This window comes from Catharus ustulatus, chromosome 1 (genome assembly GCF_009819885.2).
Source record: "Catharus ustulatus isolate bCatUst1 chromosome 1, bCatUst1.pri.v2, whole genome shotgun sequence".
Classification (NCBI taxonomy): Eukaryota; Metazoa; Chordata; class Aves; order Passeriformes; family Turdidae; genus Catharus; species Catharus ustulatus.
The window spans coordinates 2,621,134-2,692,417 of record NC_046221.1 but is presented as its reverse complement, the minus strand read 5'-3'; the positions used below and the strand labels follow the sequence as shown (position 1 = coordinate 2,692,417).

Here is a 71,284-nt window from a genome sequence, read left to right as displayed (position 1 = left end):
TTATTTCAGGTTAAAAAAGAACCATTGGGCATGGTTCTGAAATATTCTGACTCCAAGTCATGCCAGAAATAAAGCCCATAATAATCTATTCTGTCTCCCTATTTTCCTGTACTCATCTGTCTCCACTCATCACATTTTTTTAATTAAGTCAGAAAGTGTCTGAGGTATCAATTTCTTTTTTCTTCTCTGCTTGTTCATCAATCACCACAGCATTTTGTTCATAATAGATGAACTCTGAGGAACTCCAAACCAAATCCTCCAACAGTTTAGGGCATTAAGATCTCCCCCTCCTCCTCCACATGCAGGCAAAGGCACACCCAGAGTCACTTTTATCATCAGTAGATGATGTTTGACACCATCAATTTGGCAGAGAGAGGATTTTTGCTATTAGAGAACAAAGTTACAAACCAAATTCAATAAAAGCATATGGTCTGGAAGCTGAATTGATGCTCCTTGTGTTGTAGGAAGCAGCGAATTCCCAGCGAAGCTCTTCCAGGAAGCAGAAGGCCATGATGGTTGAGTAGCTGCTGGAACAGATTGCCATGCAGGCAATATCCCCAGCAGAAAGGAAACTGAAATAGAAATTTGAAAAAAAAAATCCCATCAACATAAAAAGGTGAAAGTCCTGCTGAACGTGAGGATGAACTTGAGCTTTCTGTCAGAACCCAATGTACAGACTGAGCTGGGAGAGCAGACTGTGAAATAAAAGGGATTTTTGTTGTTGTCAGAGTCCTGCAATTCCTGTAGATCTATTTTTTCTTACACAATTATTTATTCTTAACTCATCCAAGATGCCTGAGCACTTTAAGAGCACAACACAGACTTTATTAAATTGGTACATCAGTACAAATCGAGGACATTCTTTTCCCAGGCTGGCTTTAAAACACATTAATAAAAACCTAGGTGGTCAGCAAACCAATTTTGAAAGAAAATGCAAGAAAAAAAGTAAAAGCAACAGAGTTTACTCCCAGGAAGCAGATGGATTCCTTGCTTCCCTTGAACATGGCAACATGATATTAACAGCAAGAAATATTTGCTAATTTGCACAACCCAAGATTTTCAAACACTTCCTGCTACAGCACAATAAAAATTCTACTCTAAAAGGGGCTCCTCTAAACTGAATCCATATTTCTGTAAAAGTTTCCACATGCAGATGGTCTAAACCTTCAGGATTTCTCAGGGATCTCTTCCCCTGCAGCCCAGCCACTTGTCAGCAGGAAATCAGTTTAACACCCAAGTTAGGAGACTGAACAATTTGTCTCCTTCCTACTGTTCCTGTATTTTATCCCATCTTCATTTCACACTCATGGTTTCTCTTTCACCACATTTTTATTTACAGTAATTTCACAATTATAAGCTGCATGTTACAATACAGAGTGTGATCAAAGGTATCTGTTCTATCACCATCTGTTGAGGGTGGGGCAGTGATCCTGATCTCCGTGGGAGATATTCTGCTAATGGGCATCCATTGAAACCAGGCAGGGCATTGTTCTTTATCTTTTCACAACCCATCCTTCCTCCAGCCAGTCATTTTCTGCTCATGGCCATTGAGTCCCACTGTGGCACTGATAAAATTACTGCATCCCATTGGGAGTTGCTCCAGCCAGGGGGAAGGGCCCAACATTTCTTACCAAGATAAAAACAGAGGTTTTGGGACACTGAGGGAGCCCCTTTCTCCACTGGACTCCAGAGGAAAACCGGATTTCTCCACATCCCCACTGGAGCTCCGGAGGGAAACTGCACCTTGTACAGGAGCACTGCTCCAACTGAGCCACATCTGTCACTGCAGGAGGATGCAGCCACCATGGGATGGGACTGCTGCCAACACCCTGCCTGACGGGTGTCAGGTTGTACTCTGACTGTGTCAGGGTTTGGGGTTTGTTCTTTGTAGTGCTGTATTTCTATTTTAATTTCCCTAGTAAAGAACTGTTATTCCTAATTCCCATATCTTTGCCTGAGAGCCCCTTGATTTCAAAATGATAATAATTTGGAGGGAGGGGGTTTACATTCTCCATTTCAAAGAGAAGCTCCTGCCTTTCTCAGCAGACACCTGTCCTCCAAACTAAAACAGTAGCTTTCCATTCTTTGTCCATATATAAGCCACACCTGATTATAAGCCGCACTTTCAGGTTTGGACTAAAATTTTAGTCAAAATGGTGCGGCTTATAATGGTGAAATTACTGTACTGTACACTTGGGATTTACAGTTTTGCTTGGCTCTGCCAGCCCAGTTCCACTGGGGAGCTTCCCCACATTCCTGCTGCAATCCACACCATGCCTGCCCTACCACCTTTTCCAAGCTGCCCATAATTTATGGCCCTTTTGCCATGGATCCATTTGCACTGCTCTCATTGCAGAGCCAGGGCTGAGCTGCTGCACACAGCACAGATCAAAAGGCAGCAGGCATCAAAGGGCACAGGTTTGCTTTGAGTGAAGAGGAATTGAGGTGAAAATCTCTGCTTTTCCAACTGTTTCAGTGTAAATTTATGCATTTTTTTAACTCCCCCAAAAAGGGATGCTTAGTTTTATCTTGCGTCACTTAAAGTTTTCTTCCATTTGCTCACCAGAAATGCAATCACAAGCTAAAACTCACTTCTTAGATGAGTTTAAACAAATTTCTTCATTTCTTTCTCTGTGATTTCTTTAATAAATTTCTTCTCCTCAACTAAATCATTCCAAGGTAACTGGATGCATTCTTAAAAGGATTTGTAGAAATCCATGATACTCCAATTGCTAAGAGTAACAAGCACATTGAACAGGAGGCTTTTTGCTACACAAAATGAAAATTCAAATGGGCCAGATATATATAAATAAAATAAGAAAAAAAAGGTATAAATATATAACTAAATAGGTATAAATACTGTGTATAGGTATATAAGTATATAAATAAATATGTATAAATATTGTGGATGTATATATAAATATATAACTAAATTGGTGTACATATTGTGTATGGATATATAAATATATAAATAAATATGTAGCAATATTGGGTATGCATATATAAGTATATAAATACATATAAGTATTGTGTGTATATGTATATATATCACTAAATATGTATAAATATTGTGTATGTGTATATAAATATATAAATAAATATGTACAAATATTGTTTATGTGTATATAAATATATATGTGTAAATATTGTGTGTGTGCATGTACAAATATTGTGTATGCATATGTAAACATGTGTATAAATGCATATGTGTAATGTGTAAATGTATATGGATAAATCTAAGTGCAAAATGAAACCTGTATAAATATGGCATAAAATAAATGTCATGTAAGTATATTTATACAAATTAACATCCAAAATAAAAAATATGAATATATAAATATATATATAAATATATATATATATATCAATATATAAATATATATAAATATATATATAAATATATAAATATATATATAAATATATATAAATATACATATAAAATATATTAAAATATATATAAATATATATAAATATATATAAATATATAACTAAGCCCATGCTCACTACACTGAGCTTCAAAATCATTGCAGTTCACACCCTAGACAAGCACTGTGGGATTTCCCACTGCAATTAGGCACTGCAGCCCATACCCACAGTATTATTTCAGTAGAATACCAATCCCCAAGAGCATGATTTCCAAATTTAAAGGCAAAAAACGCCCAGCAGAGCAGAGCAGGGACTCACTGAATGCTCAGGTTCCGTCCTTTCGCCGTGCCCCGGCTGGGATAGCGCGCCAGGATCGAGGACAGCGCCTTCAGCCTCTTCCTGCACTCCAGGAAGTCCTGGTTGAGGTGGAAATCTGTGGAGGCTGAGAGGGGAAGCCCATCCCTCACCCTCACCACACAGGCAAAGAAGATCATGGACATTCTCCACGGGAGTATTCATGAGGACAACCTGGAAATGAAAGATTTCAGTCAGTTCACTCCAAAATTTCAGGCAAGAACGTGTCAGGATGAGAGTCAAATCACCTTCTCCATGGGAGTATTTATGAGGACAAACTGGAAATTAAAGATTGAAGTAAATTCATTCCAAAATTCCAGGCAGGAATGTGTCAGGATGAGAATCAAATCACCTTCTCCATGGGAGTATTTATGAGGACAAACTGGAAATTAAAGATTGAAGTAAATTCATTCCAAAATTCCAGGCAGGAATGTGTCAGGATGAGAATCAATTCAGCACTGGAACTGAACAGCACCTCTGGTGACACCTCTGCCATTGCAAGGCAACCAAATTGTTCTCAGAGCTCATGGCTGTGCCCAATTCTTGCCTCTCAGGTTAAAAGGGAAGGCAGGAGAATTATTTTTAATTATTTGGTAGGGGAATAATCCACCTGTTTTCCCTCCTGCTTTGCCCAAAGCATAAGAAATGCTGAGTGAAGCTCTCACAGGTGTTTGTGGAAGCTGCTAAGCCCCACTGATGTTCTGCATCCCCACTGGAGCTCCAAAAAGCTGCCTGAGTGTGGCACTTCTCTATTTCCTAGTGTAACACACAAATCCAAAAATACATTTTAGGCTAGAGCCTGTCAGGTTCTTTTTACAGACTCACCTAGGGCTAAATATAGAATAAAAGTTGCCCTCTCTTGACTTCTTCCTCTTTAAGAGGTCACAAACTCCCGTGGAAAGTTATTCTTGGGCTTCCCCTGGCATATTGAGAACATGCAGAGATGTGTCCTTCAGACATACCATGGGGATCCAGGGCACAGTGTCAGAGGATTAACAGCACTTCATATCATCTCTGAAAGAGAATCAGAAAGAACTCATTCAAAATCAGATTTAAAACTTAATTAATTACCTGTATTTACATGCATATTTACCATCAGGTCTCCTGTGAAGTGGGAGCACATTTCCTGGGAAGTGTTTTGCCTGAAGGAAAACAAACAACTCCTTTTCTTAATCAATATATTCATTTCTAGACTCATTCATGATATGCAAAATATTTATGATGCCCCAGTCATAAATTGTATCAGTAAAAAAGCAGCTCTAAACCAGCAGATTTTAAGGGATTATCACAAACAACTCAAGGAATTTAAAAAAGGGGAAAAAAGGAAAACCAAAGGCATTTACTTGGCTTCAGGCAAACATAAATAAAGCACTGGGGAAATAAAGGAAGAAAAAAAAAACCCTTTGTGAACTCAAACTTTTGATAGAAAAACTGCTTTGACCAGCCCTGTATCACACAATTCATTAGGATGCTCAAAGTGTCTTTGAAATGTGGCTCATCAGGACAAGCTTTTCTTGTCTGAGAAGTCCAGAGAGCAAAACCTTTTCTAATTCAGGCACCACAAACTCTCCTGATGTCTGGTAAGGGCTGAGTTCTTGCCACAGGCAGCACCAAGAGGGGCTCATTTCTGCCCTACAGGAACCATTCCCACAGAAATTGGGAATCATCCCTCTGTCCAAGGTGCCAGCCCGTTAAAGCAACTGCAATTATCAGAGGATAATTATCAGAGGAATTAGCAGAAAAGCACAATGGCACAAAACTTGTTTCCTTAGAAGAGCAGATTAAAACTACAGAAGATCAGACATCTCTGGAGAAGTGTTATCTTGAACTTTTCAAATGGAGATTAAAGAATTAGATGTGATTTTTTTTCCCACAATCCCTCTCACAGTTCTGTCATTTAAGTTGTAAAAGCAAACTAAGCTCACCAACTTCAACATACATCAAAAGGAATTTCAAAAATAATCATGATTATTATATATCAGTTTGAAACATCCCATCAATCCTCAATGTGCTTGTAGCCATTGATAAACCAGTGCAGAAAACTTTTATGAGAAAGTTAAACCCAAGAAATATGAACTAGTAAGTGCAGTTGCTCAGAATTGCAGTTTTAGAGTGAAGGGTTGGCAATGCTGATGAAGTTTAGCTCCAAAATAACTCCAAAACAGCCAGAAGATGATCAGGACAATCAAAAAGCACCAAACTGAGAAATCATTTTCTAAAACCTACCCAGCCCATGAAATTATTCAGCTCCCTATGCCACTAACAGCAAGAGTTTGAATTTCAATATCTCTATTTCCTATTAAACACCAAGGATAACATCACCTACAGTTAACCAAGTGCACATATGAAGTTTTCCAAGTTTCCAAGACACACAAACCTTCCTGCTGCAGTGCCTAATGCTGCCACTACCAGCTGCCCATCAAAGGGATCCTTTGGTCTGGGAAAGAAAGATCAGGTGTCCACCAGGAAAACTTCCACACTAAATGAGTCCACACTCCTTCCACAGAAAATGCAGCCACCAATGAGGCTCTGGGCTTTCCTTTGGCACAGCCCTTGCTACCTTCCCATCAGCTGATTCAGAGCTGTGGTGCTTTGGTGACAGCCAGCGATGGCACTGCCCTTGGAATTTTAACCAGGGGTGATCAAGGTGTGTACATAAGCAGAGTGCTGTCACTGTGTCACCCTGGCTGCCCTTTCCTCCTGCAGTCTCTGTTTGCACACCATCAGCAGCCCAAAGATCTGCAGCTGCCCGGACGTGGCAGATCTTTGACCTTGGCTCTGAACTTGGACAATGAACTCGAGGCTTTGCATTCACATCTTGCAGAGTTCACAACTGATAACGTGTCAGCATCTGACCTGTTCTGGCACAAAGCACAACCTTGGCAAGTATTTCAAGCAGTTATTTCAGAAGAACAAGTCATAGTTTATTACTGAAGGAAACAAAGTTGTTTTTTTCATTTCTTGAAGCACCTATACATCCAACAGTGCTTCTGAGTAAAACTGTCTGGTGCAAGACTCACACCAACAGCACCAATCTCAGAAAAAGCAATTCTGCAGTGTATCTAAGTGACCTGGAGCACAATTTCCCCTCCCCTCACTTCCCAGGGAGCAGCCAACTCTCATGGCTGTGCAGGGATTATCAAGGCAGCCTCAATCAGACCTCCTGCACTTTACTGTGTGTTATGCAAGCTCCTCTGAGTAAGGAGATTACACCCAACTCACCAGGCCATGCTTCCCCAAATGCTCAGCAAACTCCTGCTTTATTGCCTGGACTTAGAAAACAATCTGCTCAAAAGGCTGTGAAAGCAAGTGCCAACCAGTGCAGAGTTCATAAGGGGAATTTTATCAAAAACCCAGTTATTTCAGAAATTACCCCACCATCAAAAGCAGCTTTCCTTCCAAGAATGGCACAATCCTCCCAAAAAATGTGACCAGTGTTTCTCTCAACTCTCGCTGTCCAGAGACACATTTCCCTGCTCTCTAGAGGTGTCCAGCTTCAACCCATCTGTTTTGTCCACTCTTGACCTTCCTGCTGAAGGAAGAGCCAAAAGCTTCAGCAGATGTTACCATGGCCCTGAAGCAGAATTTGAAGTTTTTTGGACACATGACAGCTTGATTTATGACCACAGCTATTGCACTGAAGCATCCTTCCTCAGGCAGGTGATCTCCAGAGGGATCTCAGGTGGGATGAACATCAAAGAGATTCAGGTTGACTCATCAAACACCAAACCTGAGCTGCAGCTCCAGTGCTGCTTTGGGTCTCACCCAACAAGGATGTGGCTCATGAGGGAGATTTATCACACCCCTGAGGGAGCACAAAGTGGAGTTTATCTTCTTCTCAGATATATAAAAAAACAAACCCAGAACACTGTTAAATTTCTCATTTTCTAAGATTGCACCAGTATCCACCTGATCTCCCTCCAAGTCCCCAGCAGTGCTGAGCAGCTACAGAGCCCCCAGACCCACTCTTCAGACTGAGCAGTGAATAAAAACACGCTGCTATCTCAAAATTTAACACAGGATTTGTGCACATCCAGAGCTTTTAGGCTCCTATAAATCCTCTAGGTTTACTCTTATCCCCAAGGGGAAGCATGTGGAAAACCCTAACCATCACAAATCTGTCTGCACACACTCCGGTGGATTACCAGAAATAAAGCACACACAAACCTCCAAGCCCAGCATCCAGCTCCCACATCAATCCCACTGTTCCAACAATCCTCCAAACCACACTGCAACCACTCTGTGATGCTCTGAGGCTCTGCCCCACCTTCATCTCCCACAAACACCAGCCATTCACCCATTCCCAAATATTCCCCCACCCCATTCCCCTGAATCCCCAAGCTCAGCAGCTCATCCCTGTCCCTTCACTAAGGACCCATCCCACACCCACCCTGTTCCACTCACTTTATACAGAACTACACCCTACTCACGCCTCTCCTACCCACACTGAGCATCCTAAAATCCCCAAAGAACCCCTTTCCCCCACTCTTCAACAAACCTCGGAAGCAATCACACTCATTCCCCCATTCAGGGCTCAGCTTTGTGCTGACAAGGCCCTCCACACATCCCAAAACCTCATCCCCATCCCGCAGCTCCCAAACCCTCCCGTTATCCCTGCTCACCCCAACCCAGCCCACGCCTCCTCCTCCACCCCTCAAGCATGGAACTCCCAAATCCTATATCCGTGCCACAGGACCCCAACACACACATCTCCTTGCTCACCATCACACCCCAAACCTTCCCCAGCACCCCGAGCTCACCCGCTCCCCTCCCAGTTCACTGCCCCCCGCACACATCCCAGAGCGGGGATGCGGGGGGCTCGGGGGCAGAGGAGGAGGATGAGGAGCAGGGTCGCTGTCCCCCTGTCCCCCCAGGATCCCCCATGCTCACCTCCCTTCCCCCGGCGCCCCGCGACCTCCGCGTCCCGCTCCGCCCGGCCCGGCCCGGCCCCGCCCGCCGCACCAGCGAGGCGGCGGCAGCAGCGGAGCGGAGCGGCCGCGCGGGGAACGCCGGGACGGCGGCGGGAGGAGCGGGAGGAGCGGGCTGGGAATGGGGAGAACAGGCTGGGAATGGAGCTGGGAACGGGGAGACCGGGCTGGGAGCGGGGATACCGGACTGGGAACGGGGCTGGGAATGGGGATAGCGGGCTGGGAATGGGGCTGAGAATGTGGAGACGGGGCTGGGAATGGGGCTGAGAATGTGGAGACGGGGCTGGGAATGGGGATACCGGGATGGGAATGGGGATAGCGGGCTGGGAACGGGGAGAACGGGCTGGGAATGGGGATACCGGGCTGGGAATGGGGCTGAGAATGTGGAGACCGGGCTGGGAACGGGGCTGGGAATGGGGATAGCGGGCTGGGAACGGGGCTGGGAATGGGGAGAACGGGCTGGGAACAGGGCTGGGAATGGGGATACAGGGCTGGGAACGGGCTGGGAATGGGGATATCGGGCTGAGAACGGGGATAGCGGGCTGGGAATGGGGCTGGGAACGGGGATACCGGGCTGGGAATGGGGCTGGGAATGGGGATACAGGGCTGGGAATGGGGATACAGGGCTGGAACGGGCTGGGAATGGGGCTGGGAATGGGGAGAACGGGCTGGGAACGGGGCTGGGAACGGGGTGGGAATGGGGATACCGAGCTGGGAACGGGGCTGAGAATGGGGCTGGGAACGGGGATAGCGGGCTGGGAATGGGGATACCGGGCTGGGAATGGGGAGAACGGGCTGGGAATGGGGCTGGGAGCGGGGAGAACGGGCTGGGAATGGGGCTGGGAGCGGGGAGACCCGGCTGGGAATAGAGCTGGGAACGGGGCTGAGAACGCGGATACCGGGCTGGGAATGGGGCTGGGAATGGGGCTGGGAATGGGGAGAACGGGCTGGGAACGGGGCTGGGAGCGGGGGGAACGGGCTGGGAATGGGGATACCGGGCTGGGAACGGGGAGACCGGGCTGGGAACGGGGAGACCGGGCTGGGAACGGGGAGACCGGGTTGGGAGCGGGGATACCGGGCTGGGAATGGGGATACCGGGCTGAGAATGGGGCTGGGAACGGGGATACCGGGCTGGGAATGATACGCGGAAAAAAGCTCTATAACTCTTGAGAAACGAGAGTTATAAAGTCGGTATATATGTATTCAGCGCTGAGGTGCATGAGGGGTGGCTCCTTCTAAAGCATGCACACCGAAACTTCCAACTGCTGCTCTATTCCCTAAAAGTTTAGGATTACACGATATGCTTAATACATGTTCATGTCCTGGCCCTGCCTAGTCTCGCCTACCTTTGTTTCATATTAAAATGAACCAAAAGTCCATTTGTGCTTGTGCTTCCCCAGCTTGGGGGTTGTTGGGGGTCTCTGATGAAGGCTTTTAAACTTTTTATCACACTTGAACTTTCCAGCTTTGTCTTTAGAGCATGTGTTTTAGCCTTTTGGGCACATTGCAGATTAGTTTTTGTTGGTTTAATGTTTGGGATTTATCACTTATTAATACTAGCCTTGCACTCTTCACTTTTTTGCAAGTTCTGGCTTCGTTTATCGCAAACCAGTTTGCCTCTCTCCTCGATTTTGCAAGTACAGTAAATGTCAGGCATTGCTCATTGTCTTGGTGTGCTAATTTTGGTGAACTATTCCTTACTCTTCAATTCTCCGTCTCAGGATGGGGTTGGGAGCAGGGGGACCGGGCTGGGAATGGGGCTGGGGGTGCCTCAGGATGGCGATGGCATGTGGGGATTGTAGGGAAAATCCCTCTGAGAAAATCCAATGTCCATAAAGGACACAGAGGAGTTCTGCAGCATTATTGGGATAAAGGGAGAGAGGCCACTGGGGCACAGCCCACGGGGTTTTCTCTCTCTCAGGGTTTTGGAAGGCGCAACCTCCTTTTATCCCAAACTCCTTTTATCCCAAACTCCTTTTATCCCAAATCCTTTAATCCCAAATCCTTTTATCCCAAACTTCCTTCCCCCACTGACTGAGGAACCAGGAAGATGCAGCTTTCCCAAACCTCCTGTCACATATTCCCCTTGAAGCTGTCATTTTACCCCAAAGTTCAGAAGTTCAGGGTTGTGTGGCCCCATTTGGCTGTTTCAGGAGCCAATCTGTCCAGGCTCTGTAACAAACCACTGCCCAAAGTTGGTACAGACACTAACCCCACTTCACGCCTTTCACACCCATCCCCTCACCATGGAAATGTTTGTAAAGACATCAGCACACATCTTCCCTGTCAGGAATGAGGATGGGGATGAGAATGGGAATGGGGACAGGGTGTAGGGATGGATATGAGGCTGGAGATGGAGATAGGGATGGGTTCAGGGTGGGGGATGAGCAGGAATTGGGATGTGAGGGTGAAGATGGTGTGGGGATGCAGATGGGTGTGAGGATGGGGTGTTGGAATGGGATGGGGTGCAGAGATGAGGCATGGGATGGGGATGGGGACCTTTGGGTGGAAGCACTTGTCCAGCTGAGCAGTGGGAGCTGTGCTGGAACACTAGGAATATCCAAGGAAACTGTGGTTTTTTTCCAGTGATCCAGCTGGGACACCACAGCCAGCTCACCCAGCTCCTGTGGGTGACATCAACCCAAACTCTTGTGCTGGTGCTTCCAGACAAACTCAGTACCACTGTACCTCAGGTGACACAGAATTTTTTTTCTTTTTAATTAGGAGCTGTTGCAGAAGATGAACTGGGGTACATAGCAGATTCCCATCTTCTTTCCTTCTGGGAGTGCTGGGCATAGGAACAAGTCAGGAGGCTCTAACCTGACATGGTACCTGTGCCCTGTGGTGTTCATGTTCAGCTGGAGAAGAGGCAGCTCAGGGGACACCTCATTAAGGCCTTTCAGAACTTAAAAGGGGCTTATGAAAAAGAGTGAGAATAACTTTTTGCATGGTCAGCTAGTGACAGGACAAGAGGGAATGGTTTGAAATTAAAAGAGGAAAGACTTAGGTTATATAATTGGATGGAATTGTTGCCTGTGAGGGAGGTGTGACCCTGGCACAAAAAGTGCCCAAAACCATTCTCTGACACCGTTCTGTGTTTCACATTGCAGGTGTTGTGGCAGCAACACAACACAGACAGCTCTCACAGGACATTAACCAGAAAAACAGCAGAATAAAAGGAGTAAACAATAAATTATTCCTGAACAAGGGAGCTCTGAACTCAAAAATCTTGACAGGGAGATGTTATCTGAGCGTTACTGAGTTGTTGCTGTCTCTAAGCAATAGCAGCCCTGCTCAGCACCACGTGCAGTGAATAACCACTGATGTTCTGCTGCTCCTCTGACAGCTTCCACTCCCCATGAACAAACACATCCCATTGCTGCAGACCTGCCCTGCTTCACAATCTGACCATCCCTGCTGAGGGCTACTGCTTTGGACACCTTCCACTATCCCAGGTTGCTCCAAGTCCTGGCTTTGAACACTTCCAGTTTGATTGCTGAGACCAAACATCTATAAGGAAAAAAAAATTTCCACCTATGCATCAGCAATGATGTACCCAGTGGCGCAGGAGAGAAACAAAAAGCTGATTTTTCCCTTGCCACAACCCCAGCTGGAAGAAATGTGAACAATGAGGCACAGAGCACCACTGAAGTTCCAAAGAAAACAAGTTTACATGCAGACAGGCTTGAGGCAGCTAAGCTGATACAATCTGTATCCCATATGAGAAGCTTTGCCAGGGAATTTGAAGCCAAACTTTGCTTCCATTTTTTAAGCAGAAAATCCTTATGTCAAAGAAAAAACTGTAGAGAAAAGCATGGACTGAGTATTTGGGGCAAAAGGCATAAAAATAAACCTGCACCACCGAATACTGGAGGGCTGGGGGAATCTTTCTGTGCTAAGCACTAAAAACAAACAAAAACCCCACAAAACAACCAAACTCAGGGCACATTCTGAGATGGCAGCATGGTTTGAATATACAGTAATTTCATAATTATAAGCCGCATCTTTTTGACTAAAATTTTGGTCTGAACCCGAAGTGCGGCTTGTAATCAGGTGTGGCTTATATATGGACAAAGAATGAAAAGTTGCTGTTTTAGTTTGGAGGACAGGTGTGTGCTGAGAAAGGCAGGAGCTTCTCTTTGAAATGGAGAATGTAAACCCCCTCCCTCCAAATTATTATCATTCTGAAATCAAGGGGCTTTCAGGCAAAGATATGGGAATTAGGAATAACAGTTCTTTACTAGGGAAATTAAAATAGAAATACAGCACTACAAAGAACAAACCCCAAACCCTGACACAGTCAGAGTACAGCCTGACACCCGTCAGGCAGGGTGTTGGCAGCAGTCCCATCCCATGGTGGCTGCATCCTCCTGCAGTGACAGATGTGGCTCAGTTGGAGCAGTGCTCCTGTACAAGGTGCAGTTTCCCTCCGGAGCTCCAGTGGGGATGTGGAGAAATCCGGTTTTCCTCTGGAGTCCAGTGGAGAAAGGGGCTCCCTTAGTGTCCCAAAACCTCTGTTTTTATCTTGGTAAGAAATGTTGGGCTCTTCCCCCTGGCTGGAGCAACTCCCAATGGGATGCAGTAATTTTATCAGTCCCACAGTGGGACTCAATGGCCATGAGCAGAAAATGACTGGCTGGAGGAAGGATGGGTTGTGAAAAGATAAAGAACAATGCCCTGCCTGGTTTCAATGGATGGCCCATTAGCAGAATATCTCCCACAGAGATCAGGATCACTGCCCCACCCTCAACAGATGGTGACAGAACAGATACCTTTTATCACATCCTGTATTGTAACCCAAGACACCCGGAGGTGTGGTTTATAATGAGGTACGGTTTATAATCATGAAATTACTGTACTTGGAGGTTTCCTTCCTCAGGCTGCTGTGGTGTGGGGTCAGCACACTTTAGAAATGGCACATGCAGGATCAGGCAGCCCAGCCAAGGGGATCACACAGACTCAGCCATTATTCCCTAAATCCTCAGGGAGCTGGGGAAGTGCCAGCCAACATGAGCAGGGCCTTGCTGTGAAAATACCTTGCAGTCATTTCACTGGGTGGGTTTTTAGGCTGTATTAAATGCAAATTCAGTTCTTCTTGCCATGGCACAGGGGTTATAAAGAGGCAGGGCACTCATCTACTCAGCTCCCCATGGCACTCAGGAGAATGGGATTTTTTAACTGTTTGAATTATCCTGCCAGCCCCAAAACAAAAGACTGCTTTATTAGATTGTTTGCCTTTGGGAATTTCTTAGGATTTAATGATCCTAGCCATGACTGGGAAAGAACAGAGCATGGCAAATACTGTAAGTTTCCCTAAAAATGTAAATTAAACTAGAAGAGAATGCACTGACATGCAAAACCCTTGACAGCTCTCTGGATGAATACAAGTTGGCATTTGGTGGTTGTGTTAAAATAGACATAATGGCTTGGTAGAGCTCAAATGTCTTCACCGCTACTTCCTGAGTGAGCAGGAGGGCTGGACACAAATCCACAGTGCTGGTTCCAAGGTAAATAACTGTGAATTACTCAGCTGATAGCACACAGCTCTGCCTGAAAGGAAAGGTACACAGAGAAAGCTCTGACAGGCTTTATGCCTTTCACAAATGTTTATTTATGGTATGTGGATGCACCTTGTGTGGGTCTGAGTCATGGACTGAAACCACTGCTGTGTATCTGAAGGGTCAGATGGGATATTGGGAAGAAATTCTTCCCGGTGAGGATGGGAAGGTGCCCAGAGAAACTGTGGCTGCCCCTGGATCCCTGGAAATGTCCAAGGCCAGGTTGGACAGGGCTTGGAGAAACCTGGGATAGTGGAATGTGTCCCTGACATCAGTGTAAGACTTTGAGCTCTACATTCACACAGTAATGACAGTCTCCAAATTATATCATAATGCTCATTTCATTTCTTCCTAAAACATCTATGATGGAGTAACTTAGGAAATAAAGTCTTAAATTTCCATTTCCTAAGAATTTAGGAAGCAGATTTGTTAACCTCTAGAACAATTCATTTAATACTGTGGCAGGAGAGAAAATCCTTCTGTTTGCAGTACATTATTGCAGAATATGCCATAATTTGTCATCCAAGTCCTCAATCTTGTGAGCATTTGATGAGCACATGGAAGGTCTATTTGTCTGACTGCTCTCCCTGAACTGAACACATCCATGTCTTTTAGAAATGTAATTTTGGCTTGTTTAAATGTGTTCAGGATGTAGGGTTTGTTTTAAACTTAATAGGGAAGAATCATTGAATAACGATTCAGCTTTTTCAGATTCATGTTAATGGTTTCTTTTTAATATACAAATACTATCACAAGGGCAAAGGGACAGGGATACTGACTCAGATGGAATGTGTAAGTAGTTTTCAAAAGTATCTAGAAGCACATGTCAGAGAAAGAATAAGTGATATTTCCCACATGAACTAGAGCTTCCAACTACTTTCATCCCAGAGAATTCAGTGAACTTTGTGTGTTTTTTCTACTTGGTAATCCTCAGCAGGTCTCTCTAAAGTCCTATCTTAATTTCCTTTTTAAGCCAGGAAAGCTTTCTCCACATCCACAACCTCTGGCAAGGAGTTCTAAGGTTCAGCTGCCCTCAGCATGAAGAAACATCTCTTCTTCCTGTATTAATATTGAAATATTCAAATCCACGCTGACCTTCTGTTCTGTGTTTGTTGTTTGGGTTTTATGGTTTTTTAAATGATGAATTTAGCCTGATTTCAATGTCTTTGCCATGTTTTCATGGTTTGTATACAGATAATTTGCAGTGCTCCTGCTGTCACTGTCCCATGAAGGCTGGGCTTCATTCCACTCCCCTGCTCTCACTCCAAGCACAAAAAAACCAGCCAGGTCCTCCCAGCAGCTCTCAGAACCTTTCCACTTTCTGCCCAGGTTTTACAGCAGGTAAAACTTGACACAACTACCTTGAAGTCTTCTGCCACCCTGCTGCTCATCCCTGTCCCACTCTGGCACCACGGTTTTGGTGAGGGCAGCTGTGAGACACATCAGAGGAGATGCAGCAGCTCCTCCTTGGGAGCTCTGCCAGCCCTGGGGCAGGTGGTGCAAGCAGAGCAGCAGTTCAGGAGGAGGTGAGAGTGTTCCAGCTTTGAGGAGGTTTCACGTTACGTTCACTCTGCAGTCAAGCAGCAGCTCGGAATATTTTTATCAGCAGGGAGCCCTGAGTATTTAGAATTTCAAAAGCCTGAACAGCATAAGCAATAAGCCAGATGTGCTAAATGCAGCCCCATCACCGAGTTTCCACTCTGTGTCCATTTGCTGTCCATGTGGAACGGGGACTAGAGGGCACAATACTTCTGGAAAGGGAATTAATACTGGCAAAGAATCCCACCATTATGATACTTAAGTCAACAGAATGGGATTTTATTTTATTGAACTTCCTACTTCCCTCTGCCAGGAAGAACTGCTGCAGCCCAGCTCAGGTAAGGACCTTTGTGCTGAAACAGAGCCCTCAAGCTTGCAGGTTCATGGGCAAAAACTCCAAACAGGAATTCTCAGGTTTCCACAGCAGCCTGATCCAACATTTCAGCTGCCCTGCACCAAGGCTGACCCTGAGCACCTGCAGCAGGAGCCCTGGGAGGGGCAGGGCAGAGGCTGCAGAACCTGTCTGTGCACTCAGGGCTGTGCAGTCACCTCCCTTCATCACTGCTTGTCCCCACACCTCACAAAGGTCACCTCTGGAGAAGCAGGAGGGAAATATTGGTGCACAGATATGGTCCCTCAGAGGCCAGGAGCACCTCAAGGTGTCCAGGGGCCACCAGTTTGGGGTGCAATGCTGTGTAGATGCTCTGCCTGTGCTGGGCTCACACCAACTCTGTCTCCTTGAAGGAAGTATCAGAGCTTCTGTCCCCTTGAATAAAGTGTCAGGGCTTCTGTCCCCTGCTGTTCTCCTCAAAGGGCCACAAAAATGTTCTGGGGGCTGGAGCACTTCTCTTGGAGAACAGAAAGCTCCAGGGAGACTTTAGAGCAATTTCCAGTAGCTAAAGGGGCTCCAAGAGAGCTGGAGAGGGATTTGGGACAAGAGCCTGGAGTGACAGGACAAGAGAGCTTCCCACTGCCACAGGGCAGGGTGAGGTGGGATAGTGGGAAGAAATTCTTGGCTCTGAGGGTGCACAGGTTTCCCAGAGCAGCTGTGGCTGCCCCTGGATCCCTGGAAGTGTCCAAGGCCAGGCTGGGCAGGGCTTGGAGCAGCCTGGGATAGTGGAAGGTGTCCCTGCCATGGTTTAAAAGCTCAGGCATTTTTCTGCCCCATCAATAAACTAACTGACTGTATCTCTACCTGTGAATAAAGGTCAGGGTTCATCCTCTGACCTGGTAGCAGGATGCAGCTGAACTGAGCTCCTGTTCTCCCCCCAGGACAGGCTGGCTCATTCCTTCTGCTGCTCCATGGCTCTCTCAGACCAAGCCTGAGTCAGTCAGGAGATGCCAAGGGCATCCCAAAGCAATGCCAAAAACTGCACAGTACAGCCACAGACAAGGGTCCATACCAGTGTCTGACCAGCTTCAGGGTTTGGAAGTGTCCATGTAATCCTTGGAGTGGATATGTACTTAATTCTTTGTGAGATTTGACCCTAAAAACTGCCTCATTTTCTCCCCTGATTCCCAACCCAAAAAGGAAGAATTTCAATGTACCTGGCATTCAAAGGTTGCTGACTTTTACTTCTCCCTCTCATTAAAACCCAGTCCCAGGTGAGGTCAGATGGGACAATTTCCTCATCCCTTTTAGGTCTCAGTATCTGAGCTTTGTGTGTTGATACTCCTGCCTTTTCCAGCTTTGTTTTGTTTGCCTGACCTGTGTCACTGATCAGTCTGGCTGAGCTGCAGGTCCAGCTCTTCCCTCAGTGCCAGCCTGTAGGAATGCATCACTTCAAAGGGCAGGAAGACCTTGGTTTGCAGCATCTCCCTGTCCCCTGTGGCACTGTCACACACCAGACAAAGAGCTCTGTGCTTGATGAGAGCTCTCCCTTTCTCCAAGCCAGAAGGAATATTTCAATTGCACAGCCCGAGTTTCCTTTGTTAACCCTTCCCTACCTACTCTCAGGGTATTTTTATTCTCCAAGAAGATTCAGAGTGCAGGTTATATTTGACTAATTAGCAGTAGGCAAATATGCAGCTTTATAATGTTCAAGAACCTTTTATCCCCCTGAGGATTTTTAGAATTAGTGATTTAGAGTAACAACACAATCCAGCACACAAACACACCCTGCTGGAGCACCTTCATGCTGACTGCACAGCAATGGAGAGCAGCAATTTTTTAAAAAAAGCTTATCAAAAGTGGCCAGGGATAATTAGAGGGGGAATGGAGGCCTGGCAGCAGCAGCCAGGAGCAGCAGAGCTCACAGCTCCTCTGAAATGTTGCTGTTTAATAAATCCTGGGGACAGGATTAACCCAGGAGGAAGAACTCTGGCACCTACAGAGTGACACTGCTGGTGTAGCACACCCTGCTCATCCCAAGGGAGAGGAACAGTGGTGTCACTGCTCCCTCCAGCTCTGCTTCATGTCCTGTCCACAGGGATGCAACCTTTGAGATGTCTCATGGATCCACTGAATCACTTTGATTGGAAAAGATCTGTAAGATCATCAGGTCCAACCATCAACCCAGCACTGCCACATTCACCACCAAACCATGTCCCCAGGTGCCACATCCACCCATTTTTGGAACATTTTCAGGGAAGTGTTTTACTGCAATGTGCAAAATGAGGTTTTGGGATAATGGGAAACCGAGGGAAATCCTTTCCAAGGCAAAGGTACTTTGTAGACATCATAACAGGAGAGTAGAGCAAAACTATGAATTTCTGAAAGCATTTTTTAAAAAGCACCCCAGCTGTCATTGCTTTAAAACTCTTACAGGATTTAATTTGGGTTTATAATCCTTTAGGGCTGGACTTGGATGAGCATCTGGAGGTGATGTCTGCAGACACCACAGAAACTGTGCCCTGGCAGGGACACCTCCCACTGTCCCAGGCTGTTCCAAACTCTGTCCAGTCTGGACTTGGACACTTCAGGGATGGAGCAGCCACAGCTTCCATGGAAAACCTGTGCCAGGGTGTCTGGGGTTACAATACAGAGTGTGACAAAAGGTATCTATTCTATCACCATCTGTTGAGGGTGGGGCAGTGATCCTGATCTCCATGGGAGATATTCTGCTAATGGGCCATCCATTGAAACCAGGCAGGGCATTGTTCTTTATCTTTTCACAACCCATCCTTCCTCCAGCCAGTCATTTTCTGCTCATGGCCATTGAGTCCCACTGTGGCACTGATAAAATTACTGCATCCCATTGGGAGTTGCTCCAGCCAGGGGGAAGAGCCCAACATTTCTTACCAAGATAAAAACAGAGGTTTTGGGACACTAAGGGAACCCCTTTCTCCACTGGACTCCAGAGGAAAACCGGATTTCTCCACATCCCCACTGGAGCTCCGGAGGGAAACTGCACCTTGTACAGGAGCACTGCTCCAACTGAGCCACATCTGTCACTGCAGGAGGATGCAGCCACCATGGGATGGGACTGCTGCCAACACCCTGCCTGACGGGTGTCAGGTTGTACTCTGACTGTGTCAGGGTTTGGGGTTTGTTCTTTGTAGTGCTGTATTTCTATTTTAATTTCCCTAGTAAAGAACTGTTATTCCTAATTCCCATATTTTTGCCTGAGAGCCCCTTGATTTCAAAATGATAATAATTTGGAGGGAGGGGGTTTGCATTCTCCATTTCAAAGAGAAGCTCCTGCCTTTCTCAGCACACACCTGTCCTCCAGACTAGGACACAGGGCCTCCCAGACCCTCACAGAAACTCTCCCATCTTGCTCCCACATCCTTTCGCACCTCACTGCAGCCTGATCCAGAGAGCTGCTTCCCAAGCAATACCCACATATCCCCTGCCTCCTGCAGAACAAATATTTGGTGGCTACTGAGCAGGGAAGGATGAAGAAAATGACAATGTGCCCACATTTACACAAATCCCAGGAGGCAGGCTCAGGCTTACAAGTGTTACAATTGTTTTCTCAATTTTCCTCTCAAGAGCCCACATTTCACTGCTCTCAGCAAACGATGCCTCTGCTCACAGATATTGTTTCTCCCAGAAACCTCCCTTCTAGGACAAAGCTCATCCAACCGTGGCACTACAGCATTCCAGTTACATCTAATCCAAATTAACTTGCCTCACTTTTCACACACCAGATCCCACCAGCGCTGGTAACAGCTCATAAAACTGCGAGGCAGAGAGACCAAAGCACCAGGAAAATTATTTGGAAACTCTGCTCCATTAGGGAGAGAACAAACCAAAAAAAAAATCACCAGCCTCAGGAACAGAAAATGAGCTGTGTCCCTCAACCATGATGTTTGCTGGGAATAATGTAGCATATTCATGCTGACTTTTGCAAATGCTGCAATTACTGTCTGGCTGCCCTAAATAGTCCCATTTATCTCGGGAGACTTTCTCTGCTCTGTGTGATTTTTCACGGCTCTTCCTCGGAGCTGTTGGCTCCCAGGCAGAGTTGTTTACATGCTTGTTATTTTTATGGTTTTTCCCCTTCATTTCCCTGTAAGTAGAACAGCAAATAAAAGGTGGAGGGAGGGTGTGAGCGAGTTCCTGCCAGGGGTCAGTGGCAGCTCAGTCAGGCCAAGCAGCAGAGGGTGGTTCTGACAGCAGGTTCATCCTACAATTGTTTGAGGCAAGTCAGTGGCTGAGGTTGACTTTAGAGAAGGAAAATGATTGATGTGGTGCTCTGGCAGGTAAACAGGAAGAAAATTAAGGCAGAGACACAGTTTTACTTCAATAAATGAATTGTTTTCACCTCAGCATTAAAGGACACATTATTCCCATTTATAGCACCAGGAGGATTTGACTCAGCCACACCTTACTTGTCAGTGCCAGCAGGGAGAGAACGTGGCCATGGAGATGTGATTAAAAACCATTTTATGGAAATTTTCCAATTATTTTCCTTGGCTCATATGTTCTAACTAGACCCAGGTGCATCTAGTGTTTGGGTCAGGAATGATACCCAAAACCTTCTTCTATTCTGTGGGTTTCAGTTTGGTCAGCTCTGCAGATGTTGGGCAGTAGCACTGAAGTGGCCAGCACTTTACAGAATGTGGGAGAAAAAATTTCTAGATCCTAGCCAGGATCTAAAAGCCTAGGCATAAAGAGTCATAGAATAGAATCATAGAATCGTTTAGGTTGCTAAAGTCTTCTAAAATCAAAATTAACTATCAACTCTGCCAAGGCCACCACTAAACCATGTCTCTGAGTGCTACATCTACACATCTTTTAAATCCTTCCAGGAATGGTGAGTCCCTCACTTCCCTGGGCATCCTGTTCCAATGCCTGACCACCCTTTCCACGAAGAAATCTTCTCTAAAGTCCAATCCAAACTCCCCCTGCTGCAACCTGAGGCCATTTCCTCTCATTCTGTCACTGTTCCCTAGGAGAAGTGACCAAGCCCCAGCTGGCTGCACCCTCCCATCAGGGAATTGTAGAGATCAAAATTCCCCTCTGAGCCTCCTTTTCTCTGGGCTGAACAGCCCTAACTCCATGAGGTTTATAAAAAAACCTACATGTAAGTTTACAGCTGTTTCTTGCCTCAGAATGTGAGATTCAATCTGTGCAGCCACTCTTGTATTGATCCTGATTTAGGTTTATAGACACGGTGTGATTTTATCACTCCTTTATTTACCCCCACCCATTAACATTTCCACATCTGACTGTCTGGTTAGACACCAACTGGCAGCAACAGCTTCATGGCTGGATTTTCCCTCATTCTGTTCCTTAATTCACCATTAAAACTTCATTATTATTGTGATGGTAAAAGGCTTAGTTATCCATTATTACTCTCCCAAAGGCCTGGCAGATCCCCTGGACAAACACTTGGCAGATTTGAGCACCAGGACTAAATCTAATAGGGTGATGCAGAATGCAACAGAAATGATTTCCCAGCTGATCCATAATCCTCCATCAGAAAAGCAACATTTCTCTGTCTTTGACTGACAAGAACACAATTTGATCGGGACATCCAAGCTGCAGGTACAGGATGCCTCACAAGATGATACCTGCAACAAGCTGATCTTTAAAAAGGTCTGTTCCAACAAAAAAAAATCTATTCTATGATTTTTGAAATCTCCATGTGGTTTCTCACATGGCCAATCCTCATTTCTCCCACTGGGAGGGAAGTTTTGGCATGCACTGGAAGGAAGTTCCTGATTCACATTTTATTTACATGTTTAAATTCAGGTTTTACTTTAAGCTCCTGTCTTACCATAAGTCAAACTCTTCCTATGCAGAGGCATAAATAAGATTTTCACTACATCATGCCAGGGTTTTATACATCTCTGTCTACCAAAATATCTTTTAGTATCAAATTAAGTGAGGTACTGAACTCCCAGCACAGCTATTTTGCTGCTGCTGCAGGAAAGAGAAATTGTGATTCCCAAACAGATCGATGCAGTTTCCTGTCTCTGACAGTGGCCAGTGGTGAATGTTTCAAAAGACAATATCAATCCTTCCCTTCTTCCAACCTGCTCTATCCCTAAGTGCACACACTGCACTTAATTGTTCAATCCGGAAAAATAATATCTTCCTAACCTTAGCTGACTGTAATTGCATGGAGCTTTATTTATATCAACATCAATATTCATCTGGATGGGAATTACCAGCACTGCTAGCAGGAGGCACTGCCTGCTTTATTACTGCTGTTCTCTAAAGGCTCTGTGCCAGCAATCCTCCGTTCCTCTGACAGAATCCGCCCACTTTTCTGCCAGAACTCCCTGCAGGAGCCCATCCTGCCTGTGCCCACAAGCCAGAATTTCTCAGGGTCACAGAATCACAGAATTATTTGGGAAGGAAGGGACCTGAAAGATCATCCTGTTCCAACCCCCCTGCCATGGCAAGGACACTTTCCACTATCCCAGATTGCTCCAAGCCCCATCCAGCCTGGCCTTGGGCACTGCCAGGGATGCAGGGACAGGCACAGCTTCTCTGGGCACCTGTGCCAGGGTCTCACCTCCCTCAAAGGGAAGAATTTTGTCATTCCCCCCATTATTGTCACTCCAGGCCCTTCTCCAAATTCCCTCTTGAGCTCTCCTGGAGCCCCTTTAGGCACTGAAAGGGGCTCTGAGATCTTCCCAGAGCTTTTTGTTCTCCAGGTGAGCTCCCCAGCTCTCCCAGCCTGGCTCCAGAGGTGTTCCAGCCTTTGGAGCATCTCTGTGACCGCCTCTGGACCAGCTTCAACAGATCCATGTCAGTCTTGTGCTGAGGACTCCAGAGCTGGACAGGGCACTCCCAGGAGGGGTCTCATGAGGACAGAGCAGAATCACCTCCCTTGACCTGCTGACCTGAATTTTTTCAGTGCCCTGATTTGTTCCCAGGATTCTCTGTTCATCCCTCAGGTTCAGGAGCAGGGAGCTTTTCCCTTTGCCTGCTCTCTGTGAATTCCCTGCCTCACTGCAGCCACAGCTCTGCCAACTGCTCAGCTTTTCCTTACTGGCACTGCTCTCGCTGTTATTCTCACTCTGCTCTGGAGCCTCAGCTGCAGATTCACCGCTTTAACACCAGAACAAAGCACTGGATCAATTAGTTTGACCTCCCAGCTCTCAGGGGCCACTACATTTCACCCAGTTCCCTTCACGCTGTGCCTTGAATTCTTTATTTTTAAAGCACTGGCAGCTGTATGGATTTATCCATCCCTGAGATGGCTTTGTGTGGAGTCAGCGTGGTTTCCATATGATTTAATGGTTCAGGATCAGCAGTGCATACAAATGGAGCTGCACTTGTTCCGGGGCCAGTTTGGGTCTCGGAGGGATGCAGAGCTCAGCTGGTTCTGCTTGGAGCCAGCTCCAGCCTCTCTGTGCCACATGTCACACCCCTGGAGCAGCAAGTTTGGGACAGCAGTGACAAGGTGTCCCACCAGCACTAGGTGAAGTCATTCCTGGCTCAGCACAGCAAAGTGATGAATCTCTGCCACTCTGCAGAGCTGCTTTGATGGTTCCCGAATCTCTGTGTGCATTTGCATCTCAGCTAATTAACAGTCCCTCCTGCGAGGCACAGCGCTGGCACCAGGCTGCAGAAGCTGTCTGAGCTAAAACTAACAAGCTCTGAAGCACCTGAGCTGACTCAGATTCCAGCATTTCGAGCTGCATAACAGAGTGTTCTCAGATGGTGCTGGGTGAGAATATCGAGCTGGGTTTACACGTCTTTAATAATGCAAAGGCAAAAAGGTAAATTAAACTTTAGGGGAAAAAAATAAAGGGAAAAATGTAGGGGAAAGGAATCATCATGCCATGTTCCTCTCAAAAAGCTATTAATTAAATATTAGTTCGAATCAGAGAGATCCTGGGGATATCACACTTCATACCAAGCCTCTTACAGGCTTGTGTGGCTGCCTCCAGCAATACACAGGAATTTTCCTTTTCTACCTGCTCAGTACCGTTTTTTATTTCTAATCTCTGCCTCAGTGTCACTTCTGAACAAGAGCAGGCTTTTAGGCAAAATTGCCTTATCCCTTTTACCGACAGCAGACCGATAGAGGTTGTCAAAGTCCCTCCCAAAAGCTCTCCGTTGTCAGCCACTCCAAGAGCTCAGGATTTAATGCAAGACAAGAGGCAGGGAGACAGATGGGAGACGGCAAGAACACAGTAACACAAACAGTCTAATTTTGTTGGAAAGGGTAAAAACTGCCTGGTGCTGCTGTTGTGCAGCGTGCCCCAATTCCTGGCTTTCCACACAAGACTCCACACGCAGAAGCAGCCACGGCATCATTAACCTCTGCAACCTCCCAGGTTTCACTGCTTAATTACAGTAATTTCACTATTATAAGCCGCACCATTTTGACTAAAATTTTGGTCTGAACCCAAAGTGCGGCTTATAATCAGGTGTGGCTGATATATGGACAAAGAATGAAAAGTTGCTGTTTTAGTTTGGAGGACAGGTGTGTGCTGAGAAAGGCAGGAGCTTCTCTTTGAAATGGAGAATGTAAACCCCCTCCCTCCAAATTATTAGAATTTTGAAATCAAGGGGCTCTCAGGCAAAGATATGGGAATTAGGAATAACAGTTCTTTACTAGGGAAATTAAAATAGAAATACAGCACTACAAAGAACAAACCCCAAACCCTGACACAGTCAGAGTACAACCTGACACCCGTCAGGCAGGGTGTTGGCAGCAGTCCCATCCCATGGTGGCTGCATCCTCCTGCAGTGACAGATGTGGCTCAGTTGGAGCAGTGCTCCTGTACAAGGTGCAGTTTCCCTCCGGAGCTCCAGTGGGGATGTGGAGAAATCCGGTTTTCCTCTGGAGTCCAGTGGAGAAAGGGGCTCCCTTAGTGTCCCAAAACCTCTGTTTTTATCTTGGTAAGAAATGTTGGGCTCTTCCTCCTGGCTGGAGCAACTCCCAATGGGATGCAGTAATTTTATCAGTGCCACAGTGGGACTCAATGGCCATGAGCAGAAAATGACTGGCTGGAGGAAGGATGGGTTGTGAAAAGATAAAGAACAATGCCCTGCCTGGTTTCAATGGATGGCTCATTAGCAGAATATCTCCCACAGAGATCAGGATCACTGCCCCCACCCTCAACAGATGGTGATAGAACAGATACCTTTTATCACACTCTGTATTGTAACATGTGGCTTATAATCAGGTGCGGCTTATAATCATGAAATTACTGTACACGCGATAGGAATGAACCTCTTGGTTTTGACCTAGTTTGAGTGTTACTGAGTGGGTAAATCATGTCTGATATGAGGTAATACACTTCTGCCTGTGCATAAGGAATAGTTGTGAATGCTAGCAAGACATCAGGGTGCGGAGTTTTTTGTGACTTTGAATTATAACACCCTGAAGTAAATTTAAAAAAAATTTAATCACGTCAGGGTTGGGATCAGAACAAGTGTGATCTTGAGACATTCACAAGACACCGACCCACGTATCAGGCATTTATTAGTAAAGGAAATGTAAAATAATCAACCCCTTTATCAGCACACAGTAGAATATTTTAAAAATGTGATATTTTTGTTAAATTATTTGGGGAGAACTCATACTAATGCAGGCAGGAGAGCAAATAAGCATGTAGGTAGAAGGAAGGTTGTGGAGGCAGGGATCATCTTGCAGCAGCTCAGATGAAATGCAGATTTCAAAGCCTGAAGAAGCCACAAGCACAGGAATATTCCCTGCCCCATTAAGCAATTCACACATAATGGATTAATGACTTGCTGATATTTCTATCACGCTGGGGCAGTCATTAACAAATTCTGTTTACTGCCTGGATAGCAGATGGGGCCACCTACTCATGCCAGGGATGGAAACACTCCTAAAGCTTCAGGGCAGGATGGGGGGATGCTCAGTAATCCTTCAGGAAGTGTGTTAGTGGTTCAGGTATTAAGTGGGCTCACAGGAAATCCCAGGGGAAGGGGAAGCCTGAGTGAAGAGAAGGACAGGCAGTGTTTGGATGTCTGAGGTTACAGATATCCCTGTGCCTGTCCAAGTGTGTCCCCACATCAGTGCTGCTCCATAGAAAAAGTCCTGGGATGAAAGTTCTGCTTGAGATTTGCTATTTCCTCCCCTTTGCTCTCTAAACTCAAATGCTGACCTGGGGATTTTTAAATGAAGCCTCTTTTTGCTGTTCCCATTTGTTCAACAGATAAACTGCCTATCAGCCTTTCACTTTTAATTTCCAGTGTGCTCAGCACTGAGGCTTGGCATAATTAAAGCCCCTTTTCAGTTATTCTGGACTGCAATATTTACTGTTCATAACAAATACCAAAGACATGGCTTGACACTGACTGATGAAGGAAACACTCCAGGTGCTCATCTGTTCTTCAGTAACAAGTTTTTTCTTAATTTAAATGTAGAAATTTCTGGCTTTCTTTTTTTCATCTTTCAATGCTCAAATCCTCAGTGACCCCCATGAACAGCTCTGAGTCAATTTTTCTCCTGGTGTCGACACTTTGCAACCCTCCTGGAGCAGAATCTGCACGGAACAGTGAAGAGTCAGATTTTGAACAAACAGCCATGAATTTCTTTCCCCAAAGTATTCTGAGCACCAGCCCCCGAACTCAAATGACCCAGATAATGAAAAGCTTTGTGAGAAATTCCTTCTCCTCCTTGAATAACAAAAAAATACTCGGCACCAAGGAGCAGAGCAGAGATTTTTCAGGCACCAGGCCCTCTACCAACAACTTGTTGCTCAGAAAAAAACCTCATTTCCCATTGCAGTCTCAGGTTCCACGCATGGAATTTGCAAAAAAAGATAAGGAAAAGCCTCTACAAATACCTAAACAAAAAGCTGCTTAGTCCAAGCTTTCATGGCCACATGGAGACTAATAGTTATTAAGGCAATCAAAGACTCTTTGGAAATTCAAGTCTGTGCCCCAGTTCAAGGAGTTTTACCCCAAAGTGCCTGAAGGCTCTGGAGCTTTGCAGCCTCCCACTTTTCAACCTCCCAGACCAAGAGGGCTCTGTCTCAGGAAAAAATGCAGCTTTCCAGCCAGGATTTGTCAATGTGCATTCAAGAAATCTCCAAAATTGATTTGAGGTAGGACAAAGTTGGATCCACTGATTTTGGCATGTTGTGTCTCAGACTGGAAAATAACCAGGAAAATTTTAGCCTATAAAAGGAGGGCTTTTCACAAATGTATGGCTTATCAAAAAGCAGAATGACACAGAAGCAATTATTCATAACCATGCTGAGTGTGATCCCCCCCACACAGCCTACACCCAGAGCCACTGCCATCAAAGGGGACTTTGTCACTGCTTTCAATGGACACAGGATGTGACCAGAGCAGCATCTGCAGCAGCTCCCAGAGAGGAACACGAGAAAAACAATCTTCATTTGTAACTCAGTGTTTCATCTTTCAAAAGACCAGCCTCAGATGTGCTTTGGAAAGTCTCCTTTTGGGTATCTCTTTCTTCAGCCAAGCTGCATATTTATCAGCTCTAGTCCTAGACATGATCTTAAGAGCTGATCTCCCAAGTGATCAGAACTTCTTTCCTACTTGCTTCTTTATTAAAATAATCAGGGCTTGAAATCAACTTCTTTTTTTTTATTGCTCACAATCTTTGCTATTTTCATCAAGAGCAAGCAGCACATTTCCATGTCTTTTTTGAGACTTTCTGCTCATTTACTTACTCATCTGCCTCCAGCAGGTTCATGTTCTGAGGACAGAGAAGCAAGAAACTGCAGGTGAAAGGGAATTAATATTCTATTTAAAGAGTGAGGAAATCAAGGAGATGTGTTTTCAAATTTTAATTCTGGCAAGGAATTCCTGCAGACCTCCTACAACTCAACCTCTCAGTAGCTTTGTTTCTCAGCTACCATGGAAAAGCGAGGCAAATAACACCCTTCTCCTTTATGAGAGCATTTCACAGCTAAATAATTGAGGACCAGATTTGCTGCTTTCTTTTTTTTTTCCCACATTTTTGACAGCTTACCCTTGTAAGAATCCCCCCAAGGACCAGCAAACCAGCGTGACAACTGCAGTGACAGGATTCCTGAGGGACCCCTTGCACAATCATGTACTATTAGACCTAATAAAGAATGACAGAATCTGGCTGTTAAAACTTCAAGAGAGCCTCAAACACTATTGTGACAGCAACCATTAAGCTATAGATAAATTACATCTAAAACAATCCCACTTTGCTGCATTCCCAACTGCTAAAACATCCTGTGATTTCAGCATTGCTACTTTATTCTCAGCAGGGTTTTTTTTTTTCATCTAAAACCTCTGAATTTCTCCTCAGACAAGGACATAATTGCAGACACTGCTGCCAGGTAAAATTACTGCAGAGTTCTGGTTTGTACAACTTTTGGGAAACATTGCAAATAATTTGCTTTTTGAGTGCTGTGTCCTTCCTGCTTAGAAAGAAACAAAACTTCTTTCTGGAATTATTAAAGGTGTTGTTACAAGAGTATTTATGTTAATTAAATTAATAAACCAAGCTGCTTTAAGCTTCTGCATATCCTTGGTGTGAAGTAACTTGGCCTGAAGGATGTGTTAGGCTGAGGATTTACAGTTTTAATTCTCCTTCCCAAGCAGTTTGACACTTCAATTTCTCCTTACCACTTCCACACTCCAGCATGGTCCAACATCCCCAACGCAGAATAAATAACCTATGGCCTGCTGCAACCATTAAAATTTAAATTTATTTGAGTTTCTAAGACGTGGCAAGGCTGAGGCTGAGCAAGGGCAGGATGATCCCAGCCACGTTCCCATCCTGAGGGGCACCAGGAATGCATTGCAGTGAGTATTTTCCATCCATAAACTCCTAAGCACTTATTTATACGCACAAAAATATTTTTATTTTATGGAGAGTTGTCTTTGACATGTCAAATTAAAGGGGTGAAGGAACTGGGGGGTTCCCTCAGCAGGGCCATAAAGGTGAGGGGTCAGGGTAGCGAGATACCCATCACGGGGGTTATTTATTCTGTAAAGGTTATTTATTCACTCTATTTACTCTGCAAAGGTTATTTGTGATGCTGTTTATTCTCATTATGTATTCTGTAAAGCCCCTTCCTCCTCCCGAGCCGAGTTCTGAGGTGGAGAAGCAAATTCCCATTCCCATTTTTACAGAGAGGGGAAAACACCAGAGGGAATCGAGCCGCTATTTACAGGATTAAAACTCACAGCTTACCACTTACAGGCAATTACACTCCCCACAGGGAGAAAGTAGGTTAAGAGTTGTATATTTAATTTTTTTTAACATTTAACGTTTTAAACGCGGCGACAGCGAAGCTCGCTCACGCCATGTCTGGGAGGCAGCGGAGCCCCCTTTCCTTCACAGCGCCACTTCCTTTTCCCCCCATCCCAGCAAAGCACGAGCTACGAGTTGCTTTTATTTTTCACACCGTTATTATTATTATTATTATTATTATTATAACAACCATTTAACCATCCATCATTTTAAAGGCGGTGCGCCCGGCACCACCCCCCTGCCCCTCACGCAGAGGGCGGGAAAGCGCGGCGGGCAGGGGGCGTGGCCTGGTGAGGGGGCGTGGCCCGGCGCGAGGGGAAGGGGGCGTGGCCTGGCGCGGCCATTGAGGCCGGGCGGGTAATGGCGGCCGGGGGCGGCGGCGCCGCCTGGCGGCGGGGCGGGGGGGCAGCGGGGGCTGAGGGGGGAGCGCCGTGAGGGGACAAAGCGCCGGAGCCGCCAGGTAAAAACCCGGGCTACGGGAGCCGAGGGGAGGCGCGGGGGAGCGGCTGGGAGGAAGGGGATGGGCCGCGCTGGTTGCGCCGAGCCCGGCTGCGTGGTGGTGGCGGCGGCGGCGGCAGGAACCGCTTCCCCTCAGAGCGAGTTTCCCCCGCCGGGCTCGGGGCTGAGGCGGAGCCGCCCCGCTGTAATCGAAGCCCTGGGTGAGGAGGGAGGGACCGAGGGAGGGACTGCGGGGGCTCCTTCTGTGCTTTGTGTCCAGGTGGCGAGGCCGAGGGGCGGCCATGGGGGTGCAGGACCGGCCCCAGTGCTTCTTCGAGATCGAGATCAACAGGGAGCCAGGTAAGGCTGGGCTTGGGGCTTTGCAGTCACGCTTTTTGCCTGCATGATGGGCCCGAGCCGCTAGCAGCGAGTTTGGCCATTGATGCCTTATTTCTGAGTTACTTTTTAATAACTTTGGATGTTTTCTGGGGTGCTGGATGCTCCTCGCTCTCCCTCGAGGTCGATTTTTATTTGCACACGTGAATATAAAGGTTGGGCAGGGCTGATAAACGCTGTTCTGAAGGTAAAAAGCTGTCTGGTGATGTATTGTAGCTTTTCTATTATAGCTTTGTTATGCCACTTCTATAAACTGTGGAAAATCGGGGCAGGCTGTGAGGAGATTGGATATTTGCTCCTATAAATATTTTTAATGATGCAGTAATTAAAACTGGGCAGGAACTTAGGGGTTCCCAATCTGGACTAAATCTTTCCTTGTCCTGTTTAAAATGCGTATTTTGAATGTAAAGGAACATTCAATCACAGAAGCACAGAACACCTCACGAGCTGGCCTGTTTAAAAAAAAATAATTAGAATAAATCCATCTTTGAGCTCATATTTTCCTTATACAAGTGTAATGTCCAGAAGCAGTAGGCTGAGTTTTAATACTGAACCCTGTTGTGTTTTCCCCCCCTCTCTGTAAAATTGGGAGTGGAGATTTTCTCACCCATCTCTTTGAACACGCATTTATCAATGCATTTTAGTTGTCTCACACATACTCCGTGCTTTATCTTGCTCTCTGGAAAAATGAATGTATGTGATGGCTTCATCACGCTTTCACTTTCATTTTCTGCTTCAATATTTCTCTGAAAACCTTTGCATTAAGAGCTTATGTCTCAGATATTCCAAATTTCAGCCTCATTCAGATGCACCTGAAACCCTTTTAGCGTTTTATTCTCACCAGTTTCAGCAGAGAGGTGCTTTTCTAACTTCAGAGACCTGATAGGGCATATCTATAAATCTTTTGCTGTTGTTACTCCTCTCTGAGTTATTTTGATTGACACTGGTGATGTCAGTGGAGTTTTAACATGTTTCCTTCTTTAATTTTGTGTGGAATTTACTACAGAGTGAGACACAACTAAAACTGTTTCAGGTTGGGTGGGTTTCCAGTTAGGAATGGTAGTTTGATGGGATTGATTCAGAGCAAAGACAATTCATTCTCAATCTCATTTGCTGTTAATCTTTTTAGGTTTAGTGTAGGTTTTTCTGTTCTGACTCCATCTGAAGGGTCTCTCCCTGTGCTGTTTTCTCTGCTCCCATTTCATAATCTCCCCTCCTCAGCCTTGAGCCCTGCACCTCGAGTGAAAGTGGATTACCTCATTTTCCCCCAAACCTCTTTGGGTTTGGTGACTGATAGAGCTGTCAGGGAGGAATTGCAGTGTTGGTGTTCTTGGTGGTGCAGAGCTTGGGTTACCTGGAGCAGACCCAGGGCTTTGGCTCTGTTTGTGTCTGCCTGCATTTATTTTCTCTTGGAATCTCCCAGCTGCACACCAAACTTGGAGCCCTGCTGGTTTCACTGCACCTGACTCATGGCTTGGGTTTTTTACAGGAGAAATGCCAGTTTGTAAAATTGATGTTGGGACTCTTGTGCTGTCTGGTCATGCTGCTTTATTCTGGTGCCTGTTTATTCATTCCCTGTACAACTCTGTCTCAGGATTTAAGGATATATTTAAAAAGCTTAAACGTTGCTCTCTTAGCTCTGAGTTGACCTTCAAAAGCTGAATCAAGTGGTAAATCAGTGCTTCCAGATGACACCAAGCACTAATTCTGAGAGATGTTCTCTCCTACTGGCACCGGTCAGGTATTAATTTTAACTTTTAAGCTGCCAGCAGATTTCCAAATGAACATTTTGCTTATTTTGACATCAGTAAATAAGCTTATAACACTTAATCGATTTTAGGAGATATGGGGAGCAGAACAGCCCTGGAATTTGTTGCTAGCCAAGAGAAAAGGCCTTGCCCCCACCTTGTGTGCACTGAAAAGCTGAACCAACATCTCCACAAAATACAGAGAGAAGGGGATGTGCCTCTTGCAGCACTGGAAGCATCTTTTTGCCTGCAGAACACAAAACTGTGTCATTTTTCACACTCCAGGTTGCTGTGAGTCCCCCCACGCAGCTGCCAAATCTTGGCTCTCCCCTTGCAGCTTTTGCTTGCCAGGGTGTGCCAGCATACCTGTAACAATTAAAAATCAGGTCAGTTTTACTCTAATAAAGATGTTGGAAAATACAGGAGTGAATATCTCTGCTTTGGCTGTGCTTCCAGAAGCTTTATTACAGCTTTTGTGTCCATATTTTATTGCAGCTACAGAATCTTGGACTAAAACTCAGTGCCAGCTTGTACTTGCCTCTTGCAGTGGGGCAAACTTTGTTGGCTTGGTGTTTTTTTTAAAGCTAAATTTAGTCTGCTTTTAAATAAGTTGCCTGTTAAGCATTTTTTATTTTTTATGAATGCAGGTTGTGGCTCATAATTTTTAAAGGGCAAATGGAAAACAAATCAGGAAGAAGCATTTATTTTGAAACTGGCACAAACAGCACTTCTCCTTTCTTTTGGGCCCCCCCACCAGTGGATTTGGGCACAGAGAGTGTGCACACAGGATTAAGCTGCTTACACTATTCCAAGAATTTTGGGATGGCAGCAGATGCTTATTTAAATAATTCTGTGAGGCAAAATCTGTGTGAAGCTGCAGCCTTTCAGGTAGTGTGATAATTGGAACAGATGTCCCACTAGGATGTCACAGATGCACTTGGCTGCTCTAGCAGCTCCTGTGGCCATCCAAGATCTTTTTCCCACATCCCCCCTCCTCACCCCACCTTCTGACTGGCTTCATCCATCATAAACTTTGGTAAATTTAGTCAGTTTTGCTTTGTTTTATTCTTATTCATAGAACAATTTATCATTTTTTTGGTTTTTTCTCAAATCTTCTGTTCCTGGGGTGTGTCCTTAACCATAACAACCTGTCTGATCTTTCCTTATTTCTCTCTTTCTAGTCACTTTGGCCTGAAGTTTGGTGTATTTTGGGATTTCAGCTGCTGTGAATTCATGTGGAATGAGCTCCCCTGCAATAGTCACTGTGTTGTGCCTCCTGTAATAGACCCAGTGACACTTTGTGGGGTTCTTGTTGCCTTTCCTAAAGACAGAAACTGTTCTCAAGTGGTTCCTTGTTAACTTTTAGCCTTTAGAAGGGATAAAATTATATTGGCAGAAAATAGAATTCAGAACTTTGGCTGTCCATGAGCCAAGGGAGATCCCACATGGAGAAAACTCCTCTCAGGGCTGGAGATTTGAAAGGAATTGATTCAATAACAATTTTATTCAGAATACTCATGTGGAATTGTTGTCAGTGGAGGATGAAATACCCTGAAGTCTCACCTTGAGGTCTGGAACAAGTTGGATCAGTAAATGAAAGAAAAACTGAGCAGCCTCTTGTGGCAGGAGGAGACCAAGTGGGAAACCCAACCCAGGGAATGTTTGGTGTGTGCAGGACTGAATAAGTTTGGTTTTGTGAAGAAGGGAATGGGGGGAACTTCAGGTGGTATTTGTGGAAAAATGGGCTTAGAGAGCTGGGGAGAGAAGTGGAAGTGGAGCACAGAGGTGTTAACAAAGAGTTAAATGTGTCAGGGTTACAGATCCCATTCTTGAAACTCATATTTTAAATAAAATCTACTCCTGTTCCACACTAAGGTTTGATTTCCTTCAAAACTAAAACCACATTTCTACTTGGAAGCAGTTTTTTTTTATTATTATAATTCATGTGCCTCAGCATTCAGAGATTTAGGGATAAACAAATTAATGAAATTCAAATAGGGTCCTTTTAGTGAGCTGTTATTTAAACTTGTATGCAAATCTGTCTGAGCCTTTGGGCCCTTGGCAGCCATCCTGGGCTGTGCATCATTGTCTCACTGCTTGTAATCCCTGCTTTCTCCTTCAGCAGGATATTCCTGCTGATAGGCTGGGAAAAATCCCTCTTGTTTGGTTTACTCTGAGAAAAGAGAAAATCCAGTAGATGTAGTTTGGAAAAACCAAATTTGTTTTGGGAGTGTGTAGCTGAGCTTGGTACCTGTGTGGTCCAACATAATAAAATCTAGCAAATCATTGTTCCCATTACTTGAAACAATGTATGTTTGGCTCCCAAGGTTTTGTTCCAAAAAGTAGCTAAATTGAAGTATTTACCTTTGAAACAATAAACACTTGAAATCAATGATTATTTTAATGAATTTGCCAGCAGGAACCTTTATTTACCATAGCATGGATGTTCCTACCCTAAATTTTTACCACTAGTTCTTCCTCAGCTGGAAAATTTTTAAGGAGTTCAAAACCAAAATAAAAAAAAAAATATCTTTTAGTTCTGAAATTGGATTATTTTTGCTCATTTTGCCTTCTGGCTTCTCTAACTGGTGCAGCTCATTAGCTGCAGAGAACACTTTATCAAATTTCCAAACAGTTTAGATTTTACATAGGCATCACTTGCTGTATGTAAAGTACATATTTCTTTCACCACTTACTCTGATTCTTTAAAAAATGAGTTCAAAGCCTGCTTAGAAATAATACTTTATCAAATTATTGTTTCATAAATAATAGGCAAATGTAATCCCAGCAGTTTTTACTTTAGCCTGGAATTGAGGTGTCTGTGCAGGCTCATTTCTTGGTTAAAGCCAACTGAAAATTCTGGGTAGGTTTGTGAACAGCTTTTGCCTACTTGACTGGCTCTTCTTAGTGATTTTTGTTTGTTTATTTTAATTTGCTGTGCAAATATTATGGTTAGTCACAGAAAGCTTGTTCCCTCATCAGATCACTTAACCTTTGCATCAGGGAAATGAAGCTGAAGAAAGCATTGGAAATTCTCTGCAGTGAAGGTGGATCATTTCAGAGAAGAGGTGTCTAAACCTGGGGAAATAAGTAACATCTCAAATGCTTTTTTTATCTGTGTTACATCAGCTCCAAGTTTAAAATGAGATTTTTTTTTTTTGGGAGGGATGAGGCAAAAAGAAAAATTTGTAGGTGCTAATCATACATACTTCTATCAGGTTTTTTATTAGCAGCTGTTCTTCATGCATCTTTGACCAAGGTGTGAAAATGGGTTTGATCTTTCTCTGGCACATTTCATTGCCTGCTTGTCAGTGGAAAATACAACCTTTCAGTGATAATGGTATTCATGCAGTTGCAGTAAAATGCAGACAGGAACCCAGCAGATGGATGCACAGTGTGTGGTTTGTGTCTCAGGAGCAGACAGCAGCATTTTCTGTGCCTGGATGGAGCTGGGTAAGCAATGCTCCAGGTTTTATGGAGGAGACAGCCCTGATCTTCTAAAGTGGATCTGTAATCTTTGGGTGTTGGATGTGTATTAAAAAGTGTGGGATTAAAGAGCATAAAAAGACCAGGCTGGATGGGGCATGGAGTAACTGATCTAGTGGAAGGTGTCCCTGTGTGTGGAACTGGATGATTTAAGGCCCCTTCCAGCAGGAATTACTCTGTGATTTTATGAGCACCTGGCAGACTTTGTTATTGACAAAGCACTGCTGGAACTGATACCTTAGTTATAAATGTCTCTTTCCATCTTCTACCTTGTCATCTGCAAGAACATGAGAGTTCTTCCAGTGGAACTCCACAGAGGTGGTGTCTGCTGCTTCAGGTGCTAAATGTGGTGGGTTTGTAAGTAGGGCTTGCAACCAACATCCTTCTACAATTCATGCCTGAGGGTAAAAGTCCCTTCTGGAGCCTGCAGGGACTAACAGCCCTCAGCTACTTGGCAGCTGGCACCTTGGTGAAGCAGCAGCTGGGCTGCAGAGCAGAATGGGGGTAGTGACAGCTTTTTCCCTGGAAAGTGTTGTGTGTTATTTCACACAGTGAGTGCAGGAGGAATCTTCTGCAGAGACAGAGAGAGCTGGGGCTGTTCAGCCTGGAGAAGAGAAGGCTCCAGGGAGACCTTAGAGTCTCTTTCAGACCCTAGGAGAGCTGGAGAGGGACTCACAAGGGCATGGAGTGGTGTTAAACTGAAGAGGATGGGTTGATATGAGACATTAGGTAGAAATTCCTCCCTGTAAAAGTGCTGGGGCCCTGGCACAGGGTGCCCAGAGCAGCTGTGGCTGCCCCTGCATCCCTGGAAGTGTCCAAGGCCAGGCTGGATGGAGTTGGAGCAGCCTGGGGTAGTGGAAGGTTTCCCTGCCCACAGCAGTAGTGCTGGAACTGGATGCTCTCTAAAGTCACTTCCAACCAAACCATCCTGGGACTGTGTTCCATGATTCTGGGAATTCTGGATGTGCTCTCTAAAGCACTCTGTCACTGTTCAGCTCAGTGCTTTGGCTTTTGTGTTCTCCTGAATTCCTGGGCTCTAAAGAAAACTGAGAACTCTTCTACTAAACTGTCTTCTCTGTTGTGTTCCTTGTAGGAATCTTCAATGCTCACAGCTTAGAATGTTTTCTTCACCTGCAAATTTCCATCCTGTCCTAGTGGTGGTTACAGGAGATCTTTGAATATTCCCTATTTCTTCATTCTTTGGGCATTCTCCCTTCCCATTTCATTTGGATTTTCCTGCTGTAGTGATGAATGCTTAGAGAACATTCTCAGTGCAGTTAATGAGATACAGACCTTTCAACAGCTCAAGGCATCTTGAATTTTTATCTCCCATTATCAAGTGGTGCTGTCATTTTATTCTTCCTTTCTGAACCAACAATTCACCATCTTATAATTGTATATATTTGAACAGAGCCTTAAAATTGAATGCAGTTTCTTAGGAGCCTCTCAAATTTTTTTTTGGTGACTAAGTATTGAATGAAATACATTCGAAGTTTTTTTTTTTTTCTTAAAAGGAAAGAAAAGTGAAGTTATTCCTGGAGTAGTTGCTTTTAAAAATGCTGAAGTCTTACCAGTGTGTGCCACTAGAGTGTAGTGCTCATTGACAAATTATTACTGGTCTCCTTGTAGTCCTGCCCAGCTGTGAGGCTTCTGTGGATTATTTTACAACCTGCAGAGATAGCAATTTTTTTTCTTTATTAATTATGTATTTTTAAAGATTTCATACATTTGGGAGCAATTTGTTGTGGGGTGTTTTTTTTTTTTTAGTACTATACATCCCAGGAAATTGGAAAATAAAAGCAAAAATACAAATCAGTTTTAAAACTTTTTTTTTTCTTTATATTGAACCACTTTTCAGCAATATTTAAATAGATTTGAAGGGTGCAGAGCATAAATACCAACAGAAAAGAGAAAATATTTGGTTCATAGTACCTGGCAAGTGGAGCTTTAGTCCTGCCTGCCTTTCATCTCCCCTGTTTGGTTCGTCTGGATTTGCTTAAATTAAAAGATTTTAGGCCAAAAGTGCCAATGCAGCTGTAATCCTCAGCACAGTGTGGAGCTAAGCCAGTTGGACTTTGTAGGTAATGATCACAGGGAGAGCTGTGGAAATGTGATTATTAATGTATTTGTATAAACACAGTAATTGGGGAGGGAATTGTTCCAGCTCTCCGAGGACCTGTATTTATGGGAAATCATTTTCAAAATGGAAAAGATCTGACATGATTAAACTGTTTTAGTAAATCAGCTTGGCTTTCCAGGTTCAAATCACAATGGAATCTCTAGGCCTTCTGATAAATTGGATGGAATATTACTTAATGTCTTTTTTTTTTTTACAATTATGTTATTTTTATTTCTTGCTGGTGCTTTACTATATGCATACTTAAGATGTTTTCTTGGTCTGCTTGATAAATGAACCTTTTCTCAGAAAATTACATTTTTAGAAAGTACAGATTGATTTACATGCAGATTTTCTTATTCCAAACACTTCTAAAATTCTAATTATTTTTTTAAAATTATTTTCTAGTTGGTCGAATTATGTTTCAGCTCTTCTCAGACATTTGTCCGAAGACTTGTAAAAACTTCCTTTGCTTATGCTCAGGTATGTGGCTGATATTTCAGATTTTTATTGTTGCTTCCAATAATTGTTTGTACAAATACAAACCACAGCCTTGTCCAAGGCCTGTGCCCTCCTGGAGAGGGGATGCTGTGCCATTCTGCACCATATAATTTGCATAAAGCCTCCATCAATCCAGATATTTTTGGCAGATGAAGGAGGACAGGGTGATTCTGCCATTGCTGTCAGAAGTAGATTTGGCCCCTGGAAAGGTTCTTTCTGCCCAGATGGAGAGAGAGGCTCCTGCTTTTAAATTCCAGCAGCTGGACTTGCAGGTGCTGCCCACCTATGGATTAAACATCTGCTGTGGTGCTTTGTCAGGAGCTGAATCCTTTCGGATCTCAAACGGGCACCACTTGGCACCTGATTCCATTGAGCTGTTAACAGGGCAGCTGCTTCTCCTCTGCCATCCCATGTCCAAGGGATTTGCAGAGCATGGAGAGCTCCTCAGGCAAGAAAGGTGTAAGTGGATGGGGCTCAAACACACTGATTTTTCTTTTCCAGGCAAAATTCGTGCATGTCTAGAGCAGAAAGAACAAGGCTGGTATTTGGCCTGAAACAAAAGAGAAGCTGAGCTCACTGGTGTTGTACTGGTGGTTGTGAAAAAGTGTCTGAGCTCAGGGTGGTGCTGCAGCTCTTAGCAGTGGAACAACTGCTGTGTCTTTCACCTGACTGGGAAAGTCCTGGCAGTGCCCTAAAGGGGGTAAGAAAAGGGACTGTGACTTCTGGCCACAGCCAAAGCTCCCAGCTCAAGTGCCAGGCAGGATCCCATCTTCTAAGGGGATTTTCCATAGCCCTGAGGGACATCCTGAAACAGGAGCAAACATGCAGATATTCCATGGGGTGTTTGATGAGAGGTTTTCAGTGCTGTAGCAAAGAGGGGCATGCTTTGGGGAGCAGCGTGTCCATCCCTGTAATAAACAGCTTTGCTTGCATAACTCAGGTGAAAAACAAAAACAGGGTAGGAGGAGGCCTGGATTGGGATTATGGGTGTGGAGAGCCAGGTAAATAACTTGCATTCCATGAGTGAAGGATGATAAACAGCAGTGCCCTGAGTGGGTTTTGTGCCACAAACTGTCCTTTGCCCTCATGCTGGCATAGATGGCTTGGAATGGCAAATTTGGGATGATTGAGCTGTTAATTTGGGGTGGCAGAGTTATAGATTGCAGCAGGGGAGTGTTGGCTTTGTGTAATGAGTGTACCTGCATTTCTGAGGGTGCAGAATATTTGGTGAAATGTCCTCTAACCCAGTGTCAAATACCTGTTCCATAACCAGTGATGGGATAAAACTGAACATTGGGTTATTTGTCCTGTTATTGACCTGCAGGTGGTGTTAAGGGGTGTTCCGACACTGTGCATGGATTTGGCATCACACTGAAACTGAGTAGAAACCTGTTTTCCTGGTTTTTCTCCTTGGAATATTCATCTGGCACATCCAGATGTTGAGTGGTTTGAAAAGGATGCTGTGACCACAGAAAATAGTTAACCCACCATTATCCTCAACTCTTTTTATAAATCATCCTGAGTATATTTACACACTCCTTGAAGGGGGGAGGAAATTTTTATAAGGAGAAATTTTCATCTCAGAGTCCCCTTGTAAAGATTTCCCCATCTGGATGGTGAAAAGGCACCAGGTAGGACTGTGTCACCTTTTAGTTAAGGCTCCCATGTCCATTAGGGAGGGCAAGCCCTTGGAATTTGTTCAGTGCCAATCTGCAGATTCTTTGTTTCACCTTCTTGCAGGTGAAAAAGGAATTGGCAAAACAACTGGAAAGAAGCTGTGCTACAAAGGCACCACATTCCACCGTGTGGTTAAAAACTTCATGATTCAGGGTGGGGACTTCAGCGAAGGTAAAGTGGGCTTTTAAAACAGGAATGTTCTCATTGATGTGTTCATAATATATAACCTCAGAAAATACCATGAGGGTGTTACAGTGCCATAAAAATACTTTATTTGCTGTGAAGATCAACCATTTAATTGTTAATCTTTGAAGTTATAAAAAGTTTCAACTGATCTGAAATTTGTTTAGAAAAGTGTTAACCCTCACTGAAGGGTTTTATGATATTCCATCTTACTAAAACAACTCAAATCCAAACTCTAGTCTTAACTGCTTTTTGTGTGTCTGCAGTAGAGGCAACACTGGTGATGTTCTGTTGGTACAGGAATGTAACTGTTTGAATAAGTTTGAAATTAATAATAAAGCATTGAATGAGCTAGAAATGTCTCCAGAAGGAATTTTCCAGGATTTTTTTTTGTTCCTTTCCTGAAATTCCTGTCCTTACCAAAACATTTGTTTTCACTGTGTCCTGAAATCCTGGGCCTGATCAAATGAGCCTGAGGAGGGAATATCCTATTTTGAGAGTCAAGTGCTGGTGGAATGTTATGCACAGCTTTTGTAGAAATAAAAAGTTTTAATTGCTGCTTTTTAATGTGTAGGTAATGGAAAAGGAGGTGAATCTATTTATGGTGGCTATTTTAAAGGTAAGAGCAAATATGTCTTTGCAGATTCTTTATTCAGTTCTGAGATAAGTCTTGATTCCCAAAGTACTTAATGAAAACAGGTCCACTCATAGATCACCTTTTGCATGAAACTAATGTTGCATGAGAATTCCTTTTATATGCATGACTTTCAGATAATTTTTTTTGTTAATATTTAACTTAAATTGACAATTAATTAAGGCTAACATAATTGGTTAAACATGACTTTCAGCATGGAGGCTAGGCAACTTTATTCATGAATAAACTCCTATCTTCCTGCCTAAAACTGTCAACATATTCTTTTGTTTATAGAGAATGTGGTCTTTTGCAAAATGAAAAGGTAAGAGACAAAAGCTCAGTAACACAAATTCAAACTCTGTCCCCTTGTCCCCTCCCTAGTAAATATATAGAGAACTGCTAAGTCCCTTTGTAGATGGATATCTGTGTTGCTTGGAGAAATGAAGAGTTCTGTGTCTAACCTTGCTGAGGGTTAATGACTTATTCTGAGAGACAATCCACATAATTCCAGCTCTAAACAGTGATTTCTTCTTTTGTTCATGTCCCTTTTCCTCCCCTTCCCTACTCAAGGTTTGGATGCTTAGGGTTCATTTCTGACTTGATTTATATGCTACACAAATAATTTTCCTTGCAAAGAATTGGTAAATAAATGTACAATTACCTCTTGTAAAAATCTGTTGCAAGGAGAATGGTGAGTTTATAAATTATTTGCTTCAAGACATACAATTATTTCTTGAAAAGAACAGGTGGTTACTGTGATATTCAAGTGTTAAGACAGTGAATTTATTTATTTACAGCCTCTGGTTCTGTGTGTGTTGCAAGTAGCTCTGGTTAGATGCATGAAATTAAGTTTCTCTTAAAAAAGAGGCATGGTTTGATGTGGGAGTGTTGAAGTTTTTAGTCAAGGAAAGGCTTGAGCAGATCCATTTAATAAGAAATTACTCAGGGTTTATTTCTCCCAGTGAGTGCTAAATATGCAGAATTATGTTTTGATAAGTGATCCAAAAATTAATAGCTTTGTACATTCAAATTAGTATTTTTTATCTCTGGAAATGACCTTGAGGAGATCTGGTTTTATATTCTGCTGTACAACCAGAACAATATAAAATGCATGTTTAGTCTTAATGATTTTTATATGTAGATTCAGGTATAGAGGGTTTTTTTTTTTTACATTTTATGCTTTAAGGCTTCCAGTTTTGAGTGGAGAGGTGGCATCTTTTAGTGTGCCATAGCAAGGAAATAAATGGCTTTTTCTCCTGATCTTTCCACCTGGAGTTTAATATCATGTGTAATAATTCTTGCTTTAGAATGTCAGTAATTCTGCCAACCTTGTTCTTACCCAAATAATTCAGGATTTAAATCCGTAATGGAATGTTTATTGAAGACACTCACAATGACTTGAATTATTTTTAATTAGAAATGCTTGCACTATATCTGCACCATTTTCTTTAAGAAGCCAAGCTTTGTCTCAGCTGTAATTTGAAGAGACTTGTTTAAACCTTGTTATTTTTCCTCCACCCTGTTCCTGTTCCTCCAGCAGCAGCAGAATTTCTCCTTAGATCATCCATAAGTAACTAAGAAATCAACCTGCCTCCCTTGCCAGGGAAAATCTGACAAACATATTTTTTCTTCAAACAGATGAAAACTTTATTCTCAAACATGACAGAGCGTTCCTTTTGTCAATGGCAAACCGAGGGAAACATACCAATGGTTCCCAATTTTTCATGTGAGTAGATGTGATCCCACACTGGAGCTCTTCTTGCACAGAGAAGCGCTGTTCATGAGAAAGATGGTATTGCTAAATTCTCCATATCCATGTTCTCCTGGCTAGGAGTGAGTGGCACCTGCAGTAGGAAATGGTAGAGATCAACTATTTCCTTGTGGAATTCGTTTGGATTAAAGTGCTCCATGGATGTTCCTCCTTTGTGGCTTTTTTTTTCCCAAAAAATGCGGTTTAATTTCGGTTCTTAGCGGCCAGAAAAATAGATTTTGTGTGTGCACAAATCTGCAAATGACAATGATGAGCACTGTATGTAAGGGAGAGGGAGATCTAGAGGTGGTTTGTATGGTTTTGCTCTTTAAAAGATGATGATTTATGATTTATTTTGAGGGGGATGTTTTGTTTTTTTTTTTTCCAGGAGAAGAGTGAATGGAGCTTTTATTTATATTTGATTATGATATTTATTATTATTATTAATTTTACTGAGTGTTTGTTCCTGACATACTTTTTAATTACACATTCTGCATAGTTCTGTTAACTTGTGCATATACCAACACTATTTAAAATTATGTGCTGATAATTTTTCCTTTATTGCCTTTAAAAATTGCCATTCTAGTAACCACATTCTGTTAAATTATAGAAATTATAGAGAACACATTTACCTTTAGTCATAAGTAAAACACTCAGCTCTGATAATTGAGGGTTTCCTGGTCAAAGCAGGTGTGTTTTAGCTTGAGCATCAGTATTTTTAAGCTTGCAAACTTTGTGATTATTCCTCTGGTTAACTCCCTTTTCAAAATTGCCTCCTGTTAATGTTTAACAGTTTGTGTTTGGAAAGAGCAGGTTGATAACTTTAGTCTAGAAATACTGGGATTTCAAAAGTAAATTTTAGCAGATTTACTTAACTAGAAAATATCTTTTTTTTTTTTTCTTTGCCATCTTTCTTGGGGGATAAGAATGAATGGCGCTTCCCTGTCTTCAGTAAAGGAGTAAATTGTCCTCAAGAATCTTGTTGGTTTTTTTTCTTTGCCTGAAAAAGATCTTCAGTATGATATGATGTAGTTCAGATAAGAAACATTTTTAGGTCTTTTCCTAAAAAATGTCCTAAAAATGGAAGATGCATAGGAACCTAAAAGAAAGTCTTTCGCAATCACTGTTCAGACATTTCATAGAGATAAAATTATTTCAAAAGCTTTTGTGTTCCCTTCAAAGGAAATTGTAGATATTGTGCTTCATTGCAATAAATCTGCAAGGGTATGTGTGCACACTATTATGGAAAACAGTTTCTATAAATCCAACTCCATGGCTTAATAAGCTTTCTGAAGGCGTTGCTTCATTATTTTTTACTTGATGACTTGCCTTTGGGTTCTCCTGCCTTAATTTTCCATTTTTAAGCTTATCTGAACATTAAACATGAAAACCTAATGATGTCACATCAGTCAAGCAGCTGTCATTTGAGGGCTCTAAAGTTTCTTTTCTCTCCTGCATTTGATTCCAAAGTCATCTTCTTTCCCTGATGCTTGGTAGGCTCAGATTTAAACACCTTGTCTCTCCCCACACACCAAAACAACCCAAGATTGTGTTGGATACTAAATTATAATGAATACAGGACAATTAATGAAGATTATTTAAAAGCACTTCCATTAAATACAGAAGTATTTTGAAAGAGTGCAGATTCCTTGAAAAGTTCTGGATTTTTTTCATAGAATCACTGTAAGATGTGTGAGTTCAGTGGCAATTGGGGCAGAGTCAGAGACTTTAAAACTTCCATGTGAGCTGGGTTCACCTGAGCTGCCTGCAGGAATCCAGAGCTGCTTTAGGCTCCTGGGGTGTTCTCCCTCAGGGTGAGGGAGCTCTGACTTGCCTGCCCATGCAGATTTCTGGGATTTCTCTAATCTCTGAAAAGGACCAGCCTGCCCTGGAGCCAGGGAAGAGAATCAGGATTCCAAGTGGGAAACAGCCCCTGAAGGTTTTATCGAGGCAGTTTGTGCCTTCACTTGAAAATGCAGTTTATTAAAGCAGTTAGTCTTGCTGGGTGGCATTTGTCTGATTACTTTAGGGAATATACAGTGTATCTGTAGAGCTTTTCTTTAATGAAATATTTTCTTCCTTTATGCTTTAAGCTGAAATTAAAATGTGTTTTTTATGTATTCCCAGTAATGCTCAATTTCTCTATAGTTTATCATTAGGAAAAATATTCTTCAAATGTTTGACCTTCAAAGTGTGTGCAAGGCAATACTCAGTTGTAGCCTTCAGATTTTTTTTAATATTTGTATATATTTCAATTAATTTATTAAATTTATAGGAAGGGAGATAGTTGCTCTTTAGCTTCTTTAGAGCTCTGCATTTGTTTTCAGGGGTGAGAACTCTTTATCTTCCACACATCTAATGTAGCAGATAAGGAGTGCAAATAACTGATTTTCTTTTCTATAACAGTTTGTCCAAGTAGGACTAAAATAATAGCCAGTATCCTGACTATAAGAGTTCTGTTAATTCATCAGCATTCCCTGCTCTCCAGAGAAAAAAAACCTATTTGGAATAATGAGTCTTTACAGGAAGCAATCAGGCAGCAAATGTCTCTTTGGCATATTGCACCAGCAAACCAGGCACAACAAAACTCTGCAATGCCTGCAAGTTGATTTTAAATGGTCAGTTTTACTTGAAATAGAATCTCCAGACTCATCTTAATGTAAACAGGCATCTGACCCATCCTAAAAAATCATCACCTTTCTTGGATTAGTCAGGAATTTCTCTGGCATGAAAGAGCTTGGAGGATTTATGGGCACCAGGGAGAACTGGGCATGGAAGTGATGTTAGAAAGCTTCAGGGAAAAGCATGGACTGAGATCAAAGCCCTGGTGGAGAGTGGCACAGTTCCACAGAGGTGGAAGGAGTCAGAAGTGTGTCTGTGCAGTATCAAGGGCTGGGTTTAATGCCTGTAGACTAATTTCCTCCCCTTTTTTTCCCTTAATTGAGTAGGAGCAACAGTTGGGTGGGATGGAGAATGTGTAGCTGAGGGAGGATTGTGAGTTCCATGCACATGTGCTGTAAATAGGCCAAGTCTGTTCTCATGTGCCTGAGAAACATTTCCTGCTCTGGAGGAACACTGCATTTTGCAGTCCAGCAGAAAGGATCCAGAGAGAATCCCTTCAGATTTGGGAAATACTACAATTTCAGTTTTCATTATCCAAAGGTTTGGAGCAGTTCACTGTAGGCATGTGTTGAAGAGAGTTGTGAGGCACCAGGTTAGAAATGGGCCCTTTATGTTTTCAGGGAGCCCCACTCTGATTTTTTTTTTTTTCCCCTGTAGAGCTCTCAGTGATTTTGCAAGTGTTGTAAAACCATCTGGGGATGCTAATCTGTGACTGTCCTGTTTCCATGTGGGTCCTGAGATACAGAATCCCTAGGATGGGGCAGAGATTGACAGGAACCATTCAAAATCTTTTATTTTTCTGATCTCCAGTAGCTGCTTTGAATTGCTGCTGCCAGCATCAGCAGTACAGTAATTTCACAATTATAAACCGCAGCATTTTGACTAAAATTTTGGTCTGAACCCGAAATGCTGGTTATAATCAGGTGTGGCTTATATATGGACAAAGAATGAAAAGTCGCTGTTTTAGTTTGGAGGACAGGTGTCTGCTGAGAAAGGCAGGAGCTTCTCTTTGAAATGGAGAATGTAAACCCCCTCCCTCCAAATTATTATCATTTTGAAATCAAGGGGTTCTCAGGCAAAGATATGGGAATTAGGAATAACAGTTCTTTACTAGGGAAATTAAAATAGAAATACAGCACTACAAAGAACAAACCCCAAACCCTGACACAGTCAGAGTACAGCCTGACACCCGTCAGGCAGGGTGTTGGTAGCAGTCCCATTCCATGGTGGCTGCATCCTCCTGCAGTGACAGATGTGGCTCAGTTGGAGCAGTGCTCCTGTACAAGGTGCAGTTTCCCTCCGGAGCTCCAGTGGGGATGTGGAGAAATCCGGTTTTCCTCTGGAGTCCAGTGGAGAAAGGGGCTCCCTTAGTGTCCCAGAACCTCTGTTTTTATCTTGGTAAGAAATGTTGGGCTCTTCCCCCTGGCTGGAGCAACTCCCAATGGGATGCAGTAATTTTATCAGTCCCACAGTGGGACTCAATGGCCATGAGCAGAAAATGACTGGCTGGAGGAAGGATGGGTTGTGAAAAGATAAAGAACAATGCCCTGCCTGGTTTCAATGGATGGCCCATTAGCAGAATATCTCCCACAGAGATCAGGATCACTGCCCCACCCTCAACAGATGGTGATAGAATAGATACTTTTTATCACACTCTGTATTGTAACATGTGGTTTATATATGGACAAAGAATGAAAAGTTGCCGACACCCGGAGATGTGGCTTATAGTCAGTGCGGCTTGTAATTGTGAAATTACTGTAGTTGCTGGGGGAGCACCCTGCACAAACAGAGCCCTGATACCCAGGGCTGTTCTGGATATTCCAGCTCAGTGCCTGGGCTCCTTTGGATGCTGCTCTGGAGCTGTTCTCTCCTTTCTCAGTCCAGCTCATCTGGGCACATCTTGTCTCTTCAGAGCCATTCCATCATTCCTGTGGCCATTCCCCACCTGCCAGTGAGGAAATGCACAGTGCACAGTTCAGCTGTGGTGAAAATGAGGGAATCAAGTGACAGGAATGAGAGTCCTCAGCTCCCTTCCCCTCTCACACCAAATCTGCATTTCTGAACTACATTTGTACCTAAAAGTGCCCCTGCAGAAGGGAGAGGGAAGCAAAACAAAGTGGCCTCTTTGGTAAAAGAGGGAAGTTGTGAGCAGTAATTATTTTCTTGCCTTGTTCAGCTGTGGAGTTTGCTGAGGAAGAAGCTTTTAGTGCAACCTAGAGAGGAGTCCTGGATTCTGTTCCTTATCACTTCAAATGCTTGGAGTTCTTGCCTCTCTGTTCCACAGCTATTTAAAACATGAGTCTGATTTCCTATTACTGACAGTTTTTTTTTTCCTTGAGGGTGTTGTTGGTTTAATGTGTGTTTTCAACTCAGAACTAAATAGGATTTTTTATTATAAAAATGTTTTAATGTGTGCTGCCATGCCCAGTTTATAAATTGAAACAAGGGAACCACTTTGATCTGCTAAATGAAGGATAAAATAATTTGGGAGGACTCTTGTTTTGATTTTACAAATTATTTCTGAATGTTACCAACTCATTAAAAGTAGTTCATATCTTTCTGGTGTCCCAGGTATTTTTCTAATCAACAGTTAATAATTTCCTTTTTTACTGATTTTGGAGCTAATTATTGAGCAGTTGACTGATACAAAAATGAAAAAATGTCAGAGAAGGGGCTGATGTTGCATTATCTTTGAGCATTATTGGTACATGTGCACTTCTCCCACAAGCTTGATCAAAAGTTTATAGAAAAATGAAAACATTCCCAGGATACTCTTGTGTGTAAGCAGTAACAAAAATATCATTTCAGTGCTTGACTATGCAGAGAAAATTAATCACTGAGAGTTTATTGGGGGGGAGCAGAGGGGAAAGGGAGCTGTGGGTAAGCTCAGCTGATCATGCAGTTTTCAAACATTGCTGCTGCTCAGAATTGCACCAGAGGACAAATCCAGTATCAGCTGCTGCAGCTGTTTGGGCTTTTTTTTGCACCTGCAATGTGGTTTTTATTCTAAAATTCTGAACAGAAGCAATCAATGCACATATTTTAGAGAAAACACTGATTTCACTTAGCTGTAGAAAAGCTTCATGGTAGGAGGAGGATGTCAGCTAATTCTGAAATGTTTGAAGCTGTGAACTTCCTGGCTGTGCACGTTTCCTTTGTGAATCCAAACATTTGTGTGCCAGCCTGGGAAGTTTCTGCTTAGGAATGGATTCAGCAGAACCTTTGAACCCCTGTGGAACTGCAAGCATGTGAATAAACCCACAGAAACTGGTTATTCATCTGCTTCAAATTGAACATTTTTTGTTAGAGTGAGATTAGAGGGGAGTGGGGGCATTCTCTTTCTAACTGGTTGTTTTTGCAGTAGTTTTGCAAGCAGGTTTTGTCTTGAGTTTTCTTTTTTTTTTTTTTAAGGAGAACTTTAGTTTGCAAAGTGTACCTTGTATTCTAAAGAAAATTTAGAGCCCTCTTTTAGGCATCCTTTTTCTGCATACGACTTGATTAATATTAATTTAAAATTTGTATTTGATAAAACATAGACTCAGTTTTGTCTGAAAGTGTATTACAATTTATTTCTGCCATTTTTGTGTAAAATTTACAGAAACAGTGTTACATCGTGCGCTCCAAAGGTAATGTCTCATTCCTCTAAGGCTGTGTCCTTTCCTTTTCTTTCTGTTTTTATCTTTCTTGTTTTTCTGATCATATTGTTATGTGCATTGAACCCTTTGTTAGGCCTGAGGTTCATTGGGGGGTGGGTGAGAACGTGCTTTTATCAAAAAGATGATTTTTCTCTTCAGCAGTATCTTAAACCAATTTAAACTTGAGTGGAGCAAGGTATTTGTCCTTTTGTAAAAAACTTGCATAATAGTATCTATTAAAAGGCAGATTTTGAATGGTTTCATTGAGGAGAGCTCTATATAGAAATATTCTAATAAAATATTATTTTGGGGGATGAACTCATCATGACTTTAGGTTTCCATAGTGCCAAGACAGGAGGTAGGTTGGCTCCTGGTTAAGTTCTGAAACCAAAGCAAATAATCAAGGATTGATGCAGAAAACCTTGAAATGCTCTTTTAAAGTGCTCCTTTGCAGAATAAATGTCAGATAACAGCCCTAACACTGAGGTGAGAAAGCTTTCAAAGGCACCACAAGGATTTGGGGCTCTGCTTCTCATGGGAATTTGTTCTGACCAAGTCCTTGTGGTGCATCTGAAAGGATTCTGGGACAGAGCTTCTCTTCGTGTTCTCCCTTGGTGAGCAAGGAGAGAAACCCTGTCCATTTTCTCTCCCAAATTGCCAGTGGAGTGGAGAAACCTCTGCATGTTTTAATGTACCAAGCACCCCTTTCTCTGCTCAGTAAGGACCAGTCTAAAGGCAGCTCCTGCTTAGGTAATTTGCTTAATTAGTCCAATGCTGCTGCAGCCTCCCCAGCCCTGCCTTTGATCCTATTGCTGTTTCCAGCTAATTCTAAACACTAAGTCTTCACTACTATTGGTTTCATTGAAGTAACCCACTTGTATTTATTTCACCCCTTTAAATCAGCTTCATAATTAAAGCCACTTAGATTGTTTACTTAACAGCAGGTTGTTAATGCAGTTAACTCTTGCTTCAAGAGCTTCAAAAGCCATAAGGATTTTTCTCTTTGTAACAGTATGCTGTGTTAGCAAGGAAAAAAAATCAAAGAACACCCACTGCTATTGAGAAATTTAATGTTGTGTTAATAGCATTTATTCCCCTGTGTTAACCCAAAGAAGTTTCTGTGTTATTCAGTATTACAGAAGTGGATGGGCTGGTTGACATTTGGAGCTTTAAAAAAAAAAAATCAAGAGTGTAAACACTCCTGATTGTCTGTTCCACCTTCTGGGATGTATTCTGCACTGCAGTGTTTTGTGACCTAATAGTTCAAAACTCGAGGGAAGAGAAGTGTTTAAGTAATATTTTATTCTAGCAGTGAAAAACTGACTTGTTTGTATCAAATCTGTGTTATTGTAAATTCAGAAAAATCACCTGTGATTGATTATTTATTTTGAGAGAGGGGAAGAAGACTTTAAAAGCACAGTAGTGCTTGGGAGGAGAGGGAGATAGAATGTTTTCGCTTATTAAAGTAACTTCAAAAGTGATTTCTGTTTTATTTCTCCCCTAATATCTGATGTTCTTTACTCAATATTCCTGCATAGCAGGTTCCCCTGTGCAGGAATTCAGGCTCACTTGGAGAAGTAACTTTAGTTTGGTTTTGGAAAAGGATTCACAGCATTAGAATCCAAAAGATTTGTACAAAATGCAGTTGTATTTTCCATTCAATGTGAGAAACTGAAAAATTGGGAGGAAATCTGCATTTATCAGTGAAGTGTAGGAGGCACAGAATGTCTGCTCTTGGTTTTGGGAGGCCTGTGAGGTTTTTGAGGTTTTGAGCTGAAGTGTTTGATGATTTAAGCCAGAAATAATTGCTTTGTATTCTGAGTCAGGAGGCTAAGCAGGTAAATGGTGAGTGAGAAAAGTGGTGGGAGGTGAGGGAAAGCAGAGAATCTCTCACATGTCATAACTTTCTTTTTTTAAATAAACTGTCTTTAAAGTGACCTTGCAATCTAAGAAGCTAACAAGCTCAGAAACGTTTAAATCCCACTGGTCACCTAATATTTATCACCAAATTGTATCTTCTCTGTGATTAAAAATCATAAATTTACATTAAATGTGTATTTAAAGACACTTGGAAATTGTTTGTTGCATGCATGAAATGATACTTGGTACAGCTTTCAGTATGCACACTTAGCTAAACTTCAAACAAATACCATGTCAAAGTTTAAGAAAGCCTGTGTATATAATCTGTAATTTTAATTTGTTAATTCCATGTATTTAACTGTGTTTTTTCACTATTTTTGTCTTACCTTCACCTCTTTCTTTTTTTTTTTTCTGTGTCATTCTCCTCTTTTACTTCATCTGAATCGCTGATTTTATTTTATTTTACCATCTTCCCATCTTGCTGTTTGTCCAACAGAACAACAAAACCTGCTCCTCATCTCGATGGGTGAGAATCCTTTCCAATTTCTCAAATGATTGCTGAAGTTTGAAGGTTATATTGAAAGTAGGCAACAATGGGGAAACAAATCCTGAATTCTGTGGAAGATTATACAATGGGAAACGATGGAAAACAAAAGTTTCAGTTCTATAAAAATTTCAAGTCGCAACTTATTTCCTAAAGCTGGACAAAAACTTGAATTGTCTTAAATCCTAAGATTATTTCTTTAAAACTTGTTGCTACCCTCAGCCCATAAATCTGGGAGTTGAATTGCCAAGTTTAATATATTTGAGCAGTCATCTCTTTTGGGGCATGTTTTATGCCTACAATTTATGGGGCAAATGGAAGACAGAGAGAGAAATGTGGCACCACAGAACAAAACCGAGGATTTCTTGATTTTTTAACTGTCCCTACAGTGCCAGGGGGGAATTGTGTCCTGGGTTTGTAGAGATCTATAAATTCTTCTTCTCTGGGGAGGACTTTTGTCATGTTTGATCTCTATTGCACAAAACTGCAAAAATAGAAGGGTGGGTTAGGAATTACAATCTGTTTACCCTGCGCTGGTAGAGGAGAGGAGACTGCTTCAATTTGAGGGAAATACTTGATGTCAGAGTGGATCTTTGTTTCACATTGCATAAAATCTCAGCATTGTTGTCAATGTTAGACTTAAAATCATTTCAAAAATCTTATTTAATGCATTAAGAGTTCAATGTTTCTACCTCAGAGTAACTTTTAAGATGTGAAATTAATTGGACAATCATTACAGTGATTCATAGCTATTTTGTGCTTTGTGAATACTTTCTTTCTGCAGTGTGCATGTTGTCTTTGGACTGGTTATTTCTGGGTTTGAAGTCATAGAACAGATAGAAAATCTCAAAACCGACACTGCGAGCAGGCCCTATGCAGACGTGCGAGTCATTGACTGCGGGGTGCTGGTCACCAGGTCAGCTAAGGATGGTGAGTGCCAGCATTCCCAAAATTACTGATGTCCATGTTCTCAGAGAGCATAAAAATTCCACCAGCAGCTAAAAGTCATTATGGTAAACTGCAAAATCTTAATTACAGTAATTTCACTATTATAAACCGCACCATTTTGACTAAAATTTTGGTCCGAACCCAAAGTGCGGCTTATAATCAGGTGTGGCTTATATATGGACAAAGAATGAAAAGTTGCTGTTTTAGTTTGGAGGACAGGTGTCTGCTGAGAAAGGCAGGAGCCTCTCTTTGAAATGGAGAATGTAAACCCCCTCCCTCCAAATTATTGTCATTTTGAAATCAAGGGGCTCTCAGGCAAAGATATGGGAATTAGGAATAACAGTTCTTTACTAGGGAAATTAAAATAGAAATACAGCACTACAAAGAACAAACCCCAAACCCTGACACAGTCAGAGTACAACCTGACACCCGTCAGGCAGGGTGTTGGCAGCAGTCCCATTCCATGGTGGCTGCATCCTCCTGCAGTGACAGATGTGGCTCAGCTGGAGCAGTGCTCCTGTACAAGGTGCAGTTTCCCTCCGGAGCTCCAGTGGTGATGTGGAGAAATCCGGTTTTCCTCTGGAGTCCAGTGGAGAAAGGGGCTCCCTTAGTGTCCCAAAACCTCTGTTTTTATCTTGGTAAGAAATGTTGGGCTCTTCCCCCTGGCTGGAGCAGCTCCCAATGGGATGCAGTAATTTTATCAGTGCCACAGTGGGACTCAATGGCCATGAGCAGAAAATGACTGGCTGGAGGAAGGATGGGTTGTGAAAAGATAAAGAACAATGCCCTGCCTGGTTTCAATGGATGGCCCATTAGCAGAATATCTCCCATGGAGATCAGGATCACTGCCCCACCCTCAACAGATGGTGATAGAACAGATACCTTTTATCACACTCTGTATTGTAGCCCCAGACAGTTGCCGACACCCGGACACGCGGTTTATAACCGTGAAATTACCGTAATTCTTGCAAGCCTGCAAAATGTAAATCTTGGTCTAGGAGAAAAAGGCACAACAAAAAAAAATTATTTTCTGCCCTCAATATTTGTCCCCTGTTCATGTTAGAGATTGACATGACAAACTCAAAAAGGGATGAAAAGCTATTTTTCTGTGTTTGAAAAAACAAGACACAAAGATGGATTTTGTGCACTTTCCAAAGGTTTATGATTCTGTAAAGTTAATATATGCAATATATGTGGTCAAGCTTATTTTCCTTTTCATGGTGATTCACAGAGAATAAATCATCTTAAATATATGTTTGGACAGTCTCTGTGAATTAGTGGTGTGTTAAAAGTTTGCATTTTCTACCTAATTTCTGCTTTTCTGTAAGGATATGGTGGTTATTTATATCCTTTAGAGAAAGTAAAGAGGAGCCATGGTGTAAAAGTGTGAGGATACAGGAAAGAGAAAATGACAAAGCTTTAAAAATAAAGAATACAACAACTGAGCCAGCAACTAATTTGTTTTTAATCTTTGATTTGCAACCTGTGCATTGTTTCCAAAAGCACCTCTTTTTTTTTACTGTAAGTGCTCTTTATTTATCTCTGTATTCTGTCTTTGCTGGAAAATGGATTTAGACTGGGCACAATCAGATTAATTTTTATTATGATTATTTAATATTGTGAAAAAGTTCACAGTGCTTGTCTAAAATGGCCTGTTTGTGTATTTATACATTTATAAAATTGTGTGCTTTGTGCTTTTACATGCACACACATGTGCACAGTGTAAACTGAAAATATCTGTTCAAGCTTTGGAGAAGAAGAAGAAAGTTTGCTCTGACTCAGAAGCCTCAGAGTCCTCCTCCAGTGAATCCAGCTCTTCAGAATCCTCATCTGAGAGCGAGGCTGAGAATGAAAGGAGCAGGAGGAGGAAGAGGAAACGGAGAGCTAAAACCAAACAGTCCAGGAAACGGAGGAAGGAGGAGAGGAAGAAAGAGGATCCAAGGTGCAAGAGAACCTCAAGCCAAAGACGGTGACTGCTCTCTTAAATTTAACAATTGCACTGAAATCTGGGCAATTCTGCTTTGTTTTCATGAAGTGCTCAAATAGTAAATATGAAAATACTTTTAACTTTGGGGTTTAGTGCATGATTTTGTAAACAAACAACAATCCCTAAAGCTGAGCTTGTTGAGTTTTCCATTAAATTGAAGGTCTTTGCAGACAGAAGCAAGAGTGATGTTGAAATAACTAAATCCCAGGCCTCAGCACACCTGTGTGAAAGGGAGACTTTAGGCAAATTGCAGAACTTTATACATATATTTGATTATATTTTAAAAATATTTCACAACAAGCTGTAACTGAAAAACAGAATTATGTGCTGTAAAGCAGGAACTGAACTGTCACCAGTAATAGTGACCCATCCTCAAATTTTGGTTTTAGTTTGCTCCATCTTGTCATGGAATCCTGTGTCAAAAGGGATTTTTTTTTCCCAGCTAATTGTGATTTCTCACCCTGCCCTTTCCCTTAGCAGCCTTTCTGACAAGAGCGATGGCGCAGACAAAGTCGACCTTAGCACAAAGCGGGACAAGCCCGTGGTACGTCCTGAAGAAATCCCCCCAGTGCCTGAAAATAGATTTTTGCTCAGAAGAGATGTGCCTGTTGTCAATGTAGAGCCTGAACCGTAAGGAACTCTGAGCTTTTTATTCTGCCTTGCTGAAAACTGTGCATGAAATATTCCTGTTAACGTTCTCTTCCTGGTGCTGCTGCCTGCAGTGTCAGAATTGCTGCATGAGGTCATTTAATTGTCCTTTTTAAAGTTTCCTTTGTGATATTCCTTGTGACCTGTGCCAGGGGTTTTCAGTGAGATCTTGAGATGATTTCATTGATCTTTAAGGGTGTTAAATGCAATTAAAAGCAATTAGTGAATAATTTCAGAGGTAATCATGCAATGCAAACCACAGGAAATCCTTGATTGCAAGGGAAACTTGGGATTGGGAGAGGTGATTTTTCATCTTTCTTCAACTGATGAAGAAACTTTGGTTCAGAATCAATCACCTGGAATTTTGTGACTTATCAGAGTTTGGGAATAAGAGAAAATCCTCTTCTTTTGCTACCAAGGAAGTCACAAGTTCACAAGATGCTTTCAATGTGTTTTGTACCTCCACTGTCAAATTTCCTTGTTTTTTTAACTGAGCTAATCCATTACAGTTCCAGATACCTCTGAAATCAGTTGGGTTTATTTGGTGTTGGGTTTTTTCCTTTCCCTTAATGCTACAGATTCCTTTAAGTCTTTTCTTGGCTCGTCACTCTCATTCCCAAAGATTTGCTAACTGCTTTTGGGGATATTACACAAGCTGAAAGAAGCAAAGCTTTAGAACTTATCCTGATACTCTTCTGCCCTTGTTGTCTTCAGGATTTGTGCCCCAAACACAAATTAACCTCTTGTGACAGTGTTTTGCAAGTTCATTGTTAGCATTAATTTCTGTGTCAAGAGACCAGGCTGCACATTTGGTTGAAAACAAATACATGTTGATTTGCTTTCTGTTGCAGAACTCTCTTGCTTTGTTTCTTGAAAAAAAACCCACTGAATTCTGTCTGAAAATAAATAAGATGATGAATATTTCTCACTTTTAACTTACAATTAGTTTAAGTTAATTGTGGTTTTTTTTGCTGTGTAACTTCATACTTTATTAATTTATGTAGGAAGCTTCTTGATGCTGCACCAGTTCTGACTGACCAGAAACCATCAGTCTCTAAATCTGGACGAAAAATTAAAGGAAGAGGCACAATAGTATGTGACAATTTTATTTATTTCTTTATTTCCTCTCTTCCCTACTTTGAGCTTTGAATTTCCCTGGAGGGCTTTGTATGACACTTTATTTACATGTTGTAGGATCCAGTTTTGAAAGCATTGAAATCTTGTCAGGTAGTTGATTTTTATAACACTTCTTTTCCATCCTTCCTGTTACTGTCTTTTTACTTAAAGATTGTTTGGAGAAAAAGAAATGCCAAAATGGAATGCTTGGAAATACTTACGTAAATAAAGACTTAGGGAAAAATAACTTAAAGCTGAGTGGAATTGGATTCTGCCAGATATTGGGCTGTCCTTTTTTTTTTTTTTTTCCATCATTTTGGCAATTATGCCAAAATTAAGAATGAAAAAAGATGTCAAGTATGAAATGTGAGAATTAGGAAGGTCCCTGACACCCTGCAATCTTTTAGGCCATTCTTCTGTAAAAGCTGTTTAAGTAGTCATTACTTCAGCTGAAACAGTAGGGAAGGTCAGGTTATCTTGATTTTGGATTTTTTATATAAGAGGGATGTCAATTGCTTCTGTAATTCCCTGGATAAATAAATACATGCATCTTTGTGATTTTATTATGGGGGGCAACACATTTTTTTTCTCCCATTTTTACTGCTGTCATAAGTGACTCAGAATAATTGAGTCAAATCCAGATGTGCTTTTGTTGAGTCAAGGAGCATCTGATTTCCTCACAGAATTTACCTAAGTGTGTATCCCACTGGGTAATGGAAAATAATGAGTTAGCAGTAGCAGAGTTCTTTCTCTGCTGCACAAGTAGCTCTTGTTGCCTACTTAAATGCTGCCTAAGCATAATTTTTTAAATCTGAAGCTTCGTTACTCTTTTTTGTGAAAGAGTTCAGGGTTTTTTTTGAGGTTTTTTGTGTTCAGTTTTCTATTTTTTAAATTGCTTTAAAGTGCCTTAATCTGGATTCCCATTTCTGAAGAGTTGAACAGCAGTAACTTGAAATTGAGTTTTGTCTTTTACTCCTACAAACCATGAAGTGTCTGACTAAAGTGAAACATCTGTGCTTAAAAAAACGAGGCTGGTTATCTGCAGTAATTGTTATTCCAAACGAGAATCCATGGCCTCTTCCTCCATTCTTCCTTTCACGTTTGGAGGAGCTGGCTGAGCTGCTGGCCTGTCTCAGAATGCTGTGAGTGTGAAAAGCAGCAGTGGTTGTGTCTAAAAGCCTCCTGCAGCTGTGTGTGTTTGCTGTCCCAGCGCTATCACACCCCGCCGCGCTCCCGCTCCTGCTCCGAGTCCGACGATGAGGAGAGCAGCGAGACCCCTCCCCACTGGAAGGAGGAGATGCAGAGGCTGCGCACGTACCGAGCACCCAGCGGGGAGAAGTGGAGCAAAGGAGACAAGTAAGATCAACCTTGCACAACTCTGAGGTGTCCTGGCCTTTGGCAAGCCCTGATGGATTGTGTAGATGTCCCACATCAGTACCAGGATGAGAGGAAATGACCTCAGGTTGTGCCAGGAGAGGTTTAGCTTGGATATTAGGAATTTCTTTTTTTTCCACAGAAAGCAGGCTGCCCAGGGAAGTGTGGAATCACCATCCCTGGAAGTGTTCAGAACACATGTGGATGTGGCACCTGAGAACATGGTTTAGTGCTGAACAAGGTGGTGGTGCTGCTGGTTGGACTTGGTGATCTCAAAGGTCTTTTCCAACCTTAAAGATCAGTGATTTCCTTATCCTCAAAGTGGATTACGTGGTTTCTTTGGAGTAAAACTGTCAAATCCACTAAGAAAGAACATACAACTAAAACAATTTTGTTTTGTTGTTTGCAAACTGTGTGATGGATGCAAGTCAGCTCTCCAAAATTCCTATGACTTGATACTAAATATGAGTTTCTATCAAGTTACAAGAGATAAATCTTAAAAGGACAACTTAAATGTATTATACGTAACTATCAGTGAATAATTGCAAATGTTTCTGATTATTCTTTTTTTATACACTGAGATGTTTTAAAATTTGTATTTGAATGTGATTTAAGGATCCTGTAGTTGTAGAGGTCAAAGTCCTGCAGACTGGGTAATTAAGACTTTAAATCTCTTTATGCAGGTCCTAAAATATGCAAGATTTGCTGGTGTTGGCTGATTTATTTCTTAAGGGAGAAGTAGCTCTTGATAGTGATAAATTCTATATCTTAAAATTGTAAAAAGTATATCTTAAAATGAGTGTAAGGAGCCTAAAGCAATTCTCTGCTATTAAAGTGTGTGTGCTAGGGTTTATGTAAACTTACTTAAAATTAAGTTTAAAAATACTTAATTTTATCTAAAGGTTTTTATAGAATTTACATTTATTCTGGGGTTTATCTGTTTGCTGTCCAGGCTGAGTGACCCCTGTACAAGCAGATGGGATGAGAGAAGTGCATCCCGGAGATCCAGGTCCTGGTCCCATAACGGTTACGCTGATCTGAGCACTGTGAGATACTCCAGCCATCACAAGAAGCACAGGAAAGAGAAGAAGAAGGTGAAGCATAAAAAGAAATCGAAAAGGCAGAAGCATTTCAAGAAGCACAAGCAAACAAAGAAAAAGAAAACATCAGCATCCTCAGATGTAGAATCCTCTCATTCCTTCCACAGGAGGACAAAATCGTCCTGTGATCGTGAGAGGAAATCTCGTTCTTCCTCATTGTCTTCCAGGCGCTCATCCAGGAGAGACTGGTCTAAATCTGATAAGGAAGACCAGAGCTTGTCGTCTTTATCGAGCAGAGGGTCTCGATCGTACTACAGGTCCAGATCCAGGTCTAGATCCAAATCAAGATCTTACTCCAGAAGAAGTTCTAGATCGAGATCAGCTTCTAAATCATCGCGATCTCGCAGTAGGTCACGGTCCAGTTCTAACCCCAGGCAGCAAAAGACTGTTCCCAATTCTCCACGAAATATTTCAACGCGGTTAAATGACTCTAAGTTGACCAAGACTACTGAGCCTGTCCGAGCAGTGATACTGCCCAGTGACAAGGTTATCGTGCCACCAGTTGTCCCAGAAAACCTCCCTGTCATTCCCTTAAGTGACAGTCCCCCACCTTCAAGGTGGAAACCTGGGCAGAAACCTTGGAAGCCATCGTACGAGCGGATTCAGGAGATGAAAGCTAAAACAAACCACTTAATTCCCACCCAAACCAATTACAACTTAGTGGTGGTGAAGGAGGCCAACACTTCTTCCTCGTACCGCAAGCAGGAGAGGAGCTCTGAGAGCGATCGCAGTGGTTACTCCAAGGGCCGCAGCGACAGGAGCTCGGAGAGCTGGCCCAGGTCCAGGAGCAGATCCTCTCGAAGCCGCTCATACTCGAGATCCTACTCCAGGTCTAGAAGCCCATCGAGCTCGAGGACAAAATCTCCTTCTTCTGGCAGGTCAGCATCCCCCAGTAAATACCGCAGTGACAGGTCGGGGTACAGCGAGTCCACGTCCGACTACTCCCTCAGCGAGGAGGACAGGCACAGGAGCAAAAGGAAATCCACATCCAGCGACCCCAAAGCTCGGGGCCTCAAAGTGAGGCAGGAAACGAGCTCTGAGAGCACTTTGCCTTACAAGCATCCAAAGGACTACGACGAGTCTTCCCAAGGCTTGAAGGAGAGCGACAGTTTGTCATCCTCAGACTTCTCCTCCGACAGCGAGCGCTCCGCCAAAGCGGGCCAAGAAAAAGAAGGCCGCTTTCCATTAGAAGGGGATGCTGAGAAACAGGATAAAAATAGCTTAAGTTCTGAGAGAGGGGAGGAGAAAGCCAAGGGGGAGCAGGATTCTGATCACTCTAAAAAGAAGGCAGCTAAGGAGAAATGCGCGGAGCAGCCCAGAGGTGCTGCGAAAACAAAACGCAAATCCTACTCAGGTAGCAAATGGGACTCAGAGTCCAATTCTGAAAGAGGAGAGGCAAAGCATAACAGGGGGGACTCCAGACCCTCCTCTGGGAAAGAAGAAGGAGAGGCCACCTCAGGGTCTGACACAGAGCTTAATGTTACCAAAAGGATAAAAAAACAATCCAATTCCTCAGAGGGCTTTTTGGGTTCTGACTGCACGTGGAAGGCAAGCAAACAGTTGTCATCTTCTGAATCTGAGAGTTCTTGTTCCAGCTCAGCAGACACTCGAGGCAAGTCGAAAAAACACAAACATGGGTTGAAAAAGACTCCTAAAAAATCACATTCCAAAAAAGCAAAAGAAAAATCAAAAGGCAAAAAGGAGAAAAAACACAAAGTCCAGAAAAGAAAAGAAACGTTTCATTGGCAGCCCCCCCTTGAGTTTGGGGAAGAAGAGGACGATGAGATAAATGAAAAGCCGGTTACTAAGGATGATAAAAAAGAAAAGCAGCTTAGCAGGGACATAAAGGATAAAAAACAAGTTTATGAAAAGGATGAAATAGTCACTGATAAAATGGGAAATGGTGAAAAGTCGTGTGTGAATGAAAACCTTTTAGATAAAACCACCGCATGTGGGGCCTCACCAGATTGCAGCAACCTTAATAAAGAGCCTATTGAAACGAGCACTTCAGCTGGTATTTTAAACTCAGGAATAAACGTGGCTGCCTGCAAGAGTGAGATTAAAGAAGCTGAAGAAAATAACCAGAATGGGCTGGAAGATGTTATTCAGACAGATGACAACATGGAGATTTGTACTCCGGATCGTAACTCGCCGGGGAAGGTGGATGTGGATGTTTTGTCTCCTGTCATTCTCACTGCTAAACCTTTAAGTGCTGGTGTGAAAAAAGAGTTCCAGGTTGAGACTCCCGAGCAAGATGCTGTCAAACTGGGAAACAACATAAGAGACTTTATTAATATTAAAGAAGAAAAAGAAACGGGAAGGCAAGAAAATAACTCTACCCCTGTGTCTGGTGCTAAAGACTGCAGTTTAAAAAATGAAATTTCTGAAAATACACCAAGCAATATGATAGACAATAAATGGAAACCTTTGCAAGGTGCTGGTAACTTAAAACCACCAACAATTAGTACAGCCACGGAGGTTAAAATTGTAACATCAGTACCAGAGCCTAAACCAGCAGGTTTAAGAATTGAAATAAAAGCAAAAAATAAAGTAAGGCCTGGGTCTCTTTTTGATGAAGTGAGGAAAACCGCCCGGCTGAATCGTCGGCCAAGGAACCAAGAAAGTTCCAGTGAGGAGGAATCTCCAGGCAGAGATGACAACAGCCCTTCCAGGAGTCTCAGCAGGTCACGAAGTAAATCTGAGTCTAAATCCAGGCACAGAACCAGGTCCATATCCTACAGCCACTCCAGGAGTCGATCCCGAAGTTCTACCTATTCATATCGGTGAGAAGCTTGTGCTGCTGCCAGCTGAATGTTCTTATCTTTTCAAGGCTTTTCAGGTTGTGGGTTTTGTTTTTTAACAGTCCTGTCTTATAGAACCACAGAGTGGTTTGGGTTGGAGGGGACCTTAAAGGCCGTCCTGTTCCACCCCTACCATGGCAGGGACACCTTCCATTATCCCAGGCTGCTCCAAGCCCTGCCCAGCCTGGTTTTGGACACATCCAGGAATCCAGGGGCAGCCACAGCTCTGGGCACCTGTGTCAGTGTGAAGTGTCCTTCTTGTCCCCAGTCCCTCTCCAGCTCTCCTGGAGCCCCTTTAGTCCCTGCAAGGGGCTCTGAGCTCTCCCTGGAGCCTTCCCATCTCCAGGTGAACATTCCCAGCCTGGCTCCAGCCCTTGGATTAACTCGGTGGCTGAATCACCTAGCAAGTATGGGATAAATATTCAACTAGAAACCCAGAGATTCATAACTCCTCCTGGTTCCCTCTTTCTGCTGCTCCTCTCCTCAGTTTGTTCTCTCCTGGTGTCCCTGGCTGCAGGTCCAGGAGCTACTCGAGGAGCCGGAGCCGGGGCTGGTACAGCAGGGATCGCTCCAGGAGCCGCAGCAGCTCCTACCACAGCTACAAGAGCCGCAGGTGAGTCCTGCAGCTGCACACGCTGCCAGCCCTGTTCTCCTCCTCTTCTTCCCCCTCTCCCCTGCTCTCTGCAGCACTTCTGTTTCTGTTGACTAAAGCCCCCTGTGTGGTTTGGATTTTGGCAGTCGGAGCTACAGCAGGAGCCGATCCAGGAGCAGCTCCTACGGTCACCACAGTCGATCCAGGTATGGATTGTCCTTTTATACAAGCTCTGCAAGAATGTGCTGCCCATCAAATCATCTTTATTTGCATTTCTTTAAAGTAGACTGCATTACATAATTATTGTATATGATACTATTATATATCATCCATACTACCTGTTTTATTATACATACTGTAATACAAGTGCATATCTAAATGCGTATTTTTTATTTTAAAAATACAAACTTTTTGAGATCAGTTTTATCTCATAGAATCCCAGAATGACTTGGGTTAGACAGGACCTTACAGATGAGCTATTTCCAACCCTCTGCCATGGGCAGAGGCACCTTCCCCTAGACCAGGGTGCTCCAAACCCCCTCCAGCCTGGCCTTGGACACTTCCAGGGATCTGTAGTACTTAAAATTATTATTATAATACCATGATGGGAACTTGAATCAAAATGCACACAAGACACTTTGAAAAGCTGAAAATAACCAAACCATCCTGGCATTACAGTTGCAGGTAATGCTATAAGTAGTAGTGAACACATTTGCTTTTAAATAAAATTGAGTTAGAAATGGAATCATTTTTCTTGCTTTCAGAAGTATCAACAAACAAGAATTTTACTGGAAAACAAAAAGAGAGAGCACAAAACTTTATAAATTCTTAGTATGTCATTCCTAATAAAATTTGAGATTTTGACTGTTATTTACTGAAGATTGTTGTGTGGAAACCTTTATAAAGTAGAATTATTTGCCACATCATTGAAAGTAATTTCATGTCTCTATATAAATATCCTTTAAATTAGCATTTAAAACAGCATTTTAGACCAGCAATTGTGAATTCACAATTCCATTTCCCCCCCTTTTAAAGCAGGTCCTACACCTATGACAGTTACTACAGCAGGAGTCGGAGCAGGAGCAAGAGGAGCGACAGCTACCGGAGATCCCGGAGCTACGACCGGAGATCCAGGTGGGTCTGAGCCTGCTTTGCTGCACAAGGATTTGCTGAACACAAACACAGGATGTTTAACAAGGCCACAGTGCTGTTTTTTTTCCCTATAAAAGTAAGAAATACACCCAGCACAAGTAATAATTCAAAGCAAATTCTAATTAAAATCGGTGTGTGCGTGTGAGCAAGGAAGTCGAAAGCTCTGATATTCCAAATATGAGGGTGGGGAAGCAGCCAGGATAAGAAAAAGTTGATTTCCATTTCATTGTATCCATGCATTCAGAATTAGCACCTTTTCCCATGGAAATGGTGAAGTGCCCATCCCTGGAATTGTTAAAAACTTGTGGAAATGGCATTGAGGACATGGTTAAATAGTGGGGCTGAATTGGACTTGATGATCTCAAAAGTCCTTGCCAACCTTAATGATTCTATCATTTGGATTTTTTTTAAATAATATCAAGTATTTCTTAAAACCCACATAGCTCTCAAGATTTAAATCAAGTGCTCTGTTATGGATTAAAAGCTGCCTGCTATACAGAGAATTCTGCTGGATGGTAAATTCTTTTTGGTTACACTGCAGAAGTGGATTTAAAACAATCTGGAAGGGAAATTAAAAATTTTGCCACAATCCAGATTAATTTTTAACTTCATAGAATGTATTTTGAAAGAATATTTTTACCTGCAAATCTGATGAGTTTAGAATAAATTTTATTCTCCTCAGTTCAGGGGATTTCTATAACTGTAAGTGAGCACATTTCACTGAGATCAGAGATATGGAGAGTTGTAGATACATATAATATCCCTGATTTGTTTTATACCTTTTAATATGCCCCCTGTTAGTCATAAATCAGGTTTCTAAGACTACTGTACACTTCCATCCTGTCCCCATATGAATTTTTTCACAGCTTTATACAAACTCTTAATGGACTTTGTTCTCACCCATTTGCACAAAGCAACTCTCATCTTGTGTTGGAGGGAAAATTAATGAGATTTAATGAAGAATGTGGAAATAAACGTAAAAATTTTTGCTTTATTACATTGAGGAGCTTCAGTGTGGGATTAGGAAATGCTCACCTTTCACTCAGAAAGCTTCCCTTGCAGGCAGGAGGCTGGAAAATCTCTGAAAGCTCGTTCTGTGTAATTTGAACTTGTCCTGTGGCTTGTCTGAAACCATCTGGGCTCTGTGTTGACATTTGGCCAGGTGCTGAGCTTGGAATTTGTCTGGAGGAGCCAAAACATTTTAAATACAATTTCCACACTGCACACACACAAACACACCTCTGTTGAGGTTATGGGGCCTAATTTTTAAGACTCTCCTTCAAACAAGAAAATAAAATGGATAAACCAAGGAATTGTGAAATTATCACAGCTGAGAAATGCTTCCAGTGTAAAATTCCACTTGTTAGAATGCACTTCTCACTCAGCTCAATTAGCTTTTATAAAAACATTAATTTGGGATGGTTTTTAGCTGTAACAGAGAAAGCAAGAAGGTACAAACAGCTTGACTTGTTACAAAGAGTTTTCATCATATGGAGTTAATGATTATTTCCTTTTGAGTTCCTTTAATGAGTCCTTCACTTACAAGAAATACAATCCTGTAAAAAACTGGTGTGTTTTCTTATCTATGACAATTTTTTTACATGATGCAATTTTAAATTTGAACCTCAAACTGCAGCTCTGAGGCACTGAAATGTTTTTTTTGGTTTTTTTTTCTCCTTGCAGGTCCTACGGCTCCGACAGCGACAGCGATCGCAGCTACTCCAACAACAGGAGCCCCAGTGAGAGCAGCAGATACAGCTGAGAACGTTCCTTGGAGGATGGAAACTATTCCAGAAGTTTTTCAGTGTTACTTTCAAAAAAAAACCCTGTTCTGACAGAGTCACAAGTGAAGGTTGTTCGCTGAATTAGGTGAAACTTTCCCTTTTAACAGTGAACTCGACTCTCTGCTTACAGAGAGAAGGACTGAGCTCGACAGCTGATGTTATTTTTTATTTTTTTTTAATGTCAAATGCAACTTTTACAAAATAATAATAAAAAAAAACAAAGCTTGGTTTCCTTGAATCAGCTTTTCCAAGCCATGAATTGCTTAGGTGAATTGCTGCCACCACTTTTTGGGTGCAGCAGTCAGGACTGTCTTCGAGTCTGTTTATAAACACCTTAGGAAAGATGTGCTAGCAACAATTAAACTGTGAAGTCGATTTCTTAAAAAGGCTGCCATTTCTAGTTGATGAAAAAAGCTTTTTTTTATTGCTGGGAGCTGTTTCCATGCTGTCTTGTTTGTTGATTATTGCATTCTACACAGGATATAGGTGAGGAAAACAAAGCCTGCCACTCTGTCTTAATCCCTCCTGAGCTGTGATGTTCTGGATTTCTGCTGGCAAAGGTGAGCTGAGGCACAGGGGGAATTGTCAGGCTGACAAGCAGTGAGCAAAAGTGTGATGAATGAATTTGGAGCTTGATATCCAACTTGTCTCAACTTCTTATGTTTAAAAGAGGAATTTTGTGATAAACAGCAATGTCCTTCAGAGACTAAAAAAGTTTCTAAACACTTCCTGATTTTGATTTCAGTTCTTATTGCAGTGCTTGGCATCCTTCAACACATTTTGAAAGTTGTGAACCATGAGTGTATCATGAGTTTGTCCACAAACTGACATGATGGTAATTTTTTGAGAAAACCTCCTTTATAAAAGCTCTGTATCCCATTCACCATAGGGAATATCAGACACTGATATTGCAGATATTGAACTACATCTTGTTAAAACAGGGCTACAGAAATACTGGGATGCCTCATAAAAAACATGGACAGTATTTTCAAAGTGAAGTTTAGTCCCAAAAATTACTCTTAAGTTACAGGCAAATGGTTTACAAAAAAAATAATATAGATTCAAGCTGAAGACCATTGAGTAATTCCTACAATATTCTGATTGAGTTGATTTAAAATAATCTGTAAAGTTTTTTGGGGGTTTAGAAAGTTGTGTACTGAGAAGCAGATGTTTTAATGGCAGAATGTAACCTGAAATTTGGGGTTTTTAGTGACAAAACAAACGTGGTTTGATTAGAGTTAACAAGCACTGTTGTACCAGGACAGTTTCCATCACTGACTTTCTGTAATATCTGGAGATGTTTTCATTTCCTCACTTTCAAATATTGGAAACCATTTTTCTTAATCTCATCAGGCCCCAGCAGCTTTGAAAATTAAAAGCAGTAATTTCTCACTGAGGCATCAATTCTTTCTCTTTGATTTGATGGAGCTCCCCCAGATTTGATGATTTTTTGGTACACTCATGAAAAACAAGTTCAGAGGGAGATGGTGATGATTCCCTCCATTTCTGTCCACCCACAGCACCTTCCTGAAACTGAATTGGCCATGGAGGTTTTTCACTTTTCCTACAGGTACCCAAAACTGCTCTTACCCCTGTCCTACACTTACTGTTTAGTGACAAGTGTGTGCACGTAACCTTCCCACCCTTTGGTAAACTTCTCATGCTTTTTAGCATTAAATCCATTTAATTGCCAAGTCAGGATACATTTACAGATGTGTTTCTAACAGCAGCAGCCATCTCAGAGTCCTGAACAAATATTTCACTGATATTTTTTGTAGTTTTATAATTTTCAGTACAGCTGTAACTTTTTCCCCTTACTAAGGAAATAGAACTAGAGGGTTCATGGTGTTACAAAATATACAAATATAACCATTACTATTCAATACCTGTTAGTGAAAACACTGCTCCAGGATCAGATTTTTATCATTTTTCAGATCTCATTTGACTTTTTAAGGCCAGGATAAGTTAACAGAAATACAGTTAATCAATTAACTGTAGTTATCAAAAATTACTGCACTGTCACTAAAGTCTTTCATATCTTTTAGTCCAAGGTTTGTAAAGAAATTCCATCAGGTAGAGAATGGTTGGGGAGAGGTTGAGGGAAGGGCTGGGGGTATTTTTACTTAGTGAAGTCTGTTAAATTGTGCTGCAGATAGAAAATGTCCCCCTGAGCTGGTTTTCTAACGCTGCTCTATGGTTTTGCAATTTTGTTATTCCAAAGTAGTTGCTGTTTGTAAAATAAACTTTTGTACATATCTGCAAATGCTGGTTTCTCTACATCTGGTAAAATCCATGGTGCTGCTTGAAGGAAACAGGCAGGAAAATTAAAAATGCACTTTCAGAATCCACTTTTGTCCCTTGCAAGGCTCAGACACAAAGTTGCTTTTCCTTTTCCTGACCTACATAGGGGAACGATTCCTCAGCAGGACTCTGGGTTTACATAACAGTCACTGGAGGAACAAATATTTTCAAATTTCCAAGTGATTTGAGGTCTCACCATTTCCTCAAGATCTAGAAAAGATTCCTCTCCTTGGTGAAAAGAAACACTTAACAGATCTGCACAGAAATCTGGGAATGGGCTGAGCTTATCTTCTTTCCCAAAGCCTCAATCCCAGCTCATTTCCTCAGCACCTTGGCAATGTGGTGGTGCCTTGCAGGCTCATCCAGCAGAATTTCAGCCTTTCTGTTCCACACAAAGTGGATTGCAGAAATGCTGGCTGTGGCATGAGGGAAAGAGGAATTGCCTGAGCTAAAAAGGGTGAAGGGAGGTGGTTCCTTGGTGTTCCAGGGTGACCTGGCACTGCCTGGCCTTGGAGAGGGTGGCACCTCAGAGCAGAGGGGACAGTGCTGGGCAGGCTCTTGTGTCCCAGGGCAGCACAAACCAGCGTGGCCTGGGATGGCTTGGTCAGAAGGGACCTTAAAAGGGACCCTAAAGCCCATCCAGTGCCATGGTAGGGACACCTCCCACTGTCCCAGCTGCTCCAGCCCTGTCCAGCCTGGCCTGGGACACTTCCAGGGGTCCAGAAACAGCCACAGCTTCCCTGTGAGACAAAATTGGGAATTTTTTCCCATTGCCTCATCTAACCCAGTCCTCTTTAACTTTAAAGCCATTCCCTGTGTCCTGTCATCCATCCCTTGTCATCTCCAGCTCTCCTGGATCCCTTCAGGGGCTCTGAGCTCTCCCTGGAGCTTCTCCTCTCCAGGAGAACATTCCCAGCTCTCCCAGCCTGGCTCCAGAGGGGCTCCAGCCCAGGAACCCAGAGCTGGACACAGCACAGAAGTAATCACCAACCTTTTTTTTTTTTTTTTCTTTTTTTTAAGAACACAATGTTTTTGGTTCTTCCAGAGAAGTATTCCCTGCAGGAATCAATCCTGGGGCTCCCAGGGCTGCTCTCAGGTGCTGCTGCTGCTGTGGAGGTCACGCTGTCACCTTGAGCTGGCTCTGGAGGCAGGGCTGGGTAAAAATAGAGTGGTGACACCTGGGTGTGGACTGCTCAGGATTGACACAGGTCTGAAATCCTGCAGTGAAGTGAAATCAGTGCTCAGTTAGGAGTGATTTCATCAAAAAGCAAAAAAAAAAAAAAAAAGTTTGGAGCGAGGTTTGGTGTGCAGGTCTGGGTTGTTTTGGGAACAGGTGATCCACAGGATTCTGTGGAGTGGCTCTGTCTCTGTTGCAGGTGAGACAATATTAAATGAACCATCTGCCTCTCCAACAACTACTTTTAAATTAGATTCACAAAGCACAAACATGCTTTCCCTGTGATATCTCTGTGCCAAGAGATTTCCTTCCCACCCTGTCACTTCCAAACCAGGGCTGTTTGTGTCCTTGAACTCGAGGGGAAGGAGCATTCCCAGGGCTCTTCCCGAGGATCCCTGGGTCTGTGGCAGTGGATTAAATTTCTGCTCTGGCTTTGTGTGGCTCCTGATGATCCCACTCACAGTTCAGAGCAGAGCACACAGTGTTTGGATGACCTTGAGCTGCACCCTGGAATCCCATCTGGTGTCATTCCCAAACAGAACGCTGCCTGGGATTTAGATCAGGAGGAGATCAAGCTCTGCCTGCCCCACCCCTGCTTCACATCCCTGTAAATAATTCTTTTTTAGGTGCTGGTGAAACAGGAATGATTTTCCACCTGGTACATTAAAACTGCTTACAAATCATCTGAGCAATTAAAGGGACTCAGGCCTGAATTTCTTCATATCCCTGTAATCCCTGGGAAGGGGATGGGATTGCATCAGTGAAATCAGAGGGGCTCTGTCAGGTTTGGGGAGGTGGATGCACAAAGAAGGGATTGGCATTAATTTGGGATTAATTGATATTTCTGCTCTGTCCCTGTGAGAATGGGGTGCAGCCCAGACAAAGGGGTGTCCTTATCCCAGGGATTCTGTGACTTTGCACCTGGAATTGTGTGTGCACCACAAGACACACTGAGGGGCTGGAACATGTCCAGGGAAGGGAACAGAGCTGGAGAAGGGGCTGGAGAATTCCTGAGGGAGCTGGGAAAGGGGCTCAGCCAGGAGAAAAGGGGGAGCAGAGGGGATTTGTGGCTCTGCCAGGAGGGGACAGCCAGGTTTGGGATTTGGGATCTGCTCCAGGGAACAGGGACAGGAGGAGAGGGAGCTGTGCCAGGGGAGGTTTGGATTTGATGTCAGGAAGAATTTCTTCATGGAAAGGCAGGTCAGGCACTGGAAGGAGCTGCCCAGAGCAGTGGTGGAGTCACCATCCCTGGGAGCACTCACAAAACCTGCGGATGTGGAACCTGGGGATGGGGTTTGGGGTGAGCACAGCAGTGCTGGGGGAATGGTTGGACTCAGTCTTGGAGCTCTTTCCCAACCTTAAGAATTTTGTGAGAGAGTTCTGAGCTCAGCACAGCTTGTGAACACTTGTAGCTCCCACTCTGCCATTGTGTCCCAGTCCTGGCCCCAGGCTGCAAAATTCCTTAATTGATTCCTTCAGCCCTCCCTCTTGTGCTGCTTTTCGTTCCAGCTCATGGTGCACCCTGGGAGGGAGGATGAGGAGGATCCTTCCCCTCTCCTTGGTGCCTTGGCCACCCAAGGGCAGCAATCATGTAACTTCACCCCAATTTTGGCAAATGAAAAGGCACGAGGAGGTTTGGGAAGGTCCTGATGAAAGGGAGAGGGAGAGGATTGCTGCACTTCCAGGAGAAACAGCTGGGAATGGGAGGGGAATCCATCAGCAGAGCTTCAGGGGCTTCAGAACCAGGATGGTGGGGAAAGAATGAGAATGAACCCATTGAGGGATGTGAGTTTCAGCATGAAGAAAGATTCTAAAAACCAACTTTGTGAAGCAATGTCAACTTTATTATATTTATGTTATAGAATAGAATATAATATACATAAATGTGAATGGAATAGAATAGAATAGAATAGAATAGAATAGACATAAATACTAATATAATATAATATAATATAATATAATATAATATAATATAATATAATATAATATAATATAATATAATATAATATAATATAATATAATATAATATATAATGTAATATAATGTAATATATCTCAATATTAATATAATTTTATATATCACAACGTAACCTAAATATAATATCACAATATTATTATATAATGTGAATATTAAAATATATTCTATACATACAATAATATAAATACATTAATATTAAATACAATATAGTAGAGTATATACAAAATGTATTATGTATATAATTTGTATCTATTATAATATATTGTATATTTTTATATAAATAATAGAATAGAATAATCATATATATAAAAATATAAATAAAATTTATATATAATATATAATATATAATATATAATATATTATATATTATATATTATATATTATATATTATATATTATATATTATATATTATATATTATATGTTATATATTATATATTATATATAATACCCCCTGTCACCTCATCTCCCTTATTCCCAGTGTGTCCCCAGAAGGAACAGGTCAGTCCCTGTGGTGTCCCATGATCGAGGCTGCCCAGGGGTGTCCCCAGGAGCTGCTGGTGTCACCTGGTGTCACTGGCACCCAGGAAAGGCTGCAAGCACTGGGATTGTTCAGCCTGGAGGAGAGAAGCTCCAGGGTGATCCCACTCAGCCCATGGTCTCTAGACCCTGGGCCTTACCTCTCAAAGATCAGATCTTTCCCTTGTGACAAAAAATAAAAATTAAAAAAAAAACCAAGAGAGAAGGAGGATATGAAGGACTGGATGTTCTCATCTGTGGGAAGCTGGGCTGGTGAGTGGGAGCCCTTCCAGAGACTTTGAGGTACATGTTGGTTTTTCTGTGCCACCAAAGCCACCAAATGTCATCTGGGACAATTCTCTGCTCACAGGCTGCTGTGAAGTTGTGATTCCCTCCTGGGCTTGGCAGGAGTGGTTATTACAGAAGTGAGAGCTGTCTGAGGAAAATTTGGTCAACAGCAGGGAGTCTGGGAATATGAGCTCACATCACCTCAAACCCAGGCTGCCTGCCTGTGTCTCTGGTGTGATTTTTGATTTCAGGAGTGTAGCAGTACACCTGTCTTCTATTAAACCAGGAGGGAAAACAAAGAAAAAAAAAGTTTAATCAAAACCTCTCTCTGTAACAAAACCCACATATTGATGGAGAAATGCAGCTTTAGCAATGGATTTCCTACTGACTTTCTTCAGGAAGCTGCACAGATTCCATGCTCATCTTTCACTTCCATGAATAGCTCTGAGCTGACACCTCTCACAAGGAGTTTGTGCCAGAGAACATGGCAAAAAGGGACCTCTGCAGCTCTGCACAGTTTCCTCCTCTGCAGAGTCAAGATCAACTCCAGCTGTATAAATCACAGCAGTTCTTATCCGACCAATCTACAAAAAAAAAA

General features: G+C 42.8%; 2 protein-coding genes across 9 annotated transcripts in view; one reads left to right on the top strand and one right to left on the bottom strand.

The window, feature by feature from the left end:
• SEC22C (SEC22 homolog C, vesicle trafficking protein) overlaps positions 1–8,654 on the bottom strand; it is a 19,354-nt gene extending 10,700 nt beyond the window's left edge. Inside the window, exons 1-4 of one of the 2 annotated variants that reach the window (XM_033069365.1) lie at positions 8,611–8,654; positions 4,546–4,734; positions 3,685–3,894; positions 409–572 (exon numbers count right to left, since the gene is read on the bottom strand). In XM_033069365.1, the coding sequence (XP_032925256.1) occupies positions 409–572; positions 3,685–3,866 (346 nt within the window). In that variant the 5' untranslated portion in view covers positions 3,867–3,894; positions 4,546–4,734; positions 8,611–8,654. The remainder of the gene's footprint in view (positions 1–408; positions 573–3,684; positions 3,895–4,545; positions 4,735–8,610) is intronic. The other variant, XM_033069376.1, reaches the window with a different exon arrangement.
• A 21,102-nt stretch (positions 8,655–29,756) lies between these two features.
• Positions 29,757–66,689, top strand: NKTR (natural killer cell triggering receptor). Of its 7 annotated transcripts, none has more exons than XM_033052106.2 (17): positions 29,757–29,794; positions 30,053–30,132; positions 37,927–38,001; positions 39,760–39,867; positions 40,454–40,498; positions 42,152–42,239; positions 50,877–50,906; positions 51,709–51,854; positions 53,619–53,841; positions 54,340–54,489; positions 55,512–55,599; positions 56,834–56,979; positions 57,950–60,880; positions 61,416–61,511; positions 61,637–61,696; positions 62,529–62,624; positions 64,326–66,689. In XM_033052106.2, the coding sequence occupies exons 2-17, from the start codon at positions 30,075–30,077 to the stop codon at positions 64,402–64,404; spliced, it is 4,419 nt and encodes a 1,472-aa protein (XP_032907997.1). In that variant the 5' UTR covers positions 29,757–29,794; positions 30,053–30,074; the 3' UTR covers positions 64,405–66,689. The 7 variants fall into 7 exon arrangements, with proteins under 7 accessions (XP_032907997.1, XP_032907980.1, XP_032907988.1 ...); XM_033052089.2 differs by having other exon boundaries at positions 62,526–62,624; XM_033052097.2 differs by having other exon boundaries at positions 54,337–54,489.
• The last annotated feature ends 4,595 nt before the right edge of the window (positions 66,690–71,284 follow it).

What these genes read in the sequence shown, in the direction of transcription:
- NKTR (XM_033052080.2), top strand. Translation starts at nt 30,075, where the DNA reads ATGGGGGTGCAGGACCGGCCCCAGTGCTTCTTCGAGATCGAGATCAAC. An exon ending in TTAAAGGAAGAGGCACAATA is followed by an intron (nt 55,600 to 56,833) that starts GTATGTGACAAT and finishes TTGCTGTCCCAG; the next exon opens with CGCTATCACACCCCGCCGCG. An exon ending in AAGTGGAGCAAAGGAGACAA is followed by an intron (nt 56,980 to 57,949) that starts GTAAGATCAACC and finishes TTTGCTGTCCAG; the next exon opens with GCTGAGTGACCCCTGTACAA.